Here is a 72,089-nt window from a genome sequence, read left to right as displayed (position 1 = left end):
AGTTCTCACTCCTCGATGCAGGTCCTGCCAAGACACGCTCAGGACGTGGTAGCAGATTCATGAGCCTCTTTCTTCAGAGATTCTGGGTCAGAGGAGCTGGGCTGGGCCTGGGAATCTGCACTCAGTAAGTTCTCTGAGAAATTCTGATGAGATGCTCTTTGGACCACACTTCGAGTCAGCTAGCTATACGTCCAACTCCAGCTGCTGGAGCCCACAGGAAAGAGCTGGAGCTCAGACTGGAGTCCACAGAAAAGAGACCTGCCCAGGGATACCCAGCCAGAGTGGCAGGGCCAAGTCCACAGACTCCCTGCTCCGCCTTGCTAAGAGCTCTCCCTGCCGTGCTCCTGCAGCTCTCCTCATGCCGACAGATGTTATTGTTTTCTTATGCCTCCAATTAAACAAAAAATCCTGTCAAAGGGCGACAGGCCTAATGCATGGAGGCATTAACCAGACTTGCAACCCGACCCGGGCCTGCTCCTGTGGGTGAAGCACACTCCCTCTGCAGGCCACTGTGGCAGTCTTTCTCCCGATAAACGGCCCTGCTGAGGCACCATCGCCCTACCTGGTGCACACTGCAACCCCAGCAGATGCCTCTGGGAGCAGGACCTGGTTGGCCTGTCACCATGGCAACCCTGTTGCTGCCTTGAGACCCACTGAGGCAGCCTTTCCTAGACACCAGGAAGGTCAGAGCTGGGGACACAGAGGCCCAGAGAGGTGAAGGGCCTGCCTGAAGTTACCCATTAGGTCAGGAGCAGAACTTTCCACTAACTTCCTTCCAGCTTCAGGCTGCTAAAGGAAGCAGGAGAGAATTGGTGACCCTGGCAGAAGGTTCCCCAGGAACAGGGTCTGCAGGATTCAGAGCCATTGCTAACCTCAGAGCTGGAGTCCTGCCTGCATCCCTGCTTCTGGTCTCAGGGGCAGAGGCACTAGGGTGTGGGAGGCAGCAGCGACCTCCCCAGTCCTCCTGCTGCCGGCCTCCCAGAGTCCTGCTTGGAGCCAGGCCTCTGAGCAGGGAGGTATGGACGCACATCTCAGGCCTGGGAAGCCCTCAGGGAGCAAGTTTCAACTCCTTCCTTTTGCAGGTGGGGAGACTGAGGCCCTGAGAACATGACATACCCATCCAAGGTCTCACAGACTTAAACTTTGACGTCTGAATCCTTGACAAGTGCTCTTTGCCCAAGGAAACCAGTTCCACATGAGCACAGATTGTAGCATGGGGAGCCATTTCCCCAGCACTGCCCACCCAGTCCCAGGGGCAGAGCCTGAACCCAGCCATGACTGCTCTGCAGATGAGTGGAAAGCAGGGCTCTGGGACCCACTTGGGAGAGAGACATATTTTGGAGAGCTGCCTTCAGGCACTTGGTAGGCTGGCACTTGAGGGAGGGGAAGGCTTGTTCTGTGACGGCCCTGAAGACCAAGCCAGGGCCCTCGGAGGTAAATATTCAGGCTCCACCTGCAGAAATCAATTCTATCATTCTGGCCGAGGAACCCTGACAGGCTCTGGACTCCTGCCTGCCCCACACTCATCTCTACACCATTCCCCTGACTCACACTTCACCTCTGCCTGCTTGGCTCCCCGATATGCCATGCACATTCCCGCCTTGTGGCCTTTGCACTTGCAGTTCCCTCTGCCTGGAATGCTTTTCCGAGCTCTGGCTTTTTCTTGTCATTCAAATTTCAGCTGGACATATCATCTCTTCCAAGAGGCCTTCCCAGCTCACCCTAACAACGCTACCCCGTCGTCAGCCTGAGTAATTCTGCTTACAGTTTACCGCTGTCATCTTTACTTATCATTGGCCTCTGACTACTCCTGCTTTCTTTCTTTCTTTTTTTGAGATGGAATCTCACACTGTTGCCCAGGCTGGAGGGCAGTGATACAATTTTGGCTCACTGCAACCTCCACCTCCTGGGTTCAAGAGATTCTCCTGCCTCAGCCTCCCGAGTAGCTGGGATTACAGGTGCCCACCACCACGCCTGGTTAATTTTTTTGTATTTTTAGTAGAGATGGCATTTCACCATCTTGGCCAGGCTGGTCTCAAACTCCTGACCTCATGATTTGCCTGTCTCGGCCTCCCAAAGTGCTGGGATTACAGGTGTGAGCCACTGTGCCCGGCCTACTCCTGCTTTCTAGAATGTAATTTCCATGAGAGCAGTTATCTTGTGCGTCCTTTATCCCCAGTGGCAAACAGTGCCTTCATATAGTGCTGCTCAATAAATATTCCCTAACTGGATGAATAAATGGAAGAATGACCTGCCATGTAGGGAGCTCCCTGACAAAAGTGGGATGCAAGCAGAGGCTGGATGTTTATCTGTGGGTGATGTTGTAGAAGTGGCATGCCTTAATCATTGAGAGAAACTAAGAATCTCTTTTTTGAGGTCAAGCACAGTGGCTCATGCCTGTAATCCCAGCATTTTGGGAGGCCAAGGCAGGCAGATCACTTGAGGCCAGGAGTTTGAGAACATCTTGACCAACATGGTGAAATCCCACTGTTATGCGCGTCTGTATAAGAAACCACCTGAGCAGGCTTAGCGTTAGCAACAAGGCTGTTTATTCACTTGGGTGCAAGTGGGCTGAGTCCGAGAAAGGAGTCAGCAAAGGGTGGTGGGATTATCATTGGTTCTCATATGTTTGAGCTAGGTGGTGGAGTTAGCTGTGTGTGATGACGCAGGCCTGTAGTCCCAGCTACTTGGGAGGCTGAGGCAGAAGAATCACTTGAACTGGGAGATGGAGGTTGCAGTGAGTCAAGATTGTGCCACTGCACTCAAGCCTGGGTGACAGAGTGAGACTGTGTCTCAAAAATAAAAAAAAATTATATATATCCTTTGATATTTGCTTGCTCTGTGACCCAGGATAGGTTACTACACCTCTCTGAACCTCACTTTCCCCATGTGTAAAATGAGGACCCTGATAGTACCTTCCACATAAGACAATTGTAACGATCACATGAGATGCTGTTGTAAAGAATTTAGCCAGGGCCTGGCAGACAGTGCATGCTCCATAGTCATTAGTAACAGCCCTTAAAGATCTATTCTGACTGTAATCCCTTCTGACTCTCAGACACATGAAGTATTGGATGACACGTGCACTTGGCTTGAGCATCCTCAAATGCATCTCCCAAGTTCTCTGACTGCCCTCAGCACCTGTTCTCCCTGTGGCCAGAGCCTCTGAGGTGGTATAACTGCATTGCTTCTTTCAAGTTGCTGCAGTGTACAGGGGGAGACAGAACATGCTTGGGCCCAATTCTCAAGGGCTGTACCACCCAAGGGCCCGTGGGGTGCAGACAGGAGAGAATTGCATATCTGCTAGAGTCATCAGGGAAGGCTTCCCAGAGGAGGTAGGACTTGAACTGCGCCTGACAGAGCTGGCAGGATTGGGAAAGAGGGAAAGGAGGAGGGAGGCACTGCAGGCAGGAAGAATGGCAAGAGCAACAACTTAGAAGAAGGGATACATATATTCATTTATCTATTTGTTGACTGAATGCTATGAACTGAATGTGACCCCCAAAGTTCATGCTTTGTGAACTTAATCCCCAATGCAACAGTGTTAGGAGTGTGGTCCCATAAGAGGTGATTAGGTGATGAAGCTTTATCCTTGTGGATGGATTAATGTCATTATTATGGGAGTGTGTTTGTTATCTATCTTGAGAGTAGGTTACAAAACTGAGTTTGGCCCCTCTTGCTCTCTGGCACACGTGCTCTCTTGCCCTTCCCCTCCCATCAGGGGATGATGCAGCAAGAAAGTCCTCACCAGATGCTGGCACCATGCCCTTGGCCTCCCCAGCCTCCACAACCATGAGCCAAATAAATGTATTTTCTCTGTAAATTAGCCATTCTGTGGTATTGTGTTATAGCACCCCAAAACAGACTAAGACAGCACTTAATATACACCAGGAACTAGCTGGGCCTTGTGTTGAACAAAACCCCTATTCAGACAGAGCATTTAGCCTACTGGGGGGACAGACAAGTAAACAGACAAATATAGTACAGGAATGCACAGGGCCACAGGGCATAACTGAGTCCACTGGGAGTCAGGGAATGTTTCCTGGAGAAAGCGACACTTAAGCTGAGCCGGAAGGCAGAGTGAGGCAGGACAAGTGTTCCAGGCGGAGGGAACAGAGTGTGCAGATAGCAACAGCAAGAGGGTCTTTTTTAGTTCAAAGACCTACAAGCTGTTCAGTGTGCCTGGAACTCAGTAAATGAGAGGAGCAAGTGAAGATGACAGTGGAGGGGGCCAGGACATGAAGGGCCTCAACATTGGGCTGAGATGTTTTTAGCTTTTACCCTGAGAGCAGTGGAAAATCACCGAAGGCTTTCAAGAAGGGACTATGCCGATAAGAACTGCATTTGCCAAAAGGTCATTCTATCTGCTGTGTGGAGAGAGGAGAAGGCCAGGTGTGGCAGAGGCAGGAGAGAGAGAGGTTAGGTCGCCTATTGCAGTCATCAAGGTGAGAGATGTGGTGGGCAGGTGCAGAAATGGGAGGAAGGCACAGAGTCTCTCAGGAGACTTTCCTTGCTGCAACTAGGCCAGCTGGGAGTGGGTGGCAAGGAATGAGAGGGAGGGAGCACACGGATTAGGAAGGGAGATTTGCTGTAAAATTTTGGTTCAGAGATGTCTAAAAGGCATAATTGTTCAGGGATCCCCAGGTAGGATACAACCGCTGGGGAACTTTGATAAGTGATGAGAGTGGGTAATGACTTCAACACCCGTTTATTGAATACCTACTGCGCGTCAAGCATTGTGCTAGGCCCTGTGGACCCAATGGTGAGCAAGACAGATGAGTTTGCTGCTTGTCTTACCACAGTGAAGGAGCGAGACAATAAACAAAACCATAGATAACATGGCAAGTGGTGATAGATGGGTTAGAGAAGAATAAGGCCCAATGAAGGGGCGTGTGAAGAGCAGAGAGGGACTGCAGTTTCAAATACAGTTGGGGAGAGCTTCTTCAAGAAAACCAATTCATTTCTATTTTCCTTTTTTAAAAAATCTTTATTGTGTTACAACTCGCATACCATACAATTAAAATCTACAACTCAATGGCTTTTAGTACGTTCACAGGGTTGTGTAACCATTACCGCAATCTCATTCCAGAACATTCTCATCTCCCCCAAAAGAAACTCTCTACCCATGAGCAGTCACTCCACTCCCCCTTTGCTCCAGCCCCTGGCAACCACTGACCTACTTTCTGTTGCTATGAATTTGCCGATTCTGGACATCTCATAGAAGTGGAATCTTGCAATGTGTCATCTTTAGTGACCAGCCTCTTTCACTCAGCATCATGTTTTCAAGGTGCAGAATAAGGTAACTTTTGAGCAGACATCTGGAGGTGAGCAAGCTGGCTGTGCAGATGTTGGGGGTGGCACTCAGGGGAGAGAGGAACCTCAAACTGCACAACCACAGAAAGTGAAGCACTTGCTCCAGCCAAGCTGCCCTGGGTTCTCCTGGGGAAATGCCTTGCCCAGCAGACAGTGAGGAAGGGTAAGTTAGGGTAGCTGGGATTGAGGGAACCTAGACAGCCTGCTTTCTAGCTTGAGTAGGTGGGTTGCAAAGATAGCCTCTGACACCCTAGGAAACTTTGGAATGCTCCTTGGGACCTCAAAGCTGGAAGAGTCATTTGGCTCCTCCATCCCCAGGGAATTGGAATGCTATTCCAATGGATGTGAGCCTGTATGGCTCAACATCCCAGGAAGGGTGGGAAGGGCTGGTGTTGCTGTGATGGTTTGGGCTTAGTGGAGGATCTGGGGGAACAGAGGAGTGACAGGAGGGAATAGCTGGGTCTGTGATTGAGAATCAGTTGTCTCTCACCATCCCTTTTTCTGGGACTGGGAGCATCCAGAGACTACAGCAGGCTCCCAGGGATCTGAATGGGCTTTTAATGTTTTTTTGTTTGTGTTTTTGTTTTTGATACGGAGTCCCACTCTGTCGCCCAGGCTGGAGAGCAGTGGTGCAATCTCGACTCACTGCAGTCTCCGCCTCCCATGTTCAAGTGATTCTCCTGCCTCAGCCTCATGAGTAGCTGAGATTACAGGCATGTGCCACTATGCCCGGCTAATTTTTTGTATTTTTAGTAGAGATGGGTTTCACCATGTTGGTTAGGCTGGTCTCAAACTCTTGACCTCAGGTGATCCACCCGCCTCGGCCTTCTAAAATATTGGGATTACAGGCGTGAACCCCTGTGCCTGGCCAATGATTGGCTTTTTGATGGGACTTTGTGAAGACTGGAAGATATTTCTGGGGGCTCATTGAAAATTCTGGATTTTTCTAGTCTAGGGCAGGGTGGGGCTTGAGAAGGAGAGGTGATGACCAGAGCCAGCCGAGGTCTCCTGCTCTCAGCAGGGTGGAGGGCTAGAAAGCAGAAGTGTCTACAGTCCTGGGCAGGAGTCCCAGCTTGGGGTGGTCTTGGTGAAACCTTTTACCTCTGTGGTCCACAGACTCCCCAAACGGGGACATGGGACACCATAGTCGACAGTGTCCCTCCCAACTTTGACACTCTAGGATTCCAGGCCCCTAGGATCAGAATCAGTGTGGGAGAGGGGCCAAGTGCCTCAGGGACACAGAGACTTTAGTAAACTCAAGGCACCATACAGGGCTTGACATGTGGTCTGAGAATGGGGAACAATTTTTCTTTTAATACGTATTAATTTTTTTCATTTTGTAAGTATTTTCGTGTATGTTTCTAAAATGTAGGAGCTCTTTTTAAAGCAAACTATAATACCATTATCATACCTGTATCAGTCAACTATTGCCACAATGATGCTGAGCAACAAAGCACCCCAAAACTCAGTGCCATTCAACGACAAGAATTTGGTTCTCTCTTAGATTTCTGTGGGGCAGCTGGGTTTGACTGAAGTAGGTGGGGCGTGGCTCCAGGTTGCCACTGGGGTCAGGTTGGCTTCATGTGTCTTTTACTATTCTGGGACCCGCAGGCTTCCCTGGGATATGTTCTCTTGATGAGAGCAGGAGCTCAAGAACAAGCCTAACCCTGCAAGCTCATTTCAACCTTTCACTGGGTCATGTTCACCAGTATCCATTGGTTAATGCAAGTTACAAGGCCAAGCCCAGAGTCAAAAGGTGAGGAAATGGATTTCACTTCCTGATGGGAGGAGCTGCTGAATACCCTATAGATTCAGGGAAGAGTGAAAAATTGGGTCCATTTTTACAATCAGCCAAACCCAGCATCCTCCAATGGTGACCAATGAAGGAGGTGTATATGTATATATTTTTGTTTCTTTATGACTTGTAGATTTATTGCACTTATTTATTCCTGTTAAAACTCCTTTTTTCCCTCCTGTCTTTAGCAGTGGTGGCCTTTTCAGTTTAGCGTGGCTCCAGGAGTCTCTGGGAACTTCCTGTTCTTTATTAATTATAAGAAGTTCTAGGCTCATCTTGTACATTTCCTGCCCCAGACCTAGAATTAGCACCTTTTTAAAAAGCTATACATTTGTGCTGGTCGCGGTGGCTCACTTTGGGAGGCCAGGGCAGGCAAATCTCCTGAGGTCAAGAGTTTGAGACCAGGCTGGCCAACATGGTGAAACCCCCCTCTCTATTAAAAATACAAAATTAGCTGGGCGTGGTGGCGAGCGCCTGTAATCTCAACTACTTAGGAGGCTGAGGCAGGAGAATCATTTGAACCCGGGAGGCAGAGATTGCAGTGAGCCCAGTGAGCGGAGATTGTGCCGTTGCACTCCAGCCTGGGCAAAAAAAAAGTGAAACTCTGTCTCAAAAAAATAAATAAAAATTAAATTAAAAAAATAAAAAGCTATACATTTGTAAGGCTTAAAGTCAAGCAATTTTTAAAGCACGAAATGTAGAGCAAACTCCCTTCCCCTACCCCATCCCCAGCCCTTCATTTCCTTCCATATTGGCAGCCACTGCTAACAATGTCTAGAATCTTTCTAGAGGTATTGTAAGCCTGATGAAGCACAAATATAAGATACGCATTTTAAATGCAAAAAAAGTTCATTTTTGTTTTACATTTTACAGTGTGTAATGCTTTTATTTTACAGTATATAATAATAACAGCTAACACTAATATGGCATTTACCACGTGCTGGGAGAGCTGACATCCTAATGGAAATCTGCCCCAAACCAAGGGCCAGGTATCAGCCACACCTTTACTGCCTTCTTTAGGGCATCAAACCTACCCCACATTTAACGAGGTCAGCATTTCCCAAAGTATGGTAGGTGCAATGATTTTACACGGTAAAGAGTGAACATTCGTTATTTGAGTAGTTAAGACCATATTTTAATATATAAGAAAAATAAAACAAGGATAACATGAAATCCTATGGTGTCCCATGATTTCCAAGTTGCTTCCATTATTGAAGCTGAGTTTGTTGGGGGTCCGCTCATGGTTGTCTCTGAACAGAAGGTAACCAGGAACTCTCACTTCTGATCCATCTCTATTGTTGTCTTTCCTCCAGGTAGCTATGGGCACATCCTTCCATAGACCCTCCAGAAGCATCCACTTCCAGTCCTGCCTGGACACTGAACGTGCTCCTTCCTCAGATGGGCTGGGTTCCTCTTCTCCTCCAAGTCCCTTCTGAATTTCCATTTTCCCAGTTGCGAAGGGTGTGATTCCTACAGCAAAGCCCTTACTTGAGAAATCACAGTGGTTTTGTTTCCCTGAGGGAACCCTGACTGTTTCACCCCATGTTCTGCCTCTTCCTTTTTTACCAATAATTGTCGTTAAATACAAATAATATCAAATGTAGTGTGTTACCCACTTTGAAGTGTATAATTTAGTGGCATTAAGTACAACTCATCTTGTGCAACCAATCTGCAGATCTCTTTTCATCCTGCAAAACTGAAACTCTGTACCCATTTAACAAGAAATCCCTACTCCTCCCAGCCCCCCATTCTTCTACTTTCTCTCTCTCTGAGTTTGACTACTCCAGGTGCCTCGCATACCTGGAGTCATGCAGTATTTGTCTTTTTGTGACTGGCTTGTTTCACTTAGTTTAACGTCCTCAAGGCTCATCCATGGTAACATGTGTCAAAATTCTCTTTCTTTTTAGGGTTCAATAATATTCCATTGTGTGTATTTGCCATGTTTTGTTTATCCATTCATCCACCGATGGACACAGTTGTGTTCCCCTCTTGGCTACTGTGAGTAGTGCTGCTCCTCCATCCTTTTTAAAGGCTGCACGGTGTTCCATGGATAGAGTAGCGTGGTTAGGAGCACAGGCTCTGTAGCCAGAGGGACACAGGTTTGAATACTGCCTTCACCCTGAGGACACATTGTGGGATCTTGGGCACACAGTAAGTGTTTCAATGGAGAACTGTCAATGGAGAATGTTCACCCGCACCATGTGTTCAATCTCACAGTGGAGAACTGTCACCCTCACCACAGTCATCTCTAGAAGAGTCCCTCCTCTCACAACCATGGCCATGGCTCTCCCTTTGAGCCATCCCACTCCCAACAACCCTAGGTCTCCTCTGTCTCCTCCACCTGGTGCTCCAGGGCTATCCCAATCTGTGTTAGTCTCTGCCAGCCTTCCCAGCCTGCAACATCATGCTGCCACCACACTGAGTCATAAAAGACCCTTCCCCGTTGCTTGGCCCTCAGCACAAACAGCCATGTATATGCACATCTCTCCACACAACAAGGGCTCCATGGGGCCAAGTCACCAGTGAAGTCCTTTGCCTCCTGAACATTCCAGGCATCATCCAAAGGCAATACGCTGGGTGGCAGCTCTGCCAAGTCCCAGGAGCCTCCAACTGCAAAAGCAAGAGTTTTGTCAGCAAAGCTGTTCTCTCATTTGCCTTTTCACCTTTCTGGGTTCAGAGCACTGGTCTGGAGTCAATGTGTCCAGACCTTCATCTCACTCTGCACCAGTTGGTTCTGGGAGTACAGATAAGCCCCTCCCTCTGTGAGTCCCCCTTTCCTCTTCTGTAAAAATGCAGAAATTGGCTGACAGTCTCGAAATGCTCCCCCAGAATGCCCTGGCTCTGATTTCCATCTGGCTCCTTCAACTGATACTCATTCATTTATCCAGTCACCCATCCTTCCATCATCCAATAATTTTTCTTTTTTTTTTTTTTTTGTATGTATTATTTTATTTTATTTCAATGTTACGTGCTTGCATGTGGCAAAAGTTTCAGTGTACGGGTTAAAAAGTGAACACCCCTCAGCCGGGCGCGGTAGCTCACGCCTGTAATCCCAGCACTTTGGGAGGCCGAGGCAGGTGGATCACGAGGTCGGGAGTTCAAGACCAGCCTGGCCAAGATGGTGAAACCCTGTCTCTACTAAAAGTACAATAATTAGCCGGGCGTGGTGGTGGGCGCTTGTAATCCTAGCTATTCGGGAGGCTGAGGCAGAGAATTGCTTGAACCTGGGAGGCAGAGGTTGCAGTGAGCCAAGATTATGCCACTGCACTCCAGCCTGGGTGACAGAGCAAGACTCTGCCTCAAAAGAAAAAAAAAAAAGTGAATACCCCTCTTAGTCACAGCCTCTAGATTAGTGGTTTCCAAACAGGGTTTCGGGGAGGGCAGGGTTTCCCCTCAGGGAACATTTGGCAATGTCTGGAGACATTTCTGGTTTTGTCACAGCTGGGGTTAGGGAGTGGTGCTACTACTGTCATCTAACGGATACCTGCCAGTGGTTTCACCATGTTGGCCAGGCTGGTCTCGAACTCCTGACCTCAGGTGATCTGCCTGTCTTGGCCTCCCAAAGTGCTGGGATTACAGGCATGAGCCACCATGCCCAGCCATAAGTGTGTATATTTTAAAAACCCAAATAGGCTCCAACTGCAGTTTTATTTATTCCTTTTAAATTTTTATTTTATTTTATTTTTAAGACAGTCTCATTCTCTCACCCAGGCTAGAGTGCAATGGCACAATCTCGGCTCACTGAAACCTCTGCATCCCAGGTTCAAGTGATCCTCCTGCCTCAGCCTCCAGAGTAGCTGGGACTACAGGCACCTGCCACCACACCTGGCCCTCTTTATTCCTTTAATAACACTGGCAGTGACATTTCAAACAGTTAGAAGCTCGCGGCTAGAATCAGATTGCTTTTATTTATTTATTTACTTATTTATTTACTTATTTATTTATTGAGATGATGTTTTTCGCTCTTGTCGCCCAGGCTGGAGTGCAGTGGCACGATCTCAGTTCACTGCAACCTCGGTCCCCTGGGTTCAAGCGATTCTCCTGCCTCAGCCCCCCACATAGCTGGGATTACAGGTGCCCGCCACCATGTCCGGCTAATTTTTGTATTTTTAGTAGAGATGGGGTTTCGCCATGTTGGCCAGGCTGGTCTCGAACTCCTGACTTCAGGTGATCCACCTGCCTCAGTCTCCCAAAGTGCAGGGATTACAAGTGTGAGCCACCTCACCTGACCAGATTGCCTAAATTTAAACGCTGGTCTCACCACTCACTAGCTGTATGACCTAATCCCTCCATACCTCAGTGTCTTCATGTGTACAGTGGGGATGATTATGGTACTTACCACATGGCATCACATGGGATTAGTTATTTATTATGCGCATTCCTTTGTATCTGGCTGGGGGTGGCGGCAGATCACTGTGCTCACTGCAGAGATGAGGGCTCTGAGACTCAGAGTCAGGCAGTGACTCGACACAGCCTGTCCAGTAAGTCAGTGGCACCTGGTGTTAGCTCAGGGCTCTCTCCAGTGTAAGCAGCACTTCAGATAAAAGTATGTTTTTTTGGCCAGGTGTGGTAGCTCATGCCTATAATCCCTGCACTTTGGGAGGCTGAGGAAGGAGGGTCGCTTGAGCCCAGGAGTTTGAGACCAGCCTGGGCAATATGGCAAAATCCTGTCTCTACACAAAATTTAAAAATTAGCCAGGCATGGTAACCCATGCCTGTAGTCCCAGCTGCTCAGGAAGTTGAGGCAGGAGAGTCGCTTGAGTCAGGAAGGTTGAGACTGCAGTGAGCCGTGATAGTGCCACTGCACTCCAGCCGGGTTGACAGAGTGAGAGCCTGCCTCAAAAAAAAAGAAAAAAAAAGGAAAAAAAAAAGTGTATTTTTTGCTTCTTTGTTTGCTTTATTCCGTTTTGTTTTGGGGGAAGGTCCAGAAGAGAGCAGGCCACCAGCCCTGCTACAGGGTAGCAGAGAGTTCTGTGTCAGGCTTCGGGGCATCTTGGCGGCCACCTCCCTGTCCCCAGTTCCCAGTCTCCCTCCCCACTGTGGCTCAGCCTGGCTCTCCACTAGGCTGGGAGCAGGCCCTGCCTTATCTCCAGACGCTTGTTATCTGCACACCCATCTGTGGACAAATGGCCAGCCGGCTGGCTCCTGGTCACCCCTGCCTAGAGGGAGGTCCTCCTCTCAGGCCTGTGTCTGGCAATTTGGGCTGGAGCCCAAGGTGGGGGGTCTCCCAGTGGAGGAGGTCCTGCTCAGCCCTACCCCTGGGGCTTTAAGCCCCAAAATGATGCTGCTTAGACATTCCATTCATGGGACAGGAATCCAGGCCAGGAAAACCATCCCATCCCACCATCCTTCCCTCACTTGTTTCACATCAGGCCTTGTAAGGTGAGTAAGGGCTGCAATTATCATTCCCATTGAGCAAATGGAAAAACTGAAGCTAACTGAGGAGCTGTGTTGTGCTGCAGGTCACACAGCAAAACAGCAGCATTTCAGGGACTAGAACCTGGGCCCCTTAGCTCCCATCCTAGCCTCCAAGAAGGAGAACTCATGGACCTCATGCACCAGGCCCCACCTTGCCATAGATGCCAGGGGCTGGGGCACAGTCATGTCTGTTCTTTGGGCCTTGGTTTCTTCACCTCTCAAGCAGAGATAAAAGTGGGTGAGAGGGAGGAGCCTGCCCTTAGCTCCAGAAAGCCAGGGAAGCAGCAGGCAGAGTTAGGCAGGGCGTGAAGCATGTGGGGCTCCGGGCTCACCCTGCTGGGGCTCAAGTCCCACTTTCCCCACTTATCTCAGTGTGACTTTGGGCAATCATTTGACCTCCCTCTCTGTGCCTTGGTTTCCCCATATGAAAAAAAAAGTGGGAGAACAACAGGAGTCAGTTTCCATGAAGTACTTAGCAGGTAATGAGTGCTCATAAGTGTGAGTTACGGTTGTTTTTGTTCGCAGGAGAATATGGTGTAGTAATTGCAGTATCTGGGTTGATGACCTGGCTGCGCTGTGTGACCCTGGGCAACTGACTTAACATCTCTGAGCCTCTGTTTTCTTATCTGTAAAACAGGAGCAGCGTGTCTTTGAGGCTCTAGTGAGGGTCTTGGCACAGATCGTGGCCCCATTGGCTGGGGTGAAGCTGGGAGCTGCCAGTGACCTGCAGGGAGGGGTGCCTGCCTGAAAGACTGAAAGACGGAGACAGCCTGCGGGCCTTTGTTTACAGAGCCCATCTCTTCTCTGATGGATGCGCCGGCAGAAGTCTGTTTGCAAGTTTCTCCTGGAAACATGAATCAAGGTCTGTTTGGAGAACACGTGCGCTCCTCTGTCAAACATTCCACCCGTGCTGGGGCCACAGAGCCTTGAGAGCAGAGTGGGTCCCAGATTGTCCCCAGAGATAGGGAATAGGCCAGGAGACCCAGCCCCTCCTGCCAGGCTTCAGAGGGGAAGGCCTGGGCTCTGAGACAGACGCCCTCCCTGGCCTCAAGGAGCTCTCTAGAAAGCAAGATAAGACCTGGACTCGACCAGAAAACAGGGAGAGAGAGATAAGGACCCATCTGCTTCCACTCTTGTCCCCTCTGATCCTCCACAGCAGCCCAGAGTGATCTTTTTAAAATGTAAATCTCATGGCTTACTCCTGCTCACAACCCTCTGTGACTTCTTTAGTAGTTGAATCAGAATCTGATTCCAGGCCAGGCTGGAATCTGATTCCAACCAGGGTGGCTCACGCCTGTAATCCCAGCACTTTGGGAGGCTGAGGTGAGCCGATCACTTGAGGTAAGGAATTTGGGACCAGCCTGGCCAACATGGCGAAACCCTGTCTCCACTAAAAATACAAAAATTAGCCAAGCATGGTGACAGATGCCCGTAGTCCCAGCTGCATGGGAGACTGAGGCAGGAGAATCGCTTGAACCATGAGGCAGAAGTTGCAGTGAGCTGAAATCATGCCACTGCACTCCAGCCTGGGTGACAGAGCGAAACTCCATCTTAAAAAAAGAAAAGAAAAGAAAAGAAAAATCAGATTCCTTAAACGTGGTCTTGGAGGTCAAGTGGGACCTCGTCCCTACCTGCCACTGGGACCCCAGCTCCCAGCCCCTGTCCCCTTGCCACACTGGTTTTCTTCCAGCTCCTCAAGAAAGCCCAACTCATGCCTTTCCCAGCCCTTCCCGCAGGTGCTCCCTTCTCCCTGCCGCATCGGGTGGCCTCTCTCACACTTAGGCTGAGCTTGGCCTCCCTGACCACCCCTTGTCACAGCACCTTACTTTTGCCTGGGCGGCCGACATCAAATTTGTAATGATGCATGTATCTGTGTGTGTACACGCTCAGTCTCTGGGTGGGGCCAGGGTCTGTTTCATACATCAGTGCATGCTCAGCCCCTGGCACGATGCCTGCCACATAGAAGGCTCTGCACAAATATTTATTTAATGAATGAGTAACTGACCAGGAGGAGGACTGATCTTATTCTTGAGGTCAGAAAATGGATAGCCATATCCAGTAGAGAGGAAATCAGAGAAGATGTTTTGGGGAAATTGGCACTAAAGCTGCGCTGTGATACTCGGGAAGACTTTGACTGGTAGAAAGGAGAAAAGGGGAGTGTAGTGTTTAGGCTATGGGTGGGCACTGGGTTGAGGGAAGGCAGCAATGTGATGTGCTGAGACCCTAGGCTGCAAATGCAGCCACCTGGGGCAAGTCTCTTCAATCCTTTGAACCTCAGTTTCTCTATCTGAAATATGGGGATGATGATATCATCATCCTAGACAGAGCATATGAGGAGGAAATAAAGCTCTTCATCAGGGCTCAAATTGCAAGTATGGTGATTATAGAGTTCACCACCATGCCAACCTGAAGATGGGGGTATTATTGTCTGCATTTTGCCCTGATAATAAATTTATTTTATTTATTTATTGGAGATGGTGTCTCACTATGTCACTCAGGCTGGAGTGCAGTCACTCTTCTCAGCTACAATCACAGTGGACTGCAGCCTGGAACTGCTGGGCTCAAACTATCTTCTTGCCTCAGCCTCCCAAGTAGCTTGGACCACTTGGGTATGTAGTGGTGCACATTGCTGGGGTCCCAGCGGCAGCAGGGGAGAGTTCCCTCTTGACCTCCAGATGTACACCACTGAGCTCGGCTATATTTATTTTTAATGCTACATATTTTTTAAACATTGAAACTATCTCAAATTTATAGACATGCTGCAATCATGGTGCATAGAAGTGCTTTTCCCCCGGCCGGGCGCAGTGGCTCAAGCTTGTAATCTCAGCACTTTGGGAGGCCGAGACGGGCGGATCACGAGGTCAGGAGATCGAGACCATCCTGGCTAACATGGTGAAACCCCGTCTCTACTAAAAAATACAAAAAACTAGCCAGGCGAGGTAGCAGGCGCCTGTAGTCCCAGCTACTCGGGAGGCTGAGGCAGGAGAATGGCATAAACCCGGGAGGCGGAGCTTGCAGTGAGCTGAGATCCGGCCACTGCACTCCAGCCTGGACGACAGAGCGAGACTCCGTCTCAAAAAAAAAAAAAAAAAAAAAAAAGAAGTGATTTTCCCCAAATGCTTTGAGAATAAATTGTAGATATGATGCCCCAACTCACCTGAACATCTTTGTGTTTATTTCCAACAAACAAGGACAATCTCTTACAAACCATAGCACAGCCATCATCATCAGGAAATTACTATCGACACATTCCTACCATTGAATCCTCAGCCCCCCTAAAAGATTCTCACTGGGTTAGAACAAGTGCTGTGCTTAGCTGCCACATTCCTTGGGTTCCTTAAAACAATTCCTCAAACTTTCTCTGAATTTTATGATCTTGACATTATGGAGCTCACTGGCCAACTAGCTTGAAGAATGGGGCCTTAACTGGGTTTTGTTTGATGATTAGGACCAGTCATTTCTTCTGTCTGCGTTGTTTCAAGGTAAGGAAACCAAGAAAGGTGGGGAAGGAAATGTGAAATGGCCTCTGAGTAGAAAATCCTGAGGTGGGAAATGATGTGGCATATACTACTTTAAGTCCTTTCTGCTGCAAGGTTGTCCTCCTTTGCTAGATTTTCACTGCAGCTGATCCTGGCCAGAACCCTCCCGACATCAGGGAAGAGGCTAGAAGGGGTTAGGGGTTTTTCAGAAGTTGTGGGGTCTGCACTTTCCCCAAGGGACGAGGGCGCTGAGCTCCCGGTGTCCTCTAGGTGGCGCACAATTCTCTGGGGAAAAGGAGAATTCCAGGTGAACTAATTCCATGGGAAGAAGAGTTGGTTTGAGAGGGTCTAAGTCCCGTCTACGGGCTGCCGTAGGGGAATCAGCAACCCATCCACCTACTCCCTCCAGAGCAGCTCCCAGCATTCAATCATTCGCTCGCATTTATTTGCCTCCTGCCTGCCTATGGCCAAGACTTGACATTTGTAGGTCACAGCACAAAGCGGAGGAGGGTTGTCGGACTTGGAGCTCAGGAAACAGCTTGGGGCTGGTCTTGCCCCTGAGGTACTGTAAGACTTAGCACCTTTCTGGGTCTCAGTCGTTTCAACAGTTTAAAAAAGTAAGGATAGCCGGGCGCGGTGGCTCACGCCTATAATCCCAGCACTTTTAGGAGGCCGAGGCGGGCGGATCTCCGAGGTCAAGAGTTCAAGACCAGCCTGGCAAAGATGTTGAAACCCCACCTCTACTAAAAATACAAAAAATTAGCCGGGCGTGGTGGCAGGCGCTGAGGCAGAGAATTACTTGAACCCAGAAGGTGGAGGTTGCAGTGAGCCGAGATGGCGCCACTGCACTCCATCCTGGGCAACAGAGCAAGACTCCATCTCAAAAAAAAAAAAAAAAAAAAAAAAAAAAAAAAAAAAAAAAAGTGAGGATATCAGGTTGGCTAGATTATAGTCCTGCTTCATCCATCACCCAACCCCCCACCCCATCTGTCTCCATCTTGAGCCCATCCTGGCCCCAGACTCCTCCTCTGTCCCATAAGAAAGGATTAAAATCTCAGAAGCAGATGAGAATGAAGTATGAAAGGGCCTAGGGGTGTGCATGATGGGGGACGGGCTGACGCCTCAGCGCTAGCTCTACCCCTACAAAGGGGATGTGGGAGGAGGGAGCTGGAAGGCTTGGAGCGACCTATCTTCCTCCACCCAACTCCCAGAGCTAAGCAGTACTGTGGCCCCCCACTCTTCTGGTGCTGCTGGCCTACGGCTTGCTTATCAGGGGTGGCGCCCCCAGTAATGCAGCACAGGGCGTCCGGGGACTGAGATCGGCTCTCGAGTTCCCCTGTGGCCACAAACTGTCCTCTGATGATGTCTCATTTTCTTCATCTGTAAAATGGGCCAAAACCACTTTTGTCACAGAGAGGTGGTAGCCATACTGCTATTTAAAAGCTTCCATCTGCTTCTCCTTCCTGCAGGGCAGGTGTAAGGGAGGTCTAGGGTGACCCAGCATCCTGACTTGGAGAAGATCCTACGGGGGAAGAGGGCCATGGAGTGGTCATCGCAGATAAGGGGCCCTTTGGTGCTTTCTGCTCCATGCGTGCTAATAATTTTCAGCCACAGACAGCATCTTGTGACATCCAAAGTACTCTTATATCCATGACTTTGTGACCCTCACATTCTACCCTGACTGGTGGGAAACTGAGGCTGGCAAAAGGAGATGTGACTTGCCCAAGATCACACATCCAGCCAGCAGCCAAGTCAAGCTGTAGTGTGCAGTGGATAAGAGGAAGGTATCAGGCCATCCTGGCTCTGCTGTGCTTAAGCTATGTGGCCTTACACATGTCATTTCACCTCCCTGAGCCTCGGTTTCTTCATTTATCAGTAGGAATAGTGCAGAATTGTTCTGAGGGTTAAATAAAACAAATAGAGTGACATACTGGGTGCCATCCTGGTTTTGGTAACATTCAGAGCCAAAACACACCTTTCTTGGTTCTAAGTGACTATATCTGGGGAGTGGGGACATGTCTTTTTTCATCCTACATCTTGCATCTCACTGGTATGATTTTCCTCTCCCATCACATCAGCCTCTTCCCCAGGTCTTCCAGGCTCCACTGCCAGCACTAAGAAGTCAGGGATTGGGTGTGGCTTGTGCCCCGCTGTAAGCCCAGCACATAGCGCAGCACCTTACACTGAGTGAGAATAATGGCTCGTATTTTAAGTGCTCACTGTGTGCCAGTCCTGTGCTAAGCACTTTCTCTGTCTCTTTTCATTTAATCCTCACAGTTCTTCAAGGTAGGAGCTATGATTCTCATCCCCATCACAGCAGAGATGGAACTGGTATCAGAAAGGGAAAGTAACCAGCTCAGCAGGGCCAGGCAAGTCTGTGCGACTCCAACACTCAACTGTACAGCGGGCTCAGCAGCTGTTCTCTGCTTATAAAGCACATGGCGCCTGGCATATTGACCACCCTCAATCCGTGGCATTCGATCTTTGTCACCTGACTGTCATCATCCCTTCTGACTCTCAGTCACTCCTCTGAACAACAGCTGTGTGTTGGCCCCATTAATGTCCCACCAATGCCCAGTCCTTTAGGGGGTCTCCCAGCTAGCCAAGGTGACCCCACGCTAACATTTCCCAAGCTCTTTTCCTCAAATTTTATCTCCATCATCAGTGACCAACTCCTCTGTGTCAGAGGAAAACAGCTCCCACCTGCATTTATTTCACCCCGGCTTTGTCTATTTATAGGAAGCTGTCTTGTCCTGATGCTGTTTCTGTTAACAAGGCAGGCATCTCAGCCAACTGGGCAGAAAAGCAGCAGAAACCTTCAGTTCTGCCCGTAAAGGCCCCAGAAATGTCTCTGTCTCCGGAGGTTTTTGAGAAAGCGAACTGCTGCAAGGGGAATTATGAGTGTAAAGTTGTCCCCTCCCTCTGCTCGCCCCCCAGCCCTCTCATCTGGACAATAACAGCTCCCATCTCATCTCTGAGAAACCATTCCCGAAGGTTCCAGCTGAGTGCAGGATTAGGCCTCAGGGTGGCAATTAGCTGATAAGGCGATGACCTCACCCAGAGAAGAGAGAGCCTGGCTAGCTGGAGCCTGTCCCTGCAGGATACCCTGCCCTGGGCCTCTCTCCCTGGACTTAGAGACAGGAACGCTGGCCCAAGGCTTGGGTAAGTCTCTTCCCCTCTCTGGACCTCTGATTACTCCTCTGTGAAATGGAGCACGTTCTGACCTTCAGAGGCTTGTGGGAAGCTCCAGTAAAATAAGAAATAAGACCTTGCTCGGAAAGAAGCCCTGGCAGCAGTGCATTGCTGACCATAGAAAACCATAGAACTGGAGCCTTTTCTGGAACATTCCTGAAGGAACAAAGAAAAGAGGCACTGGCCAGGGAATCAGGTGGACCTGAGTTTCTGAGCACAGGCTCTGTGTTCACCAGCCATGTACTCTCAGGCAGGCTGCCTCCCTTTCTTCTCTATAAAATGGGACAGTGTTTGTGCCGTGTCTTTCTCACACATGGTTTTCAGATGCAGAGATAACTGAGGAAGGAGAGCTGAGCGGATAAGATCACAGGTTTCAGAGCATGTGGGCCTGGCTTCAAGTGCTGGTTTGACCCCTTACTAACTGTGTGCCCTTATGTTGATGGCTTGTATAAGACCTCGGTTCTTGTCTTCTTATTTTAGAAAAATTTAAACAAGTGACACCCAGTAAAGTAGGTGAATCATAGAGTAATTTATCGAAAAATAAAAAGATATTTTGCAGGTGGATCACTTGAGATCAGGAGGTCGAGACCAGCCTGGCCAACATAGTGAAACCCCATCTCTACTAAAAATACAAAAATTAGCCGGATGTGATGGCATGTGCCTGTAATCCCAGCTATTCAGAAGGCTGAGGCAGGAGAATCACTTAAATCCGGGAGGTGGAGGTTGCAGTGAGCCATGATCATGCCACTGCACTGCAGCCTGGGCGACAGAGCAAGACTCCGTCTAAACAACAAAAAAAAAGCAGATTCCTTAAAAATGGCCTTGGACATAAAGTGCGACCTTGCCCCTGCCTGTCGCTGGGACCCCAGCTCCCAACCCCTCTTCCCTTGCCGCACTGGTTTTCTTCTCTGTCTCAGAAAAGAAAGAAGAAAAAAAAACAAGAATATTTTGAAAGGTCAGGGTGGGCTGCTCATGAGGATGAGACAGCCAAGACCAGCACTAGGGAAGCTCCCTTTATAAGAATCTTCCATGATTATTCATAAGGAGGTAGGAAGAGGTGTTACTATTGTAGTAAGCATGTTCTGGGTGGTCCTCTGGGTGCACATGCACGGCGGCCATACATATGTTTCCATACGTAGCATGTACAGCTCGTTAGCATCTTAAATCTCCGCCCAGGGGTGTGTTTTTTACTATTATAATGAGCAAAGGGTCAGTCTGAGGACAGATAAACTCAAAATGTGCATGCTCTCTGGAGGAGAAAGTTCCTACTGAAAAGAGCTTCAGTAGCCCAGCTAATTTTTGTATTTTTAGTAGAGACAGGGTTTCACCATGTTGTTCCGGATGGTCTTGATCTCTTGACCTAGTGATCCGCCTGCCTCAGCCTCCCAAAGTGCTGGGATTACAGGCATGAACCACCGCTCCCTGCTGAAGAAAGGTGTCTTTCTATCCACAGGCCTCTGCCATTTCTTTGCCTAATGTTGAGGCAGAATGTTGATCATGATGGCAGCTTACCAGCTGTGTGATCCTGGTCAAGTTAGTTAACCTCTCTGTGCTGCGCTTTTTCTTTATCTGGAAAATGAGATGATAATATGCACATCTACCTCATCGTTATCTGAGGACTGAATGTGTTAATATATTTAAAGTGCTTAAAACAGTGCCTAACATCAGAGTGCTCTGTGCACATTAGCTTTTTTTTTTTTTTTTTTGAGATGGACTCACTCTGTCACTCAGGCTGGAGTACAGTGGCGCAATCTCAGCTCACTGCAACCTCTGTCTCCCGGGTTTAAGCAATTCTCCTGCCTCGGCTTTCCAAGTAGCTGGGAATTACAGGTGCACACTTCCGTGACCGGCTCATTTTTGTATTTTTAGTAGAGACAGGGTTTCACCATGTTGGCCAAGCTGGTCTCAAACTCAGGTGATCCGCCTACCTTGGCCTCCCAAAGTGCTGGAGTACAGGCGTGAGCCATCGTGCCCGGCCCACATTAGCTTTTACTTGTATTATTTTAAAGTTCTTGTTTTCTCCTCATGTCAAATTGCCTTTGCAGCAGACAGTGCATGGCTGCTTCCTGGAAACCTGTGGAGAAGCTGCAGAGGGGTCGATGACAATCTTGAGCCTGTCCCTGCCACTTGCACATTCAATGTCTCTGGCAAGTCCTCCCCCTTCAAAGTCCATTTCCCCATTGGTAGACTGAGAAAGATCAGGAACATTCCAGAACTCTAGGTCCCAGGGTGGCTTAGTCCCACTGAGGACTCCTGAGGGCCCCCTTTGCTCGATGACCTCCAGGAGATCTGATGGGGCTGAGGTGCCCACCTTGGTGGCCCGCCTTGTCTCTCTCACTCAACAGCTCTGGCCCTGAGAGAAAGCAGGCCCCAGTCTGGGGCTGTCACATGGACTGACCCCGCACTGGGCTGGGAAGGAAGAACTGTGGTGGGAGCCCAGGGGAAAAGGCCTGTATGCCGGTGTGTTCACACAGTCACATAAACTCTCACACAGACAGACACACAGACATCAACCTTGACACACTCAACAGACAGGCATACTCTGACATAGACACATAGTCAGACATTTAGCCCCCAACACCTTCTTGAGATGATCACAGGCCTGACCCCCTCCTGCCCCACCGTGATGTGGAAGGGTGTGGCCTGGTACTTTGCACATCATGGTTTTAAACAGATATTTGTTGACTGAACCAATGACAGCTTCATGGAGGGGTGCCCAACCTCAACCAGCCCCAGATCAGGGTTTCCAAACACAGAAACTTGAGAGAATCTGAAATAGCTCCCAGGTGAACCATTCTAACTCTAAGAGGTACAAATGTACTCAAATGTTGATATGGTTTGGCTCTGTGTCCCCACCCAAATCTCATCTTGAATTGTAATCCCCAGGTGTTTAAGGAGAGACCTAGTAGGAAGTGATTGGATTAAGGAGGCGGTTCCCCCATGCTGCTCTGTTGATAGTGAGTGAATTCTCAAGAGATCCAATGGTTTCATAAGGCAGTTTTCCCTGCTCTTGCTCACTCTTCTCTCTCCTGCTGCCTTGTGAAGAAGATGTCTGCTTTCCCTTCCTCCATGATTGTAGATTTCCTGAGGCCTCCCCAGCCATGTGGAACTATGACTCAATTAAACTTCTTTTTTAAAAAAATAAATTACCCAGTCTTGGGCAGTTCTTTATAGCAGTGTGAGAACAGACTAATACAAATATGTCTTAGATAAAACGCAATTAACCAGAGGTGGTTACAATAGAATGACAGAGGTAATACAAGTTTTCCTCATTTTTAGAAGTCTCTTTTCAAAAACATAAATTAAAAAGTAAAGGTAATAAATGTTTTTTTTTTCCCCTAGGAGGCCTTTAAATAAAATTTTTAAGTAACTATAATATAGATGGAACTCAGGTATGGCAAAGCCTAGGGTGCCTGGGGTTTGTGAAACACCATTGACACCATCCAGACCCCTCTTCACCGTCTCATAAATGGGGAAACCCAACCAGGGAATGGGTTCTTTCGAGATGAGCACTGATGTAGGGGCCTGGAGGGCAGGGCTCTGAGCTCTGACTCTGACTGACTGTGTGACCTCCAGCAAGTCACTTCATCCTTAGCCTCTTTCTGATTCCTCAACTGTGAAATCAGAGGGATATGTATCCCCTCACCAACTGCCTCCCAGGGTGTTTGTGAGGCTCACTAGAGGCACTTCATGACCAGATTTAGGGAACTGCCTCAATTAGAGGCAGAGCTGAGCCTAGAACCCAGGTCTTCAAAGGTCCCATGCAGGGCTTGCTCCAGAGCAGTGCACAGCACAATGAAGGGAAGAGAATGGATTTGGGAACAGACAGACAGGTGCCTGAATTCAGTCTCTACCTGCTTATTCACTCCTTCAAATTTCTTGGAGTACCTACCATGGGTGGGACACAGTGCTAATTACTGGGAGGGCAATGGGGAGTTGAAGGAGGCAGGCAGTAGTCAAAATATTATACAGATAAATGTAAGTGCAGTAAATGCAACGCATTGGTTCCCAATGTAGGGACAGAGAATTGTTCTGCTCACGGAGGTCAGCATAGCCATCATCCCCCAGGAATGATGATCAAGCTGATGTTGAAGAGAGAGGGGAGGTTAACTTGACAAAGGGAAAGTAAAAGCATCCCAGGCAGAGGAAGCAGACTATGCAAAGGTCCTGGGGTGGAGGGAGCAGGAGCACTTGAGAAACATCAGCGTGGCTGCAGTACAGAGTACCAGGTGAGGCGTGCTCAGCCCAGAGAAGCTGGAGAGCTGAGCAGGACCAAGAAGGCAGGGCTCACGGGTCCATTAGAATTTGGGCCATAATTGTTAGAGCAATGGGAATCCATTAAAGGCTTTTAAGCAGAGAGTGATATCCATTTTGATAAGCTCACTGGCTGCAAGTCAAGTGTGAAAGAAAGGAACATGAGGGGGGACTTCCTTTACAGAAACCAGAACATGCAATGAAGTCACTAAAATCAGATCATTGTGATATTAGAAAGGCATAGACAAGTAGATCTGTGGAACAGGATAAATGATCCAGAATTAGATCTCAGGATATAGATGTTAGCATTTGACAAAAGAAGTATCTCATCACAGTGGGAAAAGGATAGTTTATTTCACAAATGGTGCTGGCCTGATAATGTAACCCTCTGGAATAAATAAAATGAATCCTCATCTTAAACCACAAAATCGGGTGGGGGGATGGGGGAAGGATAGCATTAGGAGATATACCTAATGTAAATGACGAACTAACGGGCACAGCACACCAACATGGCACATGTGTACATATGTATCAAACCTGCACGTTGTGTACATGTACCCTAGAACTTAAAGTATTAAAAAAAAAAAACTTGGAAAAAAAAATAAAGCTTGTCTACCATGAATCATTAAAATGTCAAAAAAAAATCCAAAATTTCAGCTAGATCAAAAATGTAAATGTAAGAATTAAAATAATACAAAATAATGTAAGATATTCTAACATACTGCATGTTTAATGTAGAGCAGTGGCCAGCAAACTACAGCACATGGGCCCCATCCAGCTGGCTGCCTTACTTAAAAAAACAACAGTTTTATTAAATGTAATGCACATACCATATAATTCATCACTTGAAGTATACAGTTCAATGATTTTTAGTATATTCTTAGATACATGCAACCATCACCAAAGTCAATTGTAGAACATTTTCATCATTTCAGAAAGAAACTCTATACCTCTTAGCTAACCCCCATTCCCTATCCTCCCCAGCCCTAGGCAACCACTAATCTACTTTCTGTTTCTACAGATCTGCCAATCCTGGACATTTCATATGAACAGAGTCATATTATAAGTGATCGTCTGTAACTGTTTTTTTTTCTCAGCATGCTTTCAAGATTCATCCATGTTGTAGCAATATCAGCACTTCACTCCTTTTCATGGCCGAATAATATTCCATTTTATGTATCCATTTATCCATTGATTGACATTTAGTTTGTTTCCTCCTTTTGGCTATTATGGTTAGTGCTGCTGTGAACATTCAGGTACCAGTATTTGTGTGAACTATGCTGTCATTTTTCTTGGGCATTTACCTAGGAGTAGAATTGCTGCTGCCTTTTTTTTCTTTCTTTCTTTCTTTTTTTTTTTTTTTGAGACAGAATCTTGCACTGTTGCCTGAGCTGGAGTGTGGTGGCATGATCTCAGTTCACTGCAACCTCTGCCTCCCAGGTTCAAGCGATTCTCCTACCTCAGCCTCTGAAGTAGCTGGGATTACAGGTACCCGCCACCACACCCAGCTAATTTTTTTGTTTGTATTTTTGGTAGAGATGGGGTTTCACCATTTTGGCCAGGCTGGTCTCGAACTCCTAACCTCATGATCTGCCCGCCTCAGCCTCCCAAAGTGCTGGGATTAAAGGTGTGAGCCACCGCGCCCGGCCTGCTGCCTGCCTATTTTTATAAACAATGTTTTACTGAAGCATATTTGTTGGCATATTTATGGCTGCTTTTGTGCAATGATGCCAGAGTTGAGTACTTATGATAGAGACCATACACCCCTCGAAGCCTGAAATAGATACTTTTTGGATTTTTATGCAAAAAGTTTCCCAATTTCTGATCTAGAGCCTGGGAAGACCTTATTTGTCAAAGAAGAGAGCCTGGCCTGGTGCAATGGCTTATACCTGTAATCCCAGCACTTTGGGAGGCCAAGATGGGTGGATCACCTCAGGTCAGAAGTTCAAGACCAGCCTGGCCAACATGGTGAAACCCGGTCTCCACTAAAAATACAAAATTAGCCAGGCGTGGTGGTGGGTGCCTGTAAACCCAGCTACTCAGGAGGCTGAGGCAGGAGAATCTCTTGAATCTGGGAGGTGGAGTTGCAGTAAACTGAGATTATGCCACTCTACTACAGCCTGGGCGACAGAGCAAAACTCCATCTCAAAAAAAAAAAAAAAATGGCTGTGGTTCACGTTTGTAATCCCAGCACTTTGAAAGGCCGAGGCGGGTGGATCATCTGAGGTCAGGAGTTCGAGACCAGCCTGGCCAAAATGGCAAAACCCTGTCTCTACTAAAAATACAAAACTGAGTTGCGCATGGTGGTGCATGCCTGTAACCCCAGCTACTCAGGAGGCTGAGGCAGGAGAATCGCTTGAACCTGGGAGACAGAGGTTGTAGCGAGACGAGATCGTGCCACTGCACTCTAGCCTGGGTGACAGAGTGAGACTCCGTCTCAAAAAAAAAAAAAAAGAAAAAAAGAAAAGAGAGATTACTTAAAATTTAAATTTGACTATATATTTTTAAATAAATCTCTAATATGACGAAAGATACCAAAAACAAACTCAGTGGGCAAACATTAGAGTTTGAAAAACAGCACTGTCTACTAAAGACAGAAAAAGGGTTCCTATTTTATGTCAGTGACAGTCCTGTCAGGAGGTAGGTGGCACACTCAACTTGGGTAGTTTAAGGTAATATAATGAAGGGACAGTAAAGAAGGACTATTTTCAGAGGGGTGTGCAGGGTTCAGCAAATGCATCTAGGGACCTGCACAACCCCAGAGCTGGTATCAGAAGGGAATCATTTCCACCAAGGCCAAAAGGAGTTGGGATAGCAAGGAGTTTTCAGAGCCTGGAAAAGGGTGGAGGGCCAGAGGACAGGAGCTGCAGAGGAATGAAGCCAACTCATGATGCCCAGCAAGGGCAGGAAAAGGACTTGGGAGTAAATACCCCAATCTGTCTTTGCTCTTGCCCAGTGATCTTCAGGTGTGCCTCACACTGGTCAAACCCAACCAGAAGCTGGCTATACAGTCCATATGGGATAAGAGGCACAGAGCAGATGGAGAAAGCAGAGCCTGACCTGGAAGGACAGATGGAAGATATTCAGCATGCAGCCTGAAAGGAGAAGCCATCACAACAGAAAAAAGGGCAAAGGTGATAACTAGACAGTCAACGGAATGACCAACAAACGTGAAAAATATACTCAAATTTATATTAACAGTCAGTTACATACTGTTATAGTAACAGTCAGCAAAGTCATCACGTTTTGTTTTTGTTTTTGTTTGCTTGAGACAGAGTCTTGCTCTGTCAGCCAGGCTGGAGTGCAGTGGCACGATCTCGGCTCACTGCAACCTCCCTCTCCCGGGCTCAAGCAATTCTCCCACCTCAGCCTCCCAAGTAGCTGGGTTTACAGGCATGTGCCACCATGCTCGGCTAATTTTTATATATTATTTTTAGTAGAGACGGGGTTTCACCATATTGGCTAGGCTGGTCTTGAACTCCTGACCTCAGGTAATCCACCCGCCTTGGCCTCCCAAAGTGCTGAGATTACAGGTGTGAGCCACCACGCCCGGCCGTGATCAAGTTTTATATCAAACAGAGCTCTCACACCTATGGCTGGTGGGGAGGTAAAGAAAGTGGTACTCCCACATATTGCTGGTAGAAACATGCAACGTTACAGACATTTTGGAAAGCAGCCATTCAACTCCTGCAAACCTACACTATAAAAATAAAGGCCCCTTGGCCGAGCGTGGTGGCTCATGCCTGTAATCCCAGCACTTTGGGAAGCTGAGGCAGGCAGATCACCTGAGGTCAGGAGTTCGAGACCAGCCAGACCAACATGGTGAAATCACATGTCTACTAAAAGTACAAAAATTAGCCAGGTGTGGTGGTGTGGGCCTATAATCCCAGCTACTCAGGAGGTTGAGGCAGGAGAATCACTTGAACCCAGGAGGCAGAGGCTGCAGTGAGCCAAGATCATGCCACTGCATTCCAGCCTGGGTGACAGAGTGAGACTCCATCTCAAAAAATTAAAAATAAATAAATACATATTTAAAATGCCCCAATAAAGAAAGACTTATGTACAGGAAAACTGCAGTAGATACTGCCATATTCATAGTTGCCCATCATTTTTTGAATAGCCTTTCTTTATATTTGGGGAAATCATCTCCTCAGTTCAAGAATTTCCATTAACCTTCCAGCCTCCTTTGCAGCTAGGATGTGACCATTCCAGCAGGCTCTGCCAATTAGATGCATCCTGTGAGACTTCTCCCATTTTGTGTTAACATGCGACCAGACAAGAGTCCAGTTCTTGTGGCTGCAGCACCAGAGGCAGTTTCCCAGGGACTGCACGGTGGAATTCCAGGTGCAGAGGTGGCATGGGTGGAGCAGGAGAGAGCTTGGTGAGACCAAGCCTGATAAGTCAGTGAGCTTATCAGGCTGTTCTGTGGCATGGTTTAGGGTTTTGGTCCTAGCAACTGAGCCTCCAGGTCAATTAAACAGCATCAGCTTCTGCTGCCTCTAATAACTCTACCTAATAGTGCCACATTGCTCCCAGTGGCAAAAAAAATGAAAGCAGACAATGACCATCAACAAAGTGATGACCAGGTTGGGCATGGTGGCTCGTGTTTGTAATCCCAGTAATTTGGGAGGCTGGGGTGGGAAGATTGCTTGAGTCCAGGAGTTCAAGACAAACCTGGGCAACATAGTGAAACCCCATCTCTTAAAAAAAAATTAGCCGGGTCTAATGGCACTCACTTGTAGTCCCAGCTACTCAGGAGGTAGAGGTGGAGGATCCCTTGAGCCCAGGAGTTCAAGGCTGCAGTGAGGGGGTGATTGCGCCACTGTACTCCAGCCTGAGTGATAGAGTGAGACCCTGTCTCAGAACAACAAAAATAAAAACAAGATGGTGACTGAATACACTGATACATCTACACAGTGAAATATTATGCAGCCATTAAAAAGAAAGAATTAGAGCTATACTCGATGACTTGGAAAGATGTCCATGAAGTGTTGTTGGGTGAAGAAGGTAAGATGCAGAAAACTATAACATTGTTTTAAATGTTTTTATAGGATGGTCTCATTTTAAAAAAAAGAAGCAGTAACGAGTAAATTCTGTATTTGTAAACGTGCATACAAATATGTGCTCAGAATTGAGCGAGTACAGATAAAAACATGGAACAACACACAGCAGGTTGTTGGCATTAGTGTAGGGTGCTGTGTGAGGCAAGGGGGTGGAAAAGGAGGAGCCAAACCAAAAAGAAAAGAAAGAAAACTGTACTGACTAAATAAAGGGTATTTCTGATCATTTTTAGGCATTTGTGTAAAATTGTATTTATGGATATGCATGCACGTATTGTAGGTATATGCATAAAGAAATTACATTGAAACTTTTTAAATTTTTTATTTTATTTTAATTTATTTATTTTTATTTTATTTTATTTTTTGTTTTTTATTTTTTTGAGTCAAAGTCTCGCTCTGTTGCCCAGGCTAGACTGCTGTGGCACAATCTTGGTTCACTGCAACCTCCGCCTCCCAGGTTCAAGCTATTCTCCTGCCTCACCCTCCCGAGTAGCTTGGATTACAGGCGCCCGCCACCACACCCAGCTAATTTTGTATTCTTAGTAGAGACGGGGTTTCACCATGTTACCCAGGCTGGTCTCAAACTACCAACCTCAGGTGATCCACCTGCCTCAGCCTCCCAAAGTGCTGGGATTACAGGCGTGAGCCATCGTGCCCAGCCTAATTTTTATTTTTTAGGGACAGGGTCTCACTCTGTTGCCCAGGCTGGAGTACAGTGACCATAGCTCACTACAGCCTCGAACTTCTGTGCTCAAGCCACCTTCCTCCTCAGCTTTCGGAATAGCTGGTACTACAGGCGCAAGCCACCGTCCCCAGCTGAAAATATTTTAAGCCAAAAAGTCATTGGCTACAGTACTGAGGTCAGAGTGGTGACAGGGAGACGAGTTGGGAAGCTATGGTGTTTACGCAGGCAAGAGGGAATAGTGTCTTGGATTGGGCTGGTGGTAGTAGCATGGAGAGAAAATTATGGATTTGAGAAACACTCCACAGATAAAATGGTCAGGACAGGGAATGGGTCGTTTTGTGGGTGGTGGGAGGAAGGGAAGCATCAAAGATGATTCCCAGGTTACTAATAGGATTAGTAACCTGGGAATTCTTCGGTTCCCTCATCTGTAAACGAGGTAAGATGATACCACCTATTTCGAGGTGCTGTGAGGATGAAGTGAAGAATATAAAATGCTAGGCCAGGTGCGGTGGCTCAAGCCTGTAATCTCAGCACTTTGGGAGGCCGAGACGGGCGGATCACGAGGTCAGGAGATCGAGACCATCCTGGCTAACACGGTGAAACCCCGTCTCTACTAAAAAATACAAAAAACTAGCCAGGCGAGGTGGCGGGCGCCTGTAGTCCCAGCTACTCGGGAGGCTGAGGCAGGAGAATGGCGTGAACCCGGGAGGCGGAGCTTGCAGTGAGTCGAGATCCGGCCACTGCACTTCAGCCTGGGTGACAGAGCGAGACTCTGTCTCAAAAAAAAAAAAAAAAAAAAAAGAATGTAAAATGCTTACCAAAGAATGTGCCCATCACCCACTTTAACTCCCAAGTAACCTGAAGGGCAGAGCCTGCCTGGTGTGGTCTTGTGGTAACCCTACAGACCACGTGTTCGGTGGGTTCAGGGGAGGCTGGAGACCCACATGCTGAGACAATCAGGGCAGGGTGAGGTTGTGGAGACGGTTCAGGGTTAGTTGGGTGCCGTAGCTCACATGTACACATGTATCCTTTGTTATTGCAGAACTGGAGGAGCCTGTGACTAGAGCGTATGCAGGCAGGAACTTCATCCCAGGGACCCAAGGCCGGACCTTTGGCCATCAGAACACAGCTTTCCATTCAGTTTGGCTCAGCTATTTAGTGCTCACTGTGTGCAAGAAAGGCCCTCAGGGAGTTGTCATTAAAATGACAGGTAGGAGAAAGAGCCACAGAAATACAAGTAGGTGATAAGAGCCCTACAAGCTGGGCAGATAAAGGGCTTCAAAATGATGTGAAAAGAGGAGAGAAGGGACACTTCCACTTAGGAGTGCTCCTGGAAGGGCTTTCGGGAGGAAGTGACTTTTGAATGATGGGTAGAATTTTTTTTTTTTTTTTTTTTTTGAGACCGAGCCTTGCTCTGTCACCCAGGTTGGAGTGCAATGGCTCGATCTCGGCCTACTGCAACCTCTGCCTCCTAGGTTCAAGCACTTCTCCCTGCCTCAGCCTCCTGAGTAACTGGGACTACAGGCGCCCACCACCATGCCCGGCTAATTTTTATATTTTTTAGTAGAGACAGGTTTTCGTCATGTTGGCTTAAACTCCTGACCTCAGGTGATCCACCTGCCTCAGCCTCCCAAATTGCCGAGATTTCAGGCATGAGCCACCATACCAGGCCAATGGATGGAATTTGGATGTGCAGACTGGACAGTTTGTCTTTTTAAAAAGGAAATTCTTCCCTTTTTTTTTTTTTTTGAGACGGAGTCTCGCTGTGTCACCCAGGCTAGAATGCAATGGCACGATCTTGGCTCACTGCAAGCTCCGCCTCCCGGGTTCACGCCATTCTCCTGCCTCGAGCCTCCCAAGTAGCTGGGACTACAGGCGCCCACCACCATGCCCGGCTAATTTTTATATTTTTTAGTAGAGACAGGTTTTCGTCATGTTGGCTTAAACTCCTGACCTCAGGTGATCCACCTGCCTCAGCCTCCCAAATTGCCGAGATTTCAGGCATGAGCCACCATACCAGGCCAATGGATGGAATTTGGATGTGCAGACTGGACAGTTTGTCTTTTTAAAAAGGAAATTCTTCCCTTTTTTTTTTTTTTTGAGACGGAGTCTCGCTGTGTCACCCAGGCTAGAATGCAATGGCACGATCTTGGCTCACTGCAAGCTCCGCCTCCCGGGTTCACGCCATTCTCCTGCCTCGAGCCTCCCAAGTAGCTGGGACTACAGGCGCCCGCCACCACGCCTGGCTCATTTTTTGTTTTGTATTTTTAGTAGAGACGGGGTTTCACCGTGTTAGCCAGGATGGTCTCGATCTCCTGACCTCGTGATCCGCCCGCCTCGGCCTCCTAAAGTGCTGGGATTACAGGCGTGAGCCACCACGCCCGGCCAATTCTTCCCATCTTTAAAGGATCAACTCAAAGGCTGCCTTCCTGCTTACTGGATCCCGCTGGGTGGAATTATTTTTGGTTTTTTGAGCACCTTCATAACACTTACAGAGCTAGTAACAGGGCGCTGTATGCTTCCTGCTGTACACTTGGTTGTTTGTGACCTTCCCCTCTAGACTAGGAGTTTTTGCAAGTTGCAACTTGAGCACACCAGGGTCTTTAGTCTCAGTGCCTGAGAGCCAGCATCGTGCTTTTACTTGGTTGGCACTCAAAGAAACGTGTGTTGAATGAGGAAGTACAACCAATCTAATATCGCAGCTGATATTTATTTAGCAATTCAGTGGATTTCAGCAATGGACTTGGTAAGTTTCACATTTTTATCTTCCACTGTTCAAGAACCCAACAAGCATTTCCCAGTATCAGTTTCCTGAATCGAGCCATGAAGTTGTTTCTCAGAAACAAGGAATTGTGTGTTAGGTTTATGTGTTGAACCTTTACCATGTGTCAGGCACTGTAGAAAGTGCTTTATAGGTTTTATTCACATAGTCCTCAAAACAGTTCTTTAAGAATATTTGACTATGTCCATTTTACAATTAGAAAAACAGATTTACCAAGGTCAGTAATTTCAGTCGTAATGGCAGAGTTAAGATCAAAACCCTAAACACAAGAAAGCTGCCTCTCACTTACATGTGAAACTGTGTGTGTGTGTGCGCGCATGCACAGAGTTCTCCAGTTTGTGAAATTAGAGTTTGGTCCCTATGAGCTTGGACAGCACCATGAGCCCTGACAAGCCCAGGACTCGAATCTATGAACATAAAAATATTCATTTAAATGTGGGGCTGGGCACGGTGGCTCGCACCTGTAATCCTAACATTTTGGGAGGCCTTGGAAATCGCTTGAACCCAGGAGGTGGAGGTTGCAGTGAGACAAGATTGTGCCACTGTACTCTAGCCTGGGCAAGAGTGAGACTCCATCTCAAATAAATAAATAAATAAATAAATAATAAATAAATAAATAAATTTGGGGTCCCGGTTTATTTCACTTAGCGTAATGTCCTTCTGGTTTATCTGTGTTGTCCCAAGTGGTAGGATCTCCTGTTTTTAGGCACACACGCACACACACACTCTCCACATTACATTTATTCATCCATTTGTTGAATACAAACGAATGTTGTTGGAAACAACATTTAGGTTGTTTTCATATCTTAGCTATTGTGAATAATGCTGCAGTAAACATGGGGGTGCAGACATCTCTTTGTGATACTGATTTCAAGTCCTTTGCCTTTATACCCAGAAGCGGGATTGCCAGATCATATGGTAGTTCTATTCTTAATTTTTTGAGAAGCCTCCATACTGTTTGCCATAATGGCTGTATCAATTTGCATTCCCACCAAGAGAGTGTAAGGGTTCCCTTTACTCCACGTCCTTGCCAACACTTGTTATCTTTTGTCTTTTCAATGATGGCCTTTCTAACAGGTAGGAGATGATATCTCACCGTGGTTTTGGTTTGCATTTCCCTGATGATGAGCGATGCTGAGCATCTTTTCATAGAGCTTTTGGCCATTCGTATGTTCTTCTTTTGAAAAATGTCTGTTCAGGCCCTTTGCCCGACATTTAAATCAGATTATCTGTTACTGTTCTTATTGTTTTGTGCTATTGTGCCGTTTGAGTTCCTTATGTGTTTGGGATATTAGCCCCTTATGAGATATATGGCTTGCAGGACCTCACGTATAAGTGGAATCTAAAATAGTTGAATTAGCAGCAGCACAGAGTAGAATGGTGCTTTCCAGGAGTTAGGGGCTGGGAGAAATAAGGAGAGGTTGTTCAAAGGGTATGAAGTTCCAGTCACACAAGATGCATAAGTTCTGGAGATCCAATGTACAGCAGTGACTAGAGTTAACAGTACTGTATTGGATACTCGAAATTTTCTTAGAAGGTAGGTTTTAAGTATTCTTACCACACACAAGAAAAGTAATTATGTGAGGCGATGGATATGTTACTCAGCTTGATCATGGTGATCATTTCACTATCTACATGTATATCAAAACATCAAGTTGTTCACTTTTAAATATATATAATTTTTATCAATTATACCTCAATAAAGCTAAAAAATAAGTAGGTAAATCAATAAATTTGGGCCCAGGTGATCCCCCTTTGGTAGTTGAGAGGAGTTTCAGCAAAGCCATGTGACTGTCACAATAAAGTGGGCTCCTCTATGGCCAAGTGTAAAAGTTCCTAGTTCTCATCAGGTGAGACAGAACACAACCACAAGTCAGGCAAAACAACTTTATTGGCCAGGCGTGGTGGCTCACGCCTGTAATCCCAGCACTTTGGGAGGCCGAGGCGGGCGGATCACGAGGTCAGGAGATTGAGATCATCCTGGTTAACACGGTGAAACTCTGTCTCTACTAAAAATACAAAAATTTAGCCAGGCGTGGTGGCGGGCGCCTGTAGTCCCAGCTACTCGGGAGGCTGAGGCAGGAGAATGGCCTGAACCCGGGAGGCAGAGCTTGCAGTGAGCTGAGATCGTGCCACTGCACTCCAGCCTGGGTGACAGAGCAAGACTCTGTCTCAAAAAAAAAAAGAAAGAAAGAAAGAAAAGCTTTATTACTCACAGGTAGGCAACAAGGATAAACAAAAGCCTAGGACACACAGGGAGCAGGTACCCCAGGGCTTAGGTAAACTGCCCGGGGTCGATGGACCCCTATCTACGCAAGCCCCACGTCACACCTGAGCTCAGGGACCTTGAAACCCAGGTTCCACTCTGGATTTCTACCTGGGAGCAACTGGGATCATTTAGTCAAGCATTACAGAACATCCTGTTCTTCCAGGAATGGGGTAATAACCCAGATCGTTGCAGACATTTTCTCTTTATTTCAAGATGTTGCATTCTCGGTACTTTGTGCTGGAGAATTGTAATCAAGTTGGAGAAGAGCAGGGACACCTAGCATCATCTGGGGCCCTGACCTCCTGCTCCAAGCTGGGTTTAGGACTAGCTCTTCTACCCATGGTTTTCCCTCCATCCCTCAGTGTCCTGGATCCATAGCCCTGAGCTGCTGCCCATGTGGTGGCTGTAGATCTGCTGTCAGGTCCTGGGGAAAACGGGCATTGTTTCTCAGTGTTCCTCTCTCTTTTCTCTTTATAGAGAATATTAAGCATGTGTCCTAGGCACTGTGCTAAGCACTTTACATGCAGTAGTGATTTAACCCTCACTAGAATCCTATGAGGTAGGTACAATAGTATTGAGGATGAGCAAGGTTGAGTGGCTTGCCCAACTTACTTAATTAGGGAGCAGAGGAGCTGGGATTTGATTTTAGGTTGGCTGATCCCAAATCCAACTTTCCCAAGTATAGGCCCAGCGTCCATAACCACAGCTCTGCAGGTTCCACTAAGGGTGTGAGTGGTGGAGGGCTTCCTTTTGTCACATCACACTGGGATCCTGGAATTGTCCATTTGTGTGCCCAGAGCTTTGGGGACGAGACACACTGTTGTTTGTGGCAGCTCTAGGCTATGGTGAGAATTTTATGGGACAAGGACACTTGGTGGGTAAGCAGAGAAGGATACAGCAATGGAAGTAAAAGTTGCTAGCACTTAAAAAAAATCCCATTCTTTCCAATTGAGTTCCATCCTCTACCTATTCCTCAAAATAAATAAATAAATATACATCCCATTCCTTCCTTCCTCTGTCCTCCCTCTTTCCCTTGGGTGATTAAGAGCGAGACTTTGGGGCCAGCTCAGTGGCTTACACCTGTAACTCCAGCACTTTGGGAGGTCAACACAGGAAGATTCTTTGAGCCCAGTGGTTTGAAGCTGCAGTGAGCTGTGATCGTGCCACTGCATTCCAGCCTAGGCAACAGAGCAAGACTCTGTCTCTATTTTAAAAAATAAAAAAGCAAGCTGGGTACAGTGGCTCACACCTATAATCCCAGCACTTTGGGTGGCTGAGGTGAGTGAATCACTTGAGGTCAGGAGTTCGAGACCAGCCTGACCAATACGGTGAAACCTTATCTTTACTAAAAATACAAAAATTAGCCAGGTGTGGTGGTGTGTGCGTAGTCTAAGCTACTTGGGAGGCTGAAACAGGAGAATTGCTTGAACCCAGGAGGCAGAGGTTGCTATGAGCCGAGATCACGCCACAGCACTCCAGCCTGGGCAACAGGGTGAGACTAAATTTCAAAGATCAATCAATCAATCAGGCCTGGTGCAGTGGCTCACACCGGTAATCCTAGCACTTTGTGAGACCGAGGCAGGAGGATCACTTGAGGTCAGGAGTTCCAGACCAGCCTGGTCAACATGGCGAAACACCGTCTCTATTAAAAATGCAAAAATTAGCCAGGCACGATGGCCTGTGCCTGTAATCCCAGTGACTCAGGAGGCTGAGGCAGGAGAATTGCTTGAGCCCAGGAGGTGGAAGTTGCAGTGAGCTGAGATCGTGCAGTCTAGCCTGCACAATAGAGCAAGACTGTGTCTCCATTAAAAATAAATAAATAAAAATAAAGTATAAAACAAAAATTGTTGAAAGATAAATAAATAAATAAATAAATAAATCAGAAAGGACCAGATTTTGAAGTCAGGCACACCTAAGTTAAAATGCTTCTTGACTTGCTGAATAGTGTCTGTTCAGCAAACTAACTAGCATTTCCTACAGTCTGGGGCAGACAATCGTACGGAAGTCTGGAAAAATACAGAACATCAGTGTTTTGAGAACCTTGGACCACTCCTGTTCCTGCACCTCAGTCATCAATGCAGAAGCCTGACTTTGCTCTATTAAGATTGGAAACGTACACTGTTGAGTCCCAGTGGTGGAAGGAAGGAGGGTCTTTCTTCCTGTGTTAATTGAATAGAGGATACAGTGGTTAGCCTGGATGCCTTTAGGCGTCCTTGTCTTTTGAGCAGTTCACCTCAGTAGAAAAGAATCTAAGGGAAGATCACTGTCATTTAGATCTGCTGACCTATGTGCCTACCCCTTGCAAATGTCTGCTGGGTACTTCTAATTCCACAGGTCATCAGATGCCTGCTTGGTAATATATGAATAATAAAACCAACTTTCACTTCTTCGTATTTAAAAAAAAAAATGCTGGTTCAGTCACTGACTAGCTGTGTGACCTTGGACAAACCACTTAACCTCTCTGGGCTTCACTTCTCTCATCTGCAAAACTGGGACAGTGACAGACACTAGCTCATTGTTACGTGAATCAGGAAATATACACAAGTAAATGCTTAACAAATAGGTAGCTGTTCTGAATCCCTTCTGCTCCCAGTCTGCCCCTCAATAGCTGAGTGACATTGGATAAGATCCTTCTTCTATGGGCCTCAGTTTCCCAATTTGTACAATGGGTGTGATTGTCTAGGTCAGCGTTTCCTAAAGTATGGCTCACTGGTGGTAAGCTAGATGATTTTTCGTGGTGCAAGGTGAACATTTGTTACTTAAAATTATGAATAGATTTTCACGTATAAGAGAAAAAAATAAAACTAAGATAGCAAACATGTGATTTTTGTGGATATTGTTTGGAATGAAGCCAAGTTAAAAGCAGAGGTTTAAAATAAAAAGCATGAAGTGAATAATAGATCAAGCGGTACACCAATACAGCAGAAGTTGGGAAGGTGATCCGGATTTGGGGAAGTCTGGGCAAGATAATCTGGCTTTGATTATCTGGCTACCCAAAGAAACTGCAGCTCATGAGTTGCTTGCTAGGGGTACCCCTTGGTCCCCCCTATTTTTTTAAGTGACCAGGCCCCTGTAAGCCCCATTGCGAGCAGTTTTGGCTAATGCCTCTTCAGTACACGTTGCAAAAATAATACAAATAACTCATCCTAGGACTTCAAACATGCCACCTGAGATGTATGGTGGAAGATTACAGGTTTCCAAGACGCACCCCCTCCATCATTCCCGTGGCTTAGAGGCTTGCGGGAGAGCGAAGATCAATGCTTTGATTTTATGGGCAGCTGGGCCACGTGACCAGGCCCCAAATCCTTTGCTTTATGGGTTGTTTACACATTCCTGGTGAGAAACGGTTTACATTCTGGGCCCTGAGCGCACTCCTAAATCAGCTGCCGGGTTCCTGCAGTTGGAGGTGAAAGAGATCTGTGTGTCGGTGGGCACCAGGAGGCGAGGGGAGGAACAGAGAGGAGCAGGCTGAGAGGGGCCTGGGGAGGGAGCCCCTCAGGGCCCCGTGTTTCCTGTCTGTGGCACCTGGAACCTATTTCTGAGTCGGCGGGGGGCGCTGTGCAGGGCCTGAGGTGGAGAGGAGCCTGAGGGGCTGCATATGTACCATATACAGGATGTGCTGGGCTGGCACTCCGTGCAGGCACTTGGCACATGTTAGCTCACTGGGTTCCTACAACAGCCCTGGGAGGTTGGGGTTATTCCCATTTTCAGATGAGGAATCAGATACTCAGGGAAGTAAAGCAACCTGTTCCCTATTACATAGCTGAGGAGTGTCAGAGAAGGACACTCGAACCCTGCTCTGACCAAGGCAAAGGCTGTGGTCTCGCCACTCTGCTTTCTTGTCGCTGGGGCTCCAAAGGAGGCGATTTGGGTTGGAACTTAGGAGATGCCTCCTGGAATGGGGAGGGAGGATGAGGAGGAGGTGATTCCTGTCTGGGTTTTGTGACTTGGCCAAGTCACTGTCTGAGAATCCCGGGTCACACAATTGACCTTATGGATCTGGTGCACAAGATCCCCTGGAAATCATCTGGGCAAGTTCAAGGCGACCCAGTGGGCCCCTGCTTGTCCCTCCCCTCCTCATTCCCTCCTTCCTCTTCTTTCTCCCAGTTACCCTTCTCCTCCTACCCCCTCCACCCTGAGAGGGTCCTTACGGTCCATTTGTTTTTCTTGGTCCCAGTTCTGCCCTTGGCAGCTGTGTGGGCTCCTAGGAAGCTGCTCAGATGCTGGGGCAGCTCTCAGCCCCCTGAGTCTTCTCCAAGCCATCCAGCCCCAGTGCCTCAGCAGTTCCCCAAGTGACGTGGCTTCGAGCCCCTTCCTCATCTTGGCTGCTGCCTTCTGAGGTCAGAGCAGGAAGATGACCAATAGTTGGCAAGGGGAGTTAGCAAGCAGCCTGGGTAAGGAATGTTCTTCTCTCTCTGGATCGAGAGGCAGCCAGGAGTTGTGGAAAGTGTGCAGGCTCCAAAGAGGGTGGCACAGACATGGATTAATGCCCTATTTCAACACTGAATCACCTGGCTCAAGGCACTTGACTCTCCCAGCCATGGTTTTCTCCTCTGTAAAGTAGAAGTAACAATTGTAGCAGACATCCATGCTTTGTGCTGCCCAGCAGCCTTCCACCTTCCACCTGGTATCCCTAGATTCCCGTCAAGGTCCCTTCCTCTCCCACTCTCAACCTATATGATTTGGGTGTAAGCTCATCCCTGGCTCAGGGACTAAGGTACTGAGCACTTCCCTCAAACTACCCGCTCCCTCCCACAGTGATTGGTTAAGGAATGGGCACTTTTGAGAACAGAACAACCCATGGAGCAGAGCCATGCCAGGAGATGGCATTATTATTTGAGTGTCCACATTAAGCTGTACCAGAAGCCAGATTCTTTTGACTTTTCAGATAGATACACAGACTAATAAATTCCCTGTGGAAGATGAATCACAAAAATGGCCTCATTTCTCTACTCCTCCCTGTGTTCTCCCACCTTCTTGCAATATGGCTTTACAGCAATTCTTATCAAAAGGTGGGATTTATTTCCTTCCTCCCTGAATTTGGGTTGCTGTTGTGGTTTGCTTTGGCCGATAGAAGGTGGCAGAAGTGATGGAGGGCCAGTTCTGAGCATGCCCTTCCAAGAGCTTTGCACGCTTACGTTGGTTCTCTTGGACCTGTGAACAAGCCTGAGCTAGCCTGCCAGAGGTGTGGAGACCCAGTTGTCCCAGCCAAGGCCATCCTGGACCAACCTACAGTCAGCTAGCTGGAAATGCATGGAAGAGCTCAGCCAAGAACAGCAGAGCTGACTGCAGAGGCTGAGCCCAGGGAGACCACAAGAACCACCCAGCTCGCTGTAGATTCATGACCAAGAATAAATACTTAACTGTTTTTGTTTTTTGTTTTGAGATGGAGTCTCACTCTGTCACCCAGGCTGGAGTGAAGTGGCACAATCTCGGCTCACTGCAACTCTGCCTCCTGGTTCAAGCGATTTACCTGCCTCAGCCTCCTGAGTAGCTGGGACTAGAGGCTCATGCCACCACTCCCAGCTAATTTTTGGAGAATAAATACTTACTGTTTTAAATGTTGCATTTTGGGGTGGTTGATTATGCACCAATAACTGATATATTCCTTGTTTGCTTAAATTAGTCCTGGTTGGTTTTTCTGTCATTTTCAATTAGAAAATCCCAGGTGATGCAATGGTAATACCTACCTCATAGGACTGCTCTGAAGATTGGACGTGACATTGGCAGAGTGGCTGGCACACTTGGGGAGGAGTCAGTAAACAATAGCTATTGCCATTATTCCCTGTTCATCCTCCCAGCTGCTCCCTCATCCACGTCCTCCAACCATAGGCAGCAAGTCCTCTGCCAGTGTGGATAGTGGAGGTGGGCACGCTGGCTGAGGGGTTTCCTGGGTGGCCATGCTGTTGCCACCATGCACTGGGGAGGAGACCAGAGAACCCAAGTTCAGTTCCTGGTCTTCCAGAGGTGAGCCCCTAAGTGCCCCGTGAGCGAATGAGATGCTACTTCACAGGTTGAACGGAATAAAAGTCTTCAACAAGATTTCCCTATGGTTTAGCAACTCCACTTCTGGTATGGGCTGAATTGTGTCCCCGCCCACTCCCCAAAAGTCATGCATTGAAGCGCTAATTCCCAATATCTCAGAATGTGACTGTATTTGGAGCTAGAGGTAATTTTTAAATTACCCTTAAAGAAGTAATTAAGTTAAAATAAGGCCATTAAGGCAGATCCTAATCCAATCTGACTGGTGTCCTTTTAAGAAAAGGAAATTTGGACACACTAAGCCACCAGGGATGTGTGTGTACAGAGAAAATGCTATGTGAGGGCTCAGCAAGAAGGTAGTCATTATTATTTCTTTTTACCAACCAAAAAGAAAGGCTTCAGGAGAAACCAGCATTGCTAACACCTTGATCTTGGACTTCTAGTTTCCAGAACTGTGAGAAAATTAATTTCTGTTGTTCAAGCCACCCAGTCTGTGATACTTTAATAAGGCAGCCCTAGCAGACTAATACAACTTCCTAACTGTGTAGCTCTAGGCAAGTTACTTCACTTCCTAAATGTCAGTTTCCTCATTAGAAAACAAGAATGAAAAAATAGTAGCCATGCCAGAGGGTGTTGTGAAGATTAAATGAGATAGCACGTGTAGCAGAGGTGCCCAGGACCTGACACAGGATAAGAGTAGGGAATATGTTAGCAATCGCTGGTAGCATCTTATTCATTTTAATTTATTCTTTGTTTATTTAGCAACAACTTGTTTATGATGACAAAAGCCATGGTGTTTACTATTCAAAAATCTTATAAAAATACCAAAAAATGCAAAGTTCTGTACAGTGTCAGCCCCTTTTCCACATATATGTAAACGTTTTCAAAATTACAACCATACCATGCATACCGTCTCCTATCTTCCGTCCTTCCTCCAGCAATAGACCTGCAAACAGTTCTCAAGGGGTTGTTATTCTTTTTTTTTTTTTTTTTTTGAGACAGAGCCTCACTCTGTCTCCCAGGCTGGAGTACAGTGGCCCGATTTCGGCTCACTACAACCTCCGCCTCCCGGGTTCAAGTGATTCTCCTGCTTCAGTCTCCCGAGAAGCTGGGACTACAGGCGTCCGCCACCACGCTCAGCTAATTTTTGTATTTTTAGTAGAGACGGGGTTTCACCATATTGGCCAAGCTGGTCTCAAACTCCTGACCTTGTGATCCGCCTGCCTCAGCCTCCCAAAGTGCTGGGATTACAGGCGTGAGCCACCACCCCCAGCGGGGTTATGATTCTTAAATGCCCATTACTCTCTCACTTTGCTGGAAAGGCGGAAAGGGGAAACTAAATGTGAGTTTCAAAGAGAATGACTCTGCTTCCTTTGGGGAAGCTGTTGGCCTCCCTCATTATGGGGCACCAGCCCTTCATACCCCTTCCTGGAGATATTGGTTGGAAGAGGTCCCTGTACATCCCTCCCCAGGCTGGTGCCCAGGCTCTTCCCAACACCCCTCCACCACGCTCACCCCTCATTCCCACTTTCCTCCCCTGTTTTCCTGTCCTGTCCCTCCCAGGTGTTAAATGGGGGAAATTTCAGTCTGGAGTGAATGTTTACAGCTTACTTGAAACCCTTAAAAATAAAAATTCATCATAAACTGACAGATCCTTAAATTTAACTGTGCAAACAGTGCCGCTATAATATTTAAGCTCCACTTGAATGGATGTTCTATCAAAACCACATGGGCTCCCACCTGGTTCCCTCTCTGCGATGCTGGAATTGGAGGAAATGCTGGTGGGATGTTTATTTGGGCTGAAGGCACAGACCTGCTTACTCTGGGTTACCTTTTTTATGGGTGCCTTCATGTGACTTGGTCGACAGCCCTGGGCCTTGGGCCGCATGGAGTTCCTCTGGAGACATAGTGAGCAGGAACAGTGCAGGATTCAGACTTGCCTGGTTTGAATCTTGGTTCTGCAAGTGACTAGCTGCGTGACCTTCAGAACTCTACCTGTCCTCTCCATGCCTCAGTTTCCCCATCTCTAAAATGGGGGGAGGTGTGATAACAGTTCCTCTTTATCAGAAAACTAGATGAGTGGCCGGGCGCAGTGGCTCAAGCCTGTAATCCCAGCACTTTGGGAGGCCGAGACGGGCGGATCACGAGGTCAGGAGATCGAGACCATCCTGGCTAACCTGGTGAAACCCCGTCTCTACTAAAAAAAATACAAAAAAAAAAAAAAAAACTAGCCGGGCGAGGTGGCGGGCGCCTGTAGTCCCAGCTACTCGGGAGGCTGAGGCAGGAGAATGGCATAAACCTGGGAGGCAGAGCTTGCAGTGAGCTGAGATTCGGCCACTGCACTCCAGCCTGGGCGACAGAGCGAGACTCCGTCTCAAAGAAAAAAAAAAAAAAAAAAATTAGATGAGCTAATTTGTGTGATACAGAATACCTGGAATATAGTATGTCCTCAATAAACTCTGCGTGTGTGTGTGTGTGTGTGTGCGTGTGTGTGTCTATGTGTCTGTGTGTGTCTGTGTCTGTGTGTGTCTGTATGAGAGAGAGAGAGAGAGAGAGAGTGGGAGGGAGAGGGCGGGCGTGTGCTCAGGTGCAGTTGATCTAATTCCTGAGTTTATGACACACGGTCACCACTGGTCTGCGCAAAGTCAGGCTCTTACTATGTTGATTCCTTCTCCTTTACCCTCATTTCCCTTGCCATTCTCTGTCCATCCAAGACAACCATTTTAGTCCATTTTAGAGATTTTGGGGGTATATATCCTTGACAAAATGGAATGTTGTTTTGTCTTTCATATGATCTTTTATTGACCTGAGAGTGTGTTACAGATTTTATTGTTTTGCTTTTATTTGTTTGTTTTTTCATTCAGAATGATGTTCTAAACACCCACGTGTGTTGCACTGTGTACGAATCTCTCTCTTCTAACTGTGGTTGGTACAACATGTTGTGCCTCCAGCACGCTCGACCATCTGCTCCTTAACTGATGGACTCCAGATTGCCCCGACTCAGTCCCACAAAGAAAATTGCTTTGGAAATAACCGGACATGTCCTTTATGAACCTGTGTGAAAATTTCATTAGAATATATGACTGGAGAAAAACAACAGATGCTGGTGAGGCTGCGGAGAAAAGGGAACGTTTATGCACTGTGGAAAACCGTTTGGAGATTTCTGAAAGAACTTGGAACTACCGTTTGACCCAGCAATCCCATTACTGGGTATATATCCAAAAGAAAATGAATCATTCTACCAAAAAGATACATGCACTCGTATGTTCATCACAGCACTATCCACAATAGCAAAGACATGGAATTAACCAACGGATTGGCTAAAGAAGATGTAGTACATATAAAGGACGAAATGCTACACAGCTATAAAAAAGAATGGAATCACATCCTTTGCAGTGACATGGATGTAGCTGGAAGCCACAATCCTACATAAATTAATGCAGGAACAGAAAACCAAACACTGCATGTTCTTACTTATAAATGGGAGCTAAACTTTGGGTACTCATGTACATAAAGATGGCAGCAATAGACACAGAGTGGGGTGAGAGGGAGAAGCACAGAGAAAACCTATTGGGTACTATGGTCACTACCTGGGTGATGAGATCAGTCATATCCCAAACCTCAGCATCACACAATATACCCATGTAACAAATCTGCAAATGTATCCCCTGAATCTAAAGAAAAAGTTGAGATTATTTTTAAAAAATAAATATTTAAAATTAAAACTACAAGCAAAACAGAATATTTGACTAAGAATGAGTGGTCAGATAATATGTATGCACATACCTAATTTGATTAAGAACTGTAAACTGCTAACTCATCCCGTTGGCCAATTTTTTTATTCAGGTTCATTTTCTTGTTAATTGTCAAGAGTTCCTTTCTATTCTTGTTAGCTTCTGACAAAGCAAATTATCTTCCTTTCATCTGTCATCTGTTTACTATATCTCCATTATTCTTCGTTGATGAAATTATCAATTTTGATATATTCATACTGGTTTTTTTTTTTTGAGACGGAGTCTTGCTCTGTCGCCCAGGCTGGAGTGCAGTGGCCGGACCTCAGCTCACTGCAAGCTCCGCCTCCTGGGTTTACGCCATTCTCCTGCCTCAGCCTCCGAAGTAGCTGGGACTACAGGCGCCCGCCACCTCGCCCGGCTAGTTTTTTGTATTTTTAGTAGAGACGGGGTTTCACCATGTTAGCCAGGATGGTCTCGATCTCCTGACCTCGTGATCCACCCGTCTCGGCCTCCCAAAGTGCTGGGATTACAGGCTTGAGCCACCGCGCCCGGCCCATACTGTTTTTTCTTACATTGAGTGTTTTTAGCTTTACATTGCTTTCATTGAGTTATAATTTAAATACAAAAGAATATGTAGAGTGTTAAGTATACAGTTGGATGAGTTTGGACAAGCATCTACACTCATGTAACCACTACCACAGTAAAGATATACAACATTTTCACCACCCCAGAAAGTTCCCACTTGCCGCTTCCCAGTTAATCCCCCACAAAAGGCAAATACTGCTCTAATTTTCATCACCATAAGTTAGTTTTTCATACTTTAGAATTTCATATAAATAGAATCTTACATATACTTTCATGGCTGACTTCTTTGATTCAATGTGTTTTTCAGATTCATTTGTGTTATTGCATATATCAATAATTCATTATTTTAATTGTTGAATAGTATATCATAAGAAATTATGTATTCACTTATCTAACCATAGACATTAGGACTATTTCTAGCTTTTGCCTTTTATGAATAAAGCTACTATAAACATTTATAGACAAGCCGTGTGCGTGTGTGTGTGTGGTGTGTGTGAGTACGTAGTGTGTGTATGTGTGTGTGTATTCATTTTCACTCCTAAGAATGAAATTTTTGGATCATAGGATAGGTAGGTATATTTTATTTGTTTTCTGTTTTATTTTGTTTTGTTTGTATTTTTTTTTTAGTAGAGATGGGGTTTCACCATATTGGCCAGGCTGGTCTCGAACTCCTGACCTCGTGATCCACCTGCCTCAGCCTTCCAAAGTGCTGGGACTACAGGTGTGAGCCACCACGCCCGGCTGTTTTGTTTTGTTTTTGAGAATGGGGTCTCCCTCTGTTGCCCAGGCTGGAGTACAGTGGCACAATCATTGCTCAATGCAGCCTCAACCTTCTGGGCTCAAACAATCTTCCTGCCTCAGCCTCCCAAGTAGCTGGGACTACAGGTGCATACTGCCATCCCTAGCTAATTTTGTTTGTTTGTCTGTTTGTTTGTTTTGTAGAGACACGGTCTTGCTATGTTGTCTAGGCTGATCTCTTTTTTTTTTTTTTTTTTTTTTTTTTGAGATGGAGTCTCGCTCTGTCACCCAGGCTGGAGTGCAGTGGCCGGATCTCAGTTCACTGCAAGCTCCGCCTCCCAGGTTTACGCCATTCTCCTGCCTCAGCCTCCTGAGTAGCTGGGACTACACGTGCCCGCCACCTCGCCCGGCTAGTTTTTTGTATTTTTTAGTAGAGACGGGTTTCACCGTGTTAGCCAGGATGGTCTCAATCTCCTGACCTTGTGATTCACCCGTCTCGGCCTCCCAAAGTGCTGGGATTACAGGCTTGAGCCACCACGCCCGGCCCTAGGCTGATCTTGAACTCCTGGCCTCAAGTGATCTTCCCACCTTGGCCTCACAAAGTGCTGGTAATATAGGCATGAGCCACTGCTCCCAGTTGGTAACCATTTTACCTTCAAAAGAAATTGTCAAAGTGTTTTCCAAAGTGTTCTTACCTTTTCACACTCAAAACAGAAATACAAGAGGCTTTCAAGTGCTCCGCTTCTTCACCAACACTTGATATTTTCCATGTTTTAAATTTTAGCCATTCTGGTATGTGATGAGTATCTCACATTGGCTTTAATATTGATTTTCCCTTAAGTCTACTGATGTTAAACATCTTTTCAAGCACTTATTGGCCATTTCTAGATCTCTTCTGCAGAGTATCTCTTCAAATTTTTACACGTTTTGTTTTACATTTGATAGTCTTTTATTGTTGAGTTGTAGGAGTTTTTTATATATTCTGGATGCAAGCCCTTTGTCAAATATGTGTATTACACAATAGTTTCTCCTATTTTGTGGCTCATCTTTTCATTTTTAAATGATCTCTCTCTCTCTTTTTTTTTTTTTTTTTTTTTTGAGACAAGATCTCACTCTGTCATCCTGGCTGGAGTACAGTGGCGTGATCTTGGCTCACTGCAACCTCCACCTCCTGAGTTCAAATAATCCTCCCACCTCAGCCTCCCTAGTAGTTGGGATTACAGGTGTGTACCACCACACCCAGCTAATTTTTGTATTTTTAGTAGACACCGGGTTTCACCATGTTGGCCGGGTTGGTCTCGAACTCCTGACCTCAAGTGATCCGCCTGCCTCGGCCTCCCAAAGTGCCGGATTACAGACGTAAGCCACCATGCCCAAACTGAAATGATCTCTCTTGATGAGCAGGCATTTATATTTTTGATAAAGTCAAATTTATCAATTTTTAAAATAGGCTTCGTTTAGAGGAATTTTAGGTTCACAGCAAAATCAAACAGAAAGTGCAGAGAGTTCTCATTTACCTCCTGCCCACATAAAAACACAGCCTCCCCCACTACCAGCATCCTACACCACAGTGGAACTTCCATGACAATCGAGGAACTTACACTGACACACCATTATCGCCCAAAGTCCATAGTTTGCATTACGGTTCGCTCATAGTTGCATTAGGTGTTGTATACACTATGGGTTTTGACAAATGAAAAATAACATGTATTCACCATTATAGTATCATACAGAGTAGTTTCACTGCCCAAAAATTAATCTGGGCTCTGCCTATTTATCTTCCTTCCCCGCAACCTGTAGCAACCACTGATCTTTTTACTGTCTTCATAGTTTTGTCTTTTCCAGAATGTCATATAATTGGAATCATACAGTTATGTAGCTTTTCAGGTTAACTTATTTCACATAGAAACATGCACTTAAGGCTTCCTTATGCCTTTTTTAGGGTTTGATAGCTCATTTCTTTTCAGCACTGAATGATACTCCATTGTCAGAATGTATCACAGTTTATTTACCCATTTACCTATTGATGGACATCTTGGTTGCTTCCAAGTTTTGGCAATGGTAAATAAAGCTGCACTTTATGGATCTCAGAGTTATTGTGTTTTGTTTTATTTTGTTTTGTTTTGTTTTGATGGAGTCTTGCTCTGTCACCCAGGCTGGAGTGCAGTAGCATGATCTCGGCTCACTGCAACCTGCGCCTCCCAGGTTCAAGTGATTCTCGTGCCTCAGCCTCCCAAGTAGCTGGGATTACAGGCACGTACCACCACACCTAGCTAATTTTTGTATTTTTAGTAGAGACAGTGTTTCACCATGTTGGTCAGGTTGGTCTCAAACTCCTGACCTCAAGTGATCTGCCCACCTCGGCCTCCCAAAGTGCTGGAATTATAGGTGTGAGCCGCCATGCCCAACCAGAGCTATTGTTATAAATATCTGTATGCAGGTTTTTGTGTGGACAAAAGTTTTCAACTCATTTGGGTAAATACCAAGGAGCACAATTGCTGGATAGTATGATAACAGTATGTTTAATTTGGTTAAAAAACTGCCAAACTGTCTTCCAAAGTGCCTATACCATTTATCATTTCCACTAGCAATGAATGAGAGTTCTTGCTGCTCTGTAGCCTTGCCAGCATTAAGTGTTGTTGGTATTATATTTTGGATTTGAGCCGTTTGTAAAAGTGCATGGTGCTGTCTCATTGTTGTCTTAATTTGCAATTTTCTAATGACATATGATGTTCAGCATCTTTTCATATGCTTATCGGCCATCTTCTTTGGTGAGGTGTCTGTTCAGGTCTTTTGCCCATTTTTTAATTGGGTTGATCATTTTTTTATTGCTGAGTTTTAAGAGTTTTTTCTATATTTTGTATAATAGTTCTTTATCAGATATGTCTTTTGCAAATATTTTCTCCAAGTTTGTGATTTGTCTCCTCACTCTCTTAAAAATTTATCAGTATTAAATTTTCATAGATTTTGCCTATTGAGACCTCTCCAAGAAACATATTCACCCCCAAGGTTGTGAAAATATTCTCTTGTGTTTATTTCTGGGGACTTTACAGTTTTTGCTTGTGCATTTAGATATTTGATCCACCTGAAATTAATTTTTCAGTACAGTGTAAAGTAGGGGTTGAGATGGAATTTTTTTCCATACCGATATCTAGTTGTTGCAGACACTTTGTTAAAAAGTCTTTTCTTTCCCCCTTTGGTACCTTTTGTTGAAATTCATACATATTCTGTTGAGTTGGGGTGGAGAGTTCTGTAGATGTCTATTAGGTTCGCTTGGTGCAGAGCTGAGTTCAATTCCTGGATATCCTTGTCAACTTTCTGTCTCGTTGATCTGTCTAATGTTGACAGTGGGGTGTTAAATTCTCCCATTATTATTGTGTGGGAGTCTAAGTCTCTTTGTAGGTCTCTAAGGGCTTGCTTTATGAATCTGGGTGCTCCTGTATTGGGTGTATATATATTTAGGATAGTTAGCTCTTCTTGTTGAATTGATCCTTTTACCATTATGTAATGGCCTTCTTTGTCTCTTTTGATCTTTGTTGGTTTAAAGTCTGTTTTATCAGAGACTAGGATTGCAACCCCTGCTTTTTTTTTTGTTTTCCATGGCTTGGTAGATCTTCCTCCATCCCTTTATTTTGAGCCTATGTGTGTCTCTGAATATGAGATGGGTCTCCTGAATACAGCACGCTGATGGGTCTTGACTCTTGATTCAATTTGCCAGTCTGTGTCTTTTAATTGGAGCATTTAGCCCATTTACATTTAAGGTTAATATTGTTATGTGTGAATTTGATCCTGGCATTATGATGTTAGCTGGTTATTTTGCTTGTTAGTTGATGCAGTTTCTTCCTAGCATCAGTGGTCTTTATAATTTGGCATGTTTTTGTAGTGGCTGGTACCGGTTGTTCCTTTCCATGTTTAGGGCTTCCTTCAGGAGCTCTTGTAAGGTAGGCCTGGTGGTGACAAAATATCTCAGCATTTGTTTGTCTGTAAAGGATTTTATTTCTCCTTCATTTATAAAGCTTAGTTTGGCTGGATATGAAATTCTGGGTTGAGAATTCTTTTCTTTAAGAATGTTGACTATTGGACCCCACTCTCTTCTGGCTTGTAGAGTTTCTTCCGAGAGATCCGCTGTTAGTTTGATGGGTTTCCCTTTGTGGGTAACCCGACCTTTCTCTCTGGCTGCCCTTAACATTTTTTCCTTCATTTCAACTTTGGTGAATCTGACAATTACGTGTCTTGGAGTTGCTCTTCTCAAGGAGTATCTTTGTGTCGTTCTCTGTATTTCCTGAATTTGAATGTTGGCCTGCCTTGTTTGGTTGGGGAAGTTCTCCTGGATAATATCCTGCAGAGGGTTTTCCAACTTGGCTTCACTCTCCCCATCACTTTCAGGTACACCACTCAGACGTAGATTTGGTCTTTTCACATCGTCCCATATTTCTTGGAGGCTTTGTGTGTTTCTTTTTACTCTTTTTTCTCTAAACTTCTCTTCTTGCTTCATTTCATTCATTTGATCTTCAATCTCTGATACCCTTTCTTCCACTTGATCAAATTGGCTACTGAAGCTTGTGCATGTGTCACGTAGTTCCCATGTCACGTGCCATGGTTTTCAGCTCCATCAGATCATTTAACGTCTTCTCTACACTGTTCATTCTAGTCAGCCATTCGTCTAATCTTTTTTCAAGGTTTTTAGCTTCTTTGCAATGGGTTCGAACATTCTCCTTTAGCTCAGAGAAGTTTGTTATTACCGATTGTCTGAAGCTTTCTTCTCTCAACCTGTCAAAGTCATTCTCCATCCAGCTTTGTTCTGTTGCTGGCAAGGAGCTGCGTTCCTTTGGAGGAGAAGAGGTGCTCTGATTTTTAGAATTTTCAGCTTTTCTGCTCTGGTTTCTCCCCATCTTTGTGGTTTTATCTGAGGTCCTACACATCTTTTGATAAATGTATTCCTAAGAACTTTATGGATCTCAGAGCTATTGTTAATGATATTGTTTTATATTTAATTTTTAAATTACTTGTGCTACTGTATAGATAAAATTGATTTTTTTTAAATGTTGACCCTATGTCCTGAGTTTGGCAATTTCTTTTGTAGATTTTGTAAGATTTTCCACACATAAGCATATAATTAATGAATAAAGATAATTTTACTTCTTTTCTAAGCTTTTTTTTTTTTTTTTTTTTTTTTGACAGAGTCTCTGTCTGTCACCAGGCTGGAGTGCAGTGGTGCAAACACGGCTCACTGCAGCCTTGAACTCCTGGACTCAAGCCATTCCCCACTTTATCCTCCCAAGTAGCTGGAATTACAGGCATGTACAGCCATTCTTGGCTAACTTTTTGTAGAGACAGGGTCTCACCATGTTTCCCAGTCTCGTCTGCAACTCCTGGGATCAAGCAGTCCTCCCACCTCAGTCTCCCACAGGGCTGAGATAATAGGTGTGAGCAACTGAGCCTGGCCCTTTATGCCTTTTATTCATTTTTCTCATCTTGTTTCAATGGCTAGAATTACCACTATTATGTTGAATACAAGTGAAAGGGAACATCTTGACTTTGTTCTTAATTTTGAGGAGAAAGCATTTAGGGTTTTGGTTTTTGTTTTTGTTTTGAGATAGGGCCTTACTGTGTCATCCAGGCTGAGGTGTAGTAACACAATGAGAGCTCACTGCAGCAGCCTCAAACTCATGTGCTCAAGTGATCCTCCCACCTCAGCCATCCAGGTAGCTGGGACTACAGGCATGCACCACCACACCCAGCTGATTTTTAAATTTTTCTTTTGTAGAGACAGGGTTTTGCCATGTTGCTCAGGCTGGTATCGAATCCTTGGCCTCAAGTGATCCTCTTGTCTTGGCCTCCCAAAGAGCTGGCATTACAGGCATGAGTCATTATGCCAGCCAGCGTTCAGCTTTTTGATATTTATTATTATGTTAGCTGTAGGCTTCTTACAGATGCCTGTATCAGACTGAGGATGTTCCCTTCCATTGAAAATTGTTATTGTTTTAAATAATCATGATTAGATGTTGAATTTTGCTAAACACATTTTCTTCATCTATTGAGATAATCCTATGATTTTTCCTCCCTTATTCTATTAATGCGATGAATTATATTTATTGCCTTTTAAATGTTGAACCAAACTTGTAGCCCTGAGATGCATCCCATTCAGTTTTGATGTATTATCCTTTTCTGGTGGGGTGGGAGGGCTGAGAAATTTTACTTTATTTCATTTTATTTTTTATTTCAATAGGTTTTGGGGGAGCAGGTGGTGTTTGGTTACATGGATAAGCTCTTTAGTGGTGATTTCTGAGATTTTGGTGCACCCATCACCCAAGCAGTACACTGTATCCAATGTGCAGTCTTTCATCCTTCACCCCTGTCCTACCTTTCCCCTTGAGTTCCTGAAGTCCATTGTATCCTTCTTATGCCTTTGTGTCCTAATAGCTTAACTAAACAATGTTTGGTTTCCCATTCCTGTGCTACTTCACTTAGAATAATGGTCTCTAGTTCCATCCAGGTTGCTGCAAATGCCATTATTTCATTCCTTTTTATAGCTGAGTATTATTCCATGGTGTATATATATATACATTTTCTTTATCCACTTGTTGGTTGATGGGTGATATAGTTTGGCTGTGTCCTCACCCAAATCTCGTCTTGAATTGTAGCTCCCAGAATTCCCACATGTTGTGGGAGGGCCCTGGTGGGAGATAATTGAATCATGAGGGCGGTTTCCGCTATACTGTTCTTGTGGTAGTGAATAAGTCTCACAAGATCTGATGGGTTTTTTTTTGTTTTTTTTTTTTTTTTTGAGACGGAGTCTTGCTCTGTCGCCCAGGCTGGAGTGCAGTGGCCGGATCTCGGCTCACTTCAAGCTCCGCCTCCCAGGTTCACGCCATTCTAAGGGGTTTTCCTTTTCTCTTGCCTCTCACTCTGTCTCGCCTGCTGCCATGTGAGACGTGCCTTTCACCTTCTGCCATGATTGGGAGGTCTGCCCAACCACTTGGAACTGTGATTCCATTAAACCTCTTTTTTTTTTTTTTAAATAAATTACCCAGTCTCAGATATGTCTTTATCACCAGCGTAAAAACGGACTAATATAATGGGTAACAACAAAAACATAAAGTGGGGAAAAGACACCCTAGTCAAGAAACAGTGCTGGGATAATTGGCAAGCCACATGTAGAAGAATGAAACTGGATCCTCATCTCTCACCTTGTACAAAAATCAACTGAAGATGGGTCACAGACTTTAATACCTGAAACCATAAAAATGTTAGAAGATAACATTGGAAAAACCTTCTAGACATTGGCTTAGGCAAAGACTTCATGACCAGTAACCCAAAAGCAAATGCAACAAAAACAAAGATAAATAGATGGGACCTAATTAAACTAAAAAGTTTCTGCACAACAAAAGAAATAATCATCAGGGTAAGCAGACAACCCACAGAGTGGGAGAAAATCTCTGCCAACTGTGCACCCAACAAAGGACTAATATCCAGAATCTACAAGGAACTCAAACAAATTAGCAAGAAAAAAGCAAACAATCCCATCAAAATATGGGTTAAGGACATAAATAGACAATTATCAAAAGAAGATATACAAATGGCCAAGAAACACACAAAAAAATGCTCAACATCGCTAGTTATCAGGGAAATGAAAATCAAAACCACAATGCGCTACCACCTTACTCCTGCAAGAGTGGCCATAATTTATTTTTTTTATTTTTATTTTTTATTATACTTTAAGTTCTAGGGTACATGTGCATAACGTGCAGGTTTGTTACATATGTATACATATGCCATGTTGGTGTGCTGCACCCATCAACTCGTCAGCACCCATCAATTCATCATTTATATCTTGTATAACTCCCCAATGCAATCCCTCCCTCCTCCCCCCTCCCCCCTCCCCATGATAGGCCCCAGTGCGTGATGTTCCCCTTCCCGAGTCCAAGTGATCTCATTGTTCAGTTCCCACCTATGAGTGAGAACATGCGGTGTTTGGTTTTCTGTTCTTGTGATAGTTTGCTAAGAATGATGGTTTCCAGCTGCATCCATGTCCCTACAAAGGACGCAAACTCATCCTTTTTTATGGCTGCATAGTATTCCATGGTGTATATGTGCCACATTTTCTTAATCCAGTCTGTCACAGATGGACATTTGGGTTGATTCCAAGTCTTTGCTATTGTGAATAGTGCCGCAATAAACATACGTGTACATGTGTCTTTGTAGTAGAATAATTTATAATCCTTTGGGTATATACAAATGGCCAAGAAACACACAAAAAAATGCTCAACATCGCTAGTTATCAGGGAAATGAAAATCAAAACCACAATGCGCTACCACCTTACTCCTGCAAGAGTGGCCATAATTTAAAAATAAAGAATAATAGATGCTGGTGTAGATGTGGTAAAAAAGGAACACTTTTACATTGCTGGTTGGAATGTAAACTAGTACAACCACTATGGAAAACAGTGTGGAGTTTCATTAAAGAACAAATTTAGAGCTACCATTTGATCCAGCAATCCCACTCCTGGGTATCTACCCAGAGGAAAATAAGTCATTATGTGAAAAAGACACTTGCACACACATATTTATAGCAGCAAAATTTGCAATTGCAAAAATATGGTATATTATCTTTTTAATACAATGCTGATTTTGGCTTGTCAATTTTTGGTTAAGGATTTTTGTGTCTCACAAGAAATCTTAGTCTATTGTCTTTTTCCTTCCCTTGTTATATTCTTGTCATTTTTGGTATCAGGATTATGCTGGATCATAAAGCAACTTTGAAAGTGTTCTACTGTCCTCATTCCCTGAAAGGATGTATATATGAATAGTATTATTTCTTACTTATTTATTTTGAGACACAGTCCCACTCTGTCACCTAGGCTGGAGTACAGTGGTACAATCTCAGCTCACTGTAGCCTCGACCTCCCAGGCTCAAGTGATCCACCCGCTTCAGTCAGCTGAGTAGCTGGGACTAGACACATGCCACTATGCCTGGCTAATTTTTATGTATTTTTAATAGAGAGGGGGTTTCACCATGTTGCCCAGACTTGTCTCGAACTCCTGGCCTCAAGTGGTCCTCTCACCTCAGCCTCCTGAAGTGCTGGGATTATAGGCGTAAGCCACTGCACCTGGCCTTATTTCTTATTTCAATATTCGATATAACTCACCAGTAATGCCATCTGTGCCTAGAATTTTCCTTATGGAAAAGTTTATAATTAAAATTTTAATCTCTCTAGTAGACATAGGGTTGTTAAAATTTTCTATTTCCTCTTATACGGGTTTGGTAACATGAGTTTGTCTATTTTATTTCAGTAGTTGAATTTGTGGCATAAAGTGGTCTGTCCCTTTTTAATTATTTCAGTATTTATAGGATCTCTAGGGATACCTCGGCTGTCATCTCTGATGTTGGTAATTTGTGTGTGTTTTTTCTCTATCAGTTTAGCCTAAGTACTCAATTTTATTAATCTTTTAAAAACAACTTTTGGTTCTTTTGATTTTCTCCTAGTGTCTGTGCATTTTCTTTTTTAATTTTTGTGGATACATGGTGTATATATTTATGGTGTATATGAGATATTTTGATACAAGCATGTTTATACATTTTCTATTTCATTGATTTCTGCTCTTTGTTTTCTATCATCTACAAACTTTACATCTAATTTGCTCTTCTTTTTCTACTTTCTTAAGTTGGAAGCTTAGATAATTGATTTTAAATCTTCTTTTCTAACGCAAGCAATTAAAGCTAGAAATAAATAACGATTAAGCTATAAATATCCCTCTAGGAACTTTAACTGCATCCCACAAATTTCAATATGTTGTTTTTCCTTATCGTTTAGTTCACACTGTTTTCTAATTTCCCTTATGATTTCTTTCTTGAGCATAAGTTATTTAGAAGTATGTTGCTTAATTTTTGATTTTTGGAAATTTTCTATATATTTAATTGCTCTCAAGAAACTTAATTTTGTTTTGATCAGAGGACATATTTTGTGAGATTTCAGTCAGTACTTTGACATGTATTGAGATTTGCTTCATGGCTCAGCAAATAGTCTATATTAGTAAACATTTAATGTGCTCTTCAAAAAAAATGTACATTCAGCAGTTATTGGGTATAGTATTCTATAAATATCAATTTGTTTGATCATGTATTCAAATATTCTATTTCCTTACTGATTGATTTGTCTGCTTATTCTATCAGTTGCAAAAAAGGGAATATTAACATCACCTACATATTTGTGGATTTCTCTTATTTCTCATTGAGAATTGAGAAATTATTATATCATCGTGATTTTAACTTTCTATCTATAACATGACTGTTTTTGGTAATACTTTTTGTCTTGAAATCTAATTTGTCTGATATTAATATAGTCATACTAGTTTCCTTATGACATAGTTTGTGTGACATATTGTGTTTCATCCTTTTATATTCAACCTGTCTCTATATTTATATTTAAAGTGATTATCTTATAAACAGCATATAGTTGAGTCTTGCCTCTTTTTATTCACTTTGAAAATCTCCGCCTCTTACTGTACATTTAATGTAACTGTTAATAAGTTTGGGGTTGGCCAGGCATGATGGTTCATGCTCGTTCCCAGCAGTTTGGAAGGCCGAAGTGGGTGGATCACTTGAGATCAGGAGTTCAAGACCAGCCTGGCCAACATGGCGTAACCCTGTCTCTACTAAAAATAGAAAAATTACCCAGGTATGGTGGCATGCACCTGAATCTCAGCTACTTGGGAGGCTGAGACAGAAAAATCACTTGATCCCAGGAGACAGAGGTTGCAGTGAGCTGATATCACACCACTGCATTCCAGCCTGGGTAATAAAGTGAGACTCCCTCTCAAAAAAAAAGTTTGGGGTTAAGTCTTAAATCTACTATGTTGTCAGTTTCCATTTGGTCCCTCTGTTCTTTGTTCTCTTTTTCCCGCTTTCTTGGTCTAATTAAGTACTTTTTTAGAACCCCATCTAGTTTAATGACTTTTTAGCTATATGACACTAGGTACATACACGTATGTATATGTATTTTTACTGTCATTCTTTTAATGATGTTTCAGAACAAAGAAAATGTCACAGAGTTATACGTGGTTTTTATCTGGTATAGGGTACAAGAAACAGTTACCAACAGAAGATATTTCTACAGCCCCAAAGTAGCTTACTTATAAATATTTGCAAAATTCATTCTTACGGTACTCATGTAGTTTTGTACTTGAATCGACAGTTTACAGATATGAGTAATTAAAAGTAATCTTTTTTGGTTTGTTTTTTGCTTTTTATTGAGACGGAGTCTCACTCTGTCCCCCAGGCTGGAGTGCAGTGGCGCGATCTTGGCTCACTGCAAGCTCTGCCTCCTGTGTTCACACCATTCTCCTGCCTCGGTCTCCCGAGTAGCTGGGACTACAGGCACCCGCCACCACACCCGGCTAATGCTTTGTATTTTTAGTAGAGACGGGGTTTCACCGTGTTAGCCAGGATGGTCTCGATCTCCTGACCTCGTGATCAGCCCGCCTCGGCCTCCCAAAGAGCTGGGATTACAAGCTGTTCTGCCATCCACGTTGCCCAGGCTGGTCTTGAGTTCCCCTCATTTCTTTCAGAGCCTCTCTTCTCTGGGCTGTAATTACGGCTTCTGGACTTTTTGTCAGAATCGGAATGGCACCATTTGCTATTCTCCCTAGAACTCTCGTATTTTAAGAACCTGAGCTTTTCCTTGGCTTTTTCCTGGTTATGGTGACTGCCAGAAAGTTCTTCATGAAGTTTTCTCTTCTTACACAGGTCCTTCTCTTCAGAATCACTGTGTGATATGCCCTGAACACTTGCTTTTCTTTCTTTTCTTCCTATTTTTTTTTTCTTTATTATCACTCTCACTCTCACTACTGCTTTCTGAAGTCTTAGTAGAGGAAGAGGAGGAGGAGGAAGATGAGAAGGAGGAAAAGGATTTATGTTTTTTGTGTTTATTTCTGCTCTTCTGAAACTTTTTCTTTTTTCTGTCTTTTTTCTTTTATTTTTCTTCTCCAGTCGATCTAATTTCCTAAGAAGTTTCTGTTTTTGTTTAGTTGTTAGTGACTTTAAGCATTCAACTTCTGGATCTTCTTCACCCTCACTTGGAACATACTCCTGTGATGGATCATTTGCAGTCAAGTTTCTCCCCAGTATATTTCCTTTCAGTGCAAACCCACTGTTTCTCATCTTCGCTATTAGCTCCAAGGGATGCATCGATGGCCCTGAGCCATCAGTGGGAATCGAACTTGCATTGATTTCAGAAGGACCAAACAAAGGACATTCTTGATCTGTGTTGACATGACCCCACTGGTGACATTTAATGCACCACACATTTCAAACCTGAATACCCAAGGGCTGATCTCTGATATTCATGTCATCTTTGGCATATTTTTCTTGTGGGGCTCCTTTCTGCCATTCAATTTTGTATTCAGTCTCTCCTTCTGTTTCTTCTTTCTCTTTGTTTTCTTTTTTAGCTCCTGGTGGGGCTTCACACATGAAATTAAGGCCATTCTTTACACATTCATCTCCCATAAGCAATCTATTATCATATGATTCTTGTTCTTTAAGAAATTGCTCCATTAATTCTTCTTGTTTCTTCTTATCATATATTTTCTGTTTTGCCATCCATACTTTTTTGATATTGGATTAGGAGGCAGGATGAAAGTCCTTCTTGCACATGAAGTTGGTGAAGGATTTTCCCATCTTGGAGCTGGAGCTGGGGAAAGCAGCAGCTAAATCTGTAGCAACATAAACAAACTCAACCTCCTAACCGGAACTGCCACCACTGTATATTTTTTAAATGATGGCTCTAGGAATTACATCCATAACTTATAACACTCCTTTTTTTTTTTAGATGGAGTCTTGCTCTGTCACCAGGTTGGAGTGCAGTGGCGTGATCAACCTGGAGTGCAGTGGCGTGATCTCAGCTCACTGCAACCTCCATCTCCTGGGTTCAAGTGATTCTCCCGCCTCAGCCTCTTGAGTAGCTGGGATTACAGGCACCTGCCATCAGGCCTGGCTAATTTTTGTATTTTTGTAGAGATGGGGTTTCACGATGTTGGCCAGGCTGGTCTTGCACTCCTGACCTCAGGTCATCCTCCTGCCTCGGCCTCCCAAAGTTCTGGGATCACAGTCATGAGCCACCGTGCCTGGCCCACACTCTTTCTTAAAATTGGTATTATTCCACTTCACATATAAGGTAAGAATCTTATCTTAGTTACATTCATACTCCCTCTTCTCTTCTTTACTATTATATAGCTTCCTTCTACATATATTATAAATCCCACAATCAGCTGTCATTATTTTTGCTTTAAAATTATTAAATGAATTTTAAATAATTTAAGAAAAGAAAAATAATAATTTTAATATTAACTTACATATTTACCATTCCTAACAGTCTTCATTTCATCCTATATGTGTGATTTTTCATCTGGCCTGAATTTTCCCTTAAGCCTGAAAAACTTCCTTAGAATTTCTTACAGTGCAGGTCTGCTGGAGATAAATTCTAACAGTACTTGCTCACTTGAAGATGCTTATATTTCACCTTAATTTTATAAAGATGTTTATGGTCGGGCCGGGCATGGTGGCTCACGCCTGTAATCCTAGCACTTTGGGAGGCCAAGGAGGGTGGATCATCTGAGGTCATGGGTTCGAGACCAGCCTGAACAACATGGCAAAACCCCATCTCTACTAAATACAAAAAAAAATTAACCAGGTGTGGTGGCGTGCGACTGTAATCTCAGCTACTAGGGAGGCTAAGGCAGGAGAATTGCTTGAACCTGGGAGACGGAGGTTGCAGTCAGCTGAGATCATGCCACTGCACTCCAGCCTGGGCAACAGAGGAAGACTCAGTCTCAAAAAATAACAAAGATGTTTATGGTCAACATAGACTTCTAACTTGACTTTTTTTTTTTTTCAGCAAATGGAGCATATTGTTCCATTGTCTTCTGGCCTCAATTGTTCCTCATGAAAAGTCAACTCAACCAATATTCTTATCATTATCATTATCATCCCCTATATATAATGTGGCTTTTTTCCCTATGACTGATTTTAAGATTTTCTCCTTATCTTTGATAATTATGATGCATCTTGCTATTTTTATTATTATTACTATTATTATTATTATTTTTTGTAGAGATGGGGTTTCACCAAGTTGCCCAGCCTGGTCTCAAACTCCTGGGCTCAAGCCATCCACCTGCCTCAGCCTCCCAAAGTGCTGGGATTACAGGCGTGAGCCACCATGCCCAGACTTCTTGATTTTTCTTTATGTTTTTGGTTCACTAAGTCTCATGGATTAAAAAATGTTGAGTAACTATGAGCATCTTGTTGTTTTTTCTTTGTGCATTGAATTTGCCGGGCCCTCAGATTGAAAAGTGTTGAGTTTCCTTCTAGCAGAGACTCAGATTGCTGCAGATCGACTTGACTCTGTGGAGCTTGGTTTTAGCCTTTGTTAAGGAAAGTCTATGTGAGTTTGCCAGTAGTTCTAGGGTACAACCCTTAGTCCTGGGACATGGTCTCAACTCCTAAGGTCTGACACCCCTTCTGGGGTGTCAGTCAAAAGCCAGGAGTGTTTGCCAAGTCTCTCCAATTTGGCAGAATTTTAACTGCAAACTCTATATTCCCAGGGCAGAGCAGCTGCTAAAATTTCTGCTCAGCTCTTTCAGCCTTCCAGCTGTTGTTTTCCCAGGAGTTTTTTGGAATCTTACCCTGCATGTGACTAGTTCAGGGGTTGGCTATAAATTAGAAGGAAATTTTTGTATGTATTTTTGGATTCTCTTTTCTGTGGCTTATTCTGTGATTCCCCCCCTCAAGTTCCAGCTGCTCTCGCAACCCTGCACTCTTCTGACTCTACAAGCCCAATAAGATTGCCACTTCCTGCATGAGCTCCACCCCATAGACCACTCAAATGGTGAGCGATCTCAAGGTAAAAGCCAGATAAAAGTAGATTGCACTCAGTATGCTTTTTCTTCTTTCTACAATTATATACATACACTTTCTGCCTGCTTTAGTCATTCTCCAGTGTCTTCAAATAGTCATTTATTATATTCTGTTAAGAGTCTATAATGTTATTGACAGGAGAATCAGCCCGATACAAGCTACTCTTTCTTTACCAAAAACTGGAAGCCCTCTAGATCCCAAATATATGCTACATTTTCTTCTATTAATTTTATAGTATTACCTTTTACACTTAGGGTTTCACTCTATTTGAAGTTCACTTTTGAATATGGTGTCAGATAGAAATCCAGTTTAATTTTCCTCACTTAGGAGCCAGTTTTTCCAATAGAATCTACTACTAAATACAAAGACTTTACCCCAGATCATTGGGGGAGGAAGAATGATTATCCTTCCCCAATGATCTGGGGTAACATCATTACATATATTAAGTTTCCATATGGAACCATCTCTGAACTCTTTATTCTGTTCCATTGATCTTGTGTTCCACTGATTCATCTGACCTTGTGCCAATATCACTATTTCCATGGCATTGTAATATGCCTTAGCATCTGGTAGGGCAAGTACCTCCCCTTCCCTTTATTCTATCTTGTAGATCTTTATTCATCCACAAACATTTAGCAGTAAGTGTATCAGCTTCCCAGAAAAAAAAAAAAAAAAAAAAAAACTATTCAATTTTGAATGTGATTAAATTGAATACATATATTAATTTGGAGAAAATTAATTTTTTGTGATATTGACTTATTCCTCCCAAGAATACAGTATGTCTTTCTCATTTTGATTATATTCTCTATTTTTTATTTGAGGTTTCAATTTTTTTCCATACAGGTCTTAAGTATCCTCAAATACTTCCTAAATACTCTACAGTTTTTGTTACCACTTACAAATGGAATATTAATTATTATTATTTTGAGTCAGAATCTCTCTCTGTCACCCTAGCTAGAGTGCAAGGGTGCTATAATGGCCTACTGCAGTCTTGACCCCTCAGTGTCAAGGATCCTTACACCTCAGTCTCCCGAGTAGCTGGGACTACAGGTGCATGCCACCAAACCTGGCTAATTTTTTTTTAAGATGGAGTATTCCGACCTGGTACGGTGGCTCATGCCTGTAATCCCAGCACTTTGGGAGGCCAAGGCGGGCAGATCACAAGGTCAGGAGTTTGAGACCAGCCTGACCAACATGGTGAAACCCCGTCTGTACTAAAAATACAAAAAAAGTAGCCAGGCATGGTGGTGCGTGCCTGTAATCCCAGCTACTCAGGAGGCTGAGGCAGGAGAATCATTTGAACTCAGGAGGTGGAAGGTTGCAATGAGCTGAGATTGCACCACTGCACTCTAGCCTGGGCGATAGAGTGAGACTCCGTCTCAAAAAAATAAAAAAAATTCTATGTTGCCTAGGATGACCTCAAACACCTGGACTCAAGTGATCCTCCTGCCTCAGCCTCCCAAAGTGCTGGGATTACAGGCATGAGACACCACATCTGGCCTTATTTTTAAATTATATTTTCACTCCTTTTAACAGGCATATAGTAGATGATCAATATATCCATGTTAACTGTTTGGTTTTTTTTTTTCTTCTGCTCACTTATATAGGACCCTCTAATCTCACTGGCTCTACCCATTCTCTTCCCTTTTCTAATTGGAAAATCTCCAAATTAATCTTTTTTCAACCTCATTTTATTTATTAAACAATACTCAGTAATTATGTATTGAACAACTACTTACTATTTCCCATGTTCTGGAGACACATGCTGATGAACAAAACAGAGCTCTAGACTCTTAAGGCTTGCTTTCTAGTAGAGAGAAACAGACAATTAATGTAACAAATAGTCTGGGCACAGTGGCTCACGCCTGTAATCCCAGCATTCTGGGAGGCCAAGGCGGTCAAATCACAAGGTCAGGAGATCGAGACCATCCTCACCAACATGGTAAAACCCCATCTCTATTAAAAAAAAATACAGGCCGGGTGCGGTGGCTCAAGCCTGTAATCCCAGCACTTTGGGAGGCCGAGACGGGCGGATCACGAGGTCAGGAGATCGAGACCATCCTGGCTAATACGCTGAAACCCCGTCTCTACTAAAAAAAAAATACAAAAAAACTAGCCGGGCGACGAGGCAGGCGCCTGTAGTCCCAGCTACTCGGGAGGCTGAGACAGGAGAATGGCGTGAACCCGGGAGGCGGAGCTTGCAGTGAGCTGAGAGCCGGCCACAGCACTCCAGCCTGGGCCGCAGAGCAAAACTCCGTCTCAAAAAAAAAAAAAAAATACAAAAATTAGCTGGATGTGATGGCAAGTGCCTGTAATCCCATCTATTCCGGAGTCTGAGGCAGGAGAATCACTTGAACTCGGGAGACAGAGGTTGCAGTGAGCCGAGATCACACCACTGCACTCCAGCCTGGGTGACAGAAGGAGATGACTTTGTCTCAAAAAAAAAAAAAAAAAAAAAAAAAGAAGATAGTATGGCTGCAGCAGAGTGAGGAATGGCAAAAAATGGGGACATGAGGTCAAGAGACTCCATCTCAAAAAAAGGTAGCAAGTAAGTAAATTGTTTGGCATGTTAAAAGATGGCAAGCGATATGAGGAAAAGAAAATTAGAGCAGGGTTATTGGGATCAGGAATGTGGAGGTAGAGCCAGTTTGCAGTGTTACAAAGGGGTGTCAGAGTAGGTCTCATTCGGCAGGAGACACTTGAGTAAATGCTTGATGGAGGAGGAAGGGAGAACATTCCAGGCAGAGGGATCAGCAAAGCCCTAAAACATGAACTTTCTTGGTGTATTCAAAGAAGAGCAAAGGAGGCTGGGCGTGGTGGCTCACATCTATAATCCCCGCACTTTGGGAGGCCGAGGCGGGTGGATGACCTGAGGTCAGGTGTTCAAGACCAGCCTGGCCAACATGGCGAAACCCCATCTCTACTAAAAATACAAAAAAAGGCCGGGCGCGGTGGCTCAAGCCTGTAATCCCAGCACTTTGGGAGGCTGAGAGGGGCAGATCACGAGGTCAGATCGAGACCATCCTGGCTAACACAGTGAAACCCCGTCTTTACTAAAAAATACAAAAAAAACTAGCCGGGCGAGGTGGCGAGCGCCTGTAGTCCCAGCTACTCGGGAGGCTGAGGCAGGAGAATGGCGTAAACCCAGGAAGCGGAGCTTGCAATGAGCTGAGAGCTGGCCACTGCACTCCAGCCTGGGCGACAGAGCAAGACTCCGTCTCAAAAAAAAACAAACAAAAAAAATTATCCCGGCATGGTGGCACGTGCCTGTAGTCCCAGCTACTCGGGAGGCTGACCCAGGATAATCACTTTAACCCAGGAGGGCTTCTTCCAGACAAGCTGAGATCACACCATTGCACTCCAGCCTGGGTGACAGAGGGAAACGACTTTGCCTAAAAAAAAAAAAAAAAAAAAAAAAAAAGAGAGAGAGAGAGAGAGAGAAGAGAGTATGGCTGCAGCAGAGTGAAGAATGGAGAAAAATGGGGACACGAGGTCAAGAGGTGATGGGGAAATGACAGATTGTGCAAGGCCTTGTGGAATATTGTAAGGACTTTGATTTTTTTCTCTACTTTGAGGGCATTGAGCATAGAAGTGACATGGCCTGATTTTAGAGTTTACAAGAATGACTCTGACTGCTAAGTTAAGAACAGATTGGAGAAGCTGAGAGACCTGCTGGGAGCCTATTACAGTGATCCAATGCAGGGGACTGTGGCTCAGACCAGGAACCAGCTGTGGAGGTGGTAAGACATGGTCAGAGTCTGCAGGGGTTTGAAGGAAAGCCAGACCCACTGCGGGATGTGTGGATGTCTCTGATTGTCCCTCTGGACTCACTGTCCAGCTCCTCCCACCCGGCTCTGTGCCCTGGGAGGCGACTTGTGTGAACTGCATCAATAATCTCTTCTGCCCTCTGTTTCCCACTTGGTTTGGCCAAAAGGAGTATTGGCAAGGGATCTGAAGTCAGGAGGAGTGTGAGGTGGGGGTATATTTCCTTGACTCCCTCCTTGCTGGTTTGGCTGAGCGCCTCAAATCAGGCAGCCCACTCCAGAAAAGCTGCTCCTGTAGGTTGGATAATGGCCTCCACCCTTGGCCCCCCAGACCTAGGTGCTAACAGCTCCCAGCTCGCGCCAGTCCCAGAGGACTGCGGTATAACTTGTTGTTTTTCCTCAACTCTGTCCATAAATTTGTGTATAGTCCAATTATTAAACTCCCGTTTGAGTGTGCCACCTTTTTCCTACAGGGACTGTGACTGATAGAGAGTGGATATGGGGCATGAATGAAAGTGGAGTTGAGGATGGCTCCCTTGACCACAAGACCTAAGGTTTATCAGGTTCTCTCCTTCCATACAGCTCTGTGCCCCAGACCTGGCCAAAGCAACTTGTGGAGCTTTATTCCCATTGGAAGTAACCAAATTACACAGAACTTCAAAAGAGTAAAATGTAATGGTAAATATGGCCATCTTGTTCCAGACAAAGCCTGATAAGGAAAAAGCACTGTGCAAGGAGTCAGGAGGCTCCCTGAACAATGGATTAACTCCAGAATAACCCTTAGCAGGCCACTTGACTGCTCTGAGCCTCTTTCTTCATCAGTAAAATTGGTAAAAATGAAACCTAATTCAAAGAACTGTAGGGAAAGAACAAATAACAATACCCAGATCAACAGAATGTGATCCCGTGTATAAGGCTGAGAAAGAGAATACCGCAATTTGTATTCTTACAAGTCAGCTTGGTTGGCAAGTTGCATGACCTCGAAGATGCTTCTGGGCCTGTTTCCTCATCTATAAAATGAAAACAACAGTATATTTTTATTATATGTTTTTGTATTGCTATAAAGAAGTACCTGAGACTGGGTAATTTATAAAGAAAGGAGGTTTAATTGGCTCACGGTTCTGCAGGCTGAATAAGCATGGCTTCAGCATCTGTTTCTGTTGAGAACCTCAGGAAGCTTCCAATCATGGCAGAAGGCGAAGGGAGAACAGGGGCAAGGGTGGGGTGAGATACTCTTAACCAGATCTTGTGTGAACTAACTGAGCAAAAATTCACCCATCACCCACGGGATGACACTAAACCATTCATAAGGGACCAGCCTCCATGATCCAATCACCTCCCACTAGGCCCCACCTCCAACACTGGAGGTCACATTTCAACATGAGATTTGGACAGGACCAACATCCAAACCATGTCAACATTGTTTGGCACATGCTACATTAGCTGGTGTGTAGCTTAATGAAATAAGGGTGTGCCTGGCTAGTAAGTATTCATTAAGTGTTACGTAGTTAATAAATATTAAATTTCCCATCTGTGAAATGAGGAAATTGAGCTCGTTAATACAAAAGGTAACTTATTTTGGTGAACTAAGTCTAGGATCTTTAGGAATTTTGGTTATGTATTTTTTCAAAATTATAAAAAGGACAAATAACATAATAAACACCCATGTACTCACATTATCTACATGTATCTCTAAATATATATTAAAGACAAAGATAGAGAGAGAATGAAAAAAGCCAGTGCAGGTGGTCCTGTAGCTGCAGCTACTCAGGAGGCTGAAAGGCAGGAGGATCCCTTGAGCCCAGGAGTTAGAGGTTGCAGTGAACTATCGTTGCACCACTGCACTCCAGCCTAGGTCACAGGGAAAAAAGAAAAAAAAATAGGCCAGGCACTGGCTCATGCCTATAATCCCAGCACTTGGGAAACCCCGTAACTACTAAAAATACAAAAAAATTAGCCAGACGTAGTGGCAAGCACCTGTAATCCCAGCTACTCAGAAGGCTGAGGCATGAGAATCACTTGAGCCCAGGAGGCAGAAGTTGCAGTGAGCCGAGATTGAGCCACTGCACTCCAGCCTGGGCAACAGAGCAAGACTCCGTCTCAAAAAAATAAACAAACAAAAACAAACAAAATATTCTATAATTGGTATCACATTACGAACTAACCTGCAGCTTGTTTTTCTCCTCAACAATATGTCTGTGAGATCCACCCATTTTGATATGTGAAGGTCTTATTTGTTTTCACTACTGTGTGGTATTACATTGTATGAATTTGATGGACGTTTAAATTGTTTCCAATTTTTTAGGTTTACAAATAGTGCCACTTTAAACATCCTGATGACTGCAAGTTTCCAAGTCTGAACTTTGAGTTTCTTTACAGCCTGCCAGATGCTGTTGTGCACCTCAGTTGAGATGGGGGAAGGGGAGAGAGGCTGGACTGGGGGTGGGAGGGGAGGAGGGACGGGGGAGCTGAATCTTATTTAACAGGTTCTGAAGGCTTTGTAAGTCACAGCTCTTAAAACACAATATTTTGAAGATTTAAGTGTAAATGAATCAGAGCCATATGGATTACATTTGCCTTAAATTACACAGGATTTAGAGCAGGGCGCAGTGCCCTGGGGCTGAGGGAGCAGGCATTTCATGAACTACCTTCTTTGCTCCCCTTCCTGGCTTCTCTGCCATCAGGCTTAAGAGGAGTGGAGACTTGAGCTGCCCAGGTGCCCTCCACCCAGCCCGAGGGCCTGCCCAATGGGGGCACTGAGGAGCCTCAAAGCCTGGCATCTGGATGCCTGAGTCCTAGTGCCTGCTTTGCCACTGCTTCACTGTGTAGCATTGGGCCACACACTCTGCATCTCGGCCTCAGTTTCCTCATTCGTAAAATGAGGCACCTGAGAGACACTATAGCATAGTGATTAAAAGCCTGGGTTTGGGCCAGGTGTGGTGGCTCACACCTGTAATCCCAGCGCTTTGGGAGGCTGAGGTTGGGGGATCACTTGACGTCAGGCATTCAAGACCAGCCTGGCCAACATGTTGAAACCCTGTCTCCACTAAAAATACAAAAAATTAGCCAGTGTGATAGTACACGCCCATGATCCCAGTGACTCAGCAGGCTGAGGCAGGAGAATCACTTGAACTCAGGAGGTGGAGGCAGCAGTGAGCTGAGATTGCACCACCGCACCCCAGCCTGGATGACAGAGCACGACCCTGTCTCAAAAAAATAAAAATAAAAAGAACGTGGGTTTGAATCCCTCTCTAACCTCTTTCTGGCTGTGAGACCTGACTGTGAGACCTTAGGCAAATTACTAATCAGCCCCCACTCTACCACAGTTGCCGCATCCGTAAAATGGGAATACTAATAGTATCTACCTCATAGGTAGCTGTGAAGAATAAACTAGGACACCTGGAAAGTGCCTGACTCTAAATAAGCATTCCACAGATATCACTTTTGTTTTATATTTTAGTGTCATTATCAAAGATCAGTCTGAGTCTGATTTTTCCTGGCACTCTCCAGCAGAGATGATAGGAGTGAGCCTGAGGAAGGGTTATACAGTGGCCAGCAGCTTCCCATTCCTTTAGTACCACATCTCCACTTCCTATCCACTGTTCCATTCTGTTTTAAAGGCAAATAGATACACATCTACTTACAAAATGGATCATGCTATGTTATAATTTTTTTTCACTTTTGCTGTGTCACAAATATCTTTTCATATAATTAATATTTATCTACAACTTTTTTTTTTTTTTTTGACAGAGCCTCGTTCTGTCACCCAGGCTGGAGTGCAGTGGCACCATCTTGGCTCACTGCAACCTCCATCTCCCAGGTTCAAGCGATCCTCCTGCCTCAGCCTCCCACGTAGCTGGGATTACAGGTGCATGCCACCACACCCAGCTAATTTTTGTATTTTTAGTAGAGACAGGATTTCACCACATTGGCCAGGCTGGTTTCAAACTCCTAACCTCAGGTAATCCACCCACCTCAGCCTCCCAAAGTGCTGAGATTACAAGCATGAGCCACCGCGCCCAGACTACAACATTTTTATGTCTGAACAGCAGCACAGCAAACTGACATTTACCAACTGCTTACCATGCACTAAGCACAGTGTTAAATGTTTCCCATGCATCCTTGTTTGATACTCAACACAAGAAAATGAATTTGGTTTCATTATCATCCCCATTTTATATCTGAGAAACTGAGGCTTAGAGAAATTAAATAGCCTTAAAATATCACTGGAGTCCAGATCTGTGGACTCCTGGGCGTAAGTGCTACCAGACGTTGTCTATAGTACTAAAATAACATTTCTAAGCAACTTCAGGCCCCTATTCTTAGACACTGAATTTTTTTTTTCTGGCATCTTCACTTTTATCAACAGCATGTGATAAACGATCTTGTAAGAAGATATTTGGCGACATCATGATTACCTCTTTGGGATAAATTATTCAAAGTGGATGGTCCACTGTCTGGGGCTTTCATTTTGGCGACGGGGAGAAGCAGAGCCCAGTTGGAGGCTGAATATGAAGGAAGAAGCAGGAAGCCGTCCAGGAGAAGGGCCTGATTGGGAGGCCAGGATGCCTGGCTCGCCCACACAACAGAGCACGCTGCTTTGGTTTATCAGAGTTGGGGTTCCCCCTGCTCCCCTCGAGCTCACCCTGAAGCCCTTAGGAATCTAGTTTATTTCCAGGAAATTTTGCTGACTTAGCTGAAAAATTTTTTGGATCGGCTTTTTGGATCAGTTGCAAGACACAGACACTCAGTCAAAACACAGACACACACACACACACACACACACACACGCTTCACACTCCAGGAGTCAGGTGTGAGGGAGGCACTCACTGGGAAGAGGCCAGCCTGGCCGACATGGAAAGTGGGGGAGCTTAATTTACATGGAAAGAAAATTCCCTGAAAAAAAGCTATTCATCAGATTTACATACATCATTTTCTCTCTTAACTAGGTTAACTCAGTTCAATAGTTTTGCGACAGCTTTATTGTTTTGGAGCAGGGAAGGAAATTACATACACGCTCACTACTTGGGGGTGGGTTTTTTTTTGTTTTTTTGAGACAGGATCTCACTTTGTCGGCCAGGCTGGAATGTAGTGGTGTGAGCACAGCTCACCACAGTCTCAACCTCCTGGGTTCAAGTGACCCTCCCACCTCAGCCTCCAGACTAGCTGAGACCAAAGGCAAACACCACCACTCCCAGCTAATTTTTTAATTTTGTAGAGTTGAGGTCTCACCATGGTGCCCAGGCTCGTGTTTACTGTTTTTTAAAATCCCTTGAAAGTATATCAATATCGGTGAAGATCTAAAAGTGTCTTAAATTCTCATTTCAGACTGGGTGTGGGGTTCTGCATACAAACCACCTGGACATCTTGTTAAAATGCAGATTCTGATTCAGGAAGGCTGAGTGGGGCCTAAGCATGCATTTCTAACACTCTCCCACAAGACCGATGCTGCTGGTCCACACACCAGCTTGCAAGTTGAGAGTAACGCACAACACATTTGGTAAAGTCGAGACTCTTCTCTCATGGAATTGTCACTCCCTGCTTATTGCTCAAAATACTCTTAAGTCAGAGCTGCAAGGGATCTTAGAAAGCATTTGGTCAGAGCTGCTGCTGACAGATGAGGAAAGTGAACCCCACGAGCGGAAGGGACAGGCCCCAGGCCAGGGAGCTCCAGCCAGAGCATGGCTGGGGGCTCCAGGTTCCTTTTGTTTCCACAGAAGCCCAGAGCTTAGTCAGTTTCAACTGTGGGACTAGCAAAGGCTCTGTGAATGGCTGAGAAAAGCAGCAGCCCCTATAAGGATGACAGGGCCACCAGGCAGAGTGCAGACTGTATGCTAAGCACTATCCAGATTCCTTGCACGCCAACATACTTTCAGAAAGTCCACACCATAACCCTACGCAGCAGAATCATTGACTTCATTTTACACAGAGAAGCCGAGGCTCAGAGAGCAAAGCAGTCTTCCGGAAGCCACACAGCGGGCAAGTGGAGAGCTAGCATCAGATCTGTGTGTGAAAGAGCCCCACATCACCATCTCCTCAACATCCATCCTTCAGAATTTTTGCCTTAATTGTACTTGAACAACGGTTCACTTTCCATAAAGGGAAAACTAGTATCATTTGAAAGATGTATTTTCATTGTAGAAAATACATTCATTGAAAACACTGTTATTAAGACCTAGCTAAATCTTAACCTGCAGATCCCTAGGCCTGCCCTCTTCGTTAGAAGGGGAGATTAGCAAACATTAGAGAGGTATTAAAGACAAACTAGGCCTGGCACCATAATCCCAGCACTTTGGAAGGCTGAGGCAGGAGGATCCCTTGAGGCCAAGAGTTTGAGACCAGCCTGGGTAGCATAGCCAGACCCCATCTCTTAAAAAAATAAAACAATTAGCTAGGCATGGTGGTGTGCACCTGTTGTCCTAGCCAATTAGGAGGTTGAGGCAGAAGGATCGCTTGAGCCCAGGAGTTCTAGGCTGCAGTGAGCTGTGATTGTGCTATTGCACTCCAGCCTGGACAACACAGCCAGATGCTGTGTCTAAATTTATGTATTTATTTAAATACATAAAACAGACCAGCATCACACTGAGGCTTTCCTTTTAATGAAATTTAAAGGATTGAAAGAATATTGAAGAGAGAATAATTTTGCAAGATATGAGTCTACCTTTTGCATTGCCTTGTATGAATTTGACCTTTCTTCCATCTCCAGGACAGAACATCTCACACTAAACTATGCTACCTTTAGGCCCTGAGTCAGGTGGTATCAGTCAAGACTGGCTTTCTGGAAAAGGCACCTGGACCAAGTTTCACATCATGGGAGGCCTAAGCATACAGTATCTCTACTTAAAGTTTCTTACTGTCCAGGGAGAGTAGTCCACACCCCTTTCCAGGGGTCTGGGGGTCCAGTCAGCAGGCTGCCTGGAGCCAGGGCACACTCTCTCCCCAAAAGATGTCCCACCGGCATGTTTGCCTAATGTGGCCACTTTAGAAACATTGTTTGTTCTCATCCTGCTAAAAACAGCTTCAAAGTGACTCCTGTCTAGACTGTGCCAGGATCGATTATCAAATCCCTGACCTGATCGAAACCACAGGGGGACATAGTCATTTGCTTTAATGCAATTAAAGCAAAATATAATCATGTATCCAGGCCAGGGACAAGAGCAGGGCTCTTTAGAAGGTGGGAGGAGAAACTAGCTCTGGATAATTTCTTCTCAGCTCCAAGGTAGCGAGCTTAGACTTCTCCTGCCTCCATCTCCAAGAGAGCCTTGGGCTTTGCTGCAGAGCCACCAGGTGAGGGTGTCCTAGGTGAAGGGGGAGCTGGGAGAAAGCAGTCTTGGAGTGAGATGTGGAGGAGGGTGGGGATTTGCAGAGCACAGCCAGGAGGAAAGAAGAAAAATGAAAAGGAGGAAGAAATGGTCGGGCACGGTGGCTCACACCTATAATCCCAACACTGTGGGAGGCCGAGGTGGGTGGATCACCTGAGGTCGGGAGTTTGAGACCAGCCTGGCCAGCATGGTGAAACCCCATCTCTACTGAAAATACAAAAATTAGCCGGGTGTGGTGGCACATGCCTGTAATCCCAGCTACTCAGGAGGCTGAGGCAGGAGAATCGCTTGAACCTGGGAGCCAGAGGTTGCTGTGGGCCGAGATCGTACCACTGCACTCCAGCCTGGGCAACAGAGTGAGACTCTGTCTCAAAATAAATAAATAAATAATATGAGGAGGAAGAAAAAGATCACAGAAAGAGGAGGAAATGGACATAGCCAGCTTGATAATTTTCAGAATCTCTGAAAAATCCCCAGCCTCAGGGAGGTTGAGCCTGGCAGGTCTTCCTGAAGGATGGCAGCCTCCCCAGCAGCAGGTGAGGTTGATCCAGCAGGACTTCCTTGAGGAGGCACCAGGAAAATGTGTCTTCCCTTCTCAGAGAGCCACCATGAGGCAAAAGATCAGGGTGAGGGCTTGCCTTTCTGTCTCCTGGCTTCGGCCCAGCATCCCGGGCTCTGAAAAGGAGTCAAGTATCTTCACACCACACACCTGCCTCTCCCTCAGGGGCAGGCAGGGCTGGCAGGCCTCAAGGGGCCCCCTCAGTGCCAGCTGCACAGGCTGTCCGGGGGTTCCAGGCTGTCTGTAC

The 72,089-nt window shown here is 45.2% G+C and overlaps 1 pseudogene; it reads right to left on the bottom strand.

The window, feature by feature from the left end:
* Window positions 1–21,220: 21,220 nt before the first annotated feature.
* On the bottom strand, window positions 21,221–57,962 carry LOC104660251 (annotated as a pseudogene).
* Between the last annotated feature and the right edge of the window lie 14,127 nt (window positions 57,963–72,089).

Source organism: Rhinopithecus roxellana, chromosome 3 (genome assembly GCF_007565055.1).
Source record: "Rhinopithecus roxellana isolate Shanxi Qingling chromosome 3, ASM756505v1, whole genome shotgun sequence".
NCBI classification, from domain to species: domain Eukaryota; kingdom Metazoa; phylum Chordata; class Mammalia; order Primates; family Cercopithecidae; genus Rhinopithecus; species Rhinopithecus roxellana.
The sequence above is the reverse complement of the archived record's forward strand: the minus strand, read 5'-3'. Positions and strand labels throughout refer to the sequence as shown.